Below are 72,089 nucleotides of genomic sequence, written 5' to 3'. Positions count from 1 at the left end.
GAAAAGCCTCTAACTAAACTGTCTGAATATGGAGTTGATAGGAGAATCCCTCAACTAACTCTGACTACTAAAATACTGAAATACTGAAATAAGGCCATATGCTCAAAAGATGAGGACTCACTACTGAATGAGCTAATACTATCTGAATTTGTCTAAGCACGGTCAGTATCCTAAACATCCGAACATAAGATATAAGACATCATAGTGTAAAAAAAAAGTATACATCAGTACATAGAATATACTAGTATGCTAGATGAGGTAAGGCTGAATGAAAGGGTTTATTTACATGAATAATAATTGACTGAATGATATGTAGGAACTAAAAAAGAGTACATTGATAACTAGAACTACTGTAAAATACTGAGTATCCAATACTGTACAGATACATGTACTCTGTATCTGAGCTTTTAATGAAGTTGAGTACTGATTTTTAATAACTAAGTAACTGATATCTGAGATTATTGATAACTAAAATACTGATAACGGGTGACTATTTCTGACAATCCTAATTTTGTAGAACTAAACTGAGCTCTATACTAAAACTAAAACTGAAACTATGAGAGGTAATCATCTAACCGACATGCCTCTCTCTAAATTGATTGGGGTCCAACCTATAACCCCAGCTGAGAGGGTATGAGTACCATGCCATGGGTAAAGACAAGCTAAAGAGTCACCCTCATCTGGCAGGTACCCTGAACGAGAATGGTGGTACCCTCAACTGGTAGGTGAAAACATCTCATCAACCCTCAACTAGCAGGTTGATGTCTCAACCTATGATGGCTACGTAGTTCTGGAATGCAAGGACTTCTACTAAGGGTCATACCCTCTACTGGCAGGTGAGACCCCATCCTTGGGTTTACTCGGTGCTAAATCCTACTTTTATCTGAATGACACTGATTATTATACTGGACTGAACTGGACTGATATTGAGTCTAATTGAGTTTTGTAATTTACTGAGTACTACTAAGTGTGATATTACTAAGACTATTCTGTAACTATTATATCTCTAGGTAAACATCTAGATTTTTGGCTATTGAATACCCCCAGGACTCGATAGCATTGAAAGTAAAGCATGGAATAATCTTGAAAGCATAATAATACTTGCTTGATAACAATGCATTCATATAGACATTTTGTCAAACACTTGATAAACATGAACTTCTACATGAATGGGATCACATACTAATTTGTCATGCTTTCACTAGTCAATACATAAATATCATGAATATAATAACCAATTGTAAATTCAAGGATTCAGCATGCAATTCATATAATTCCCCACACAAACTATTTTATTTCACGAGACTTGTAATTAAATAATGAATTGAAAATTAATTAATATCATGAACATGAATTCAATCAATTTCAAGCATGGAATTCATAAATGTATAAACTTGTATGTTTAAATAGGGTTCTTGGACTCCATGGATTAAAGGAACCCATGAATGAACACCTAACATACCTAAGAAGATTAATTCTTAAAGGTTCTTGGAGGAATTCTTGAGAATTGTTCTTGTTTCTTGAAGTTAGGGTTTTGCCCTTTTGAGAGAGAATAACTTCATCTTGAGAGAAAGTGAGGAATTTGTGATATAATAGGTTATTTAGGAGTTTAATTTTGTGTTTACGACTGATTTGGATCATGGAAAAAGACCGAATTACCCCTGGGAATAATTAAAAATTTGTCACTGGATGCTCGATTTTAGGCCTAACTGCAACGCGATGGCATCGCAGTGAGCCACTAGAATATGGCTAACACTGTTCAAAAAAAAATGAACGTGAAATGGGCTTGCAGTGGGACGCGGTGGTATCGTGTTGCCACACTAGAAAAAATAACAATTTTGAAATTAGGCCTTGGCGCGACTCGCCGTTATTGCAGAGCTTCACTAGAAAATGTTAATTGGGAACTGACACTTCTCCATGATGCGGTCTTATCGCGTTGGCTTACTGGAAACTGACAATTAACATTTGGCTGATCTCCGCAATGCGATGATGTTCCAGTTGTCACACAACTTTACAAAAATTGCTATAACTCTTCACCTGGGTATTGAATTTGGGCAAATTTTATATCGTTGGAAAGCTGACTGAATTTCCTACGCAATGGCAAGTCTTAAATGGAAAATTCTTAGTAATTTAAAAATTTTATATAGAAATACTCATATACTAAGAACTAAACTGAGATTGGGAAATATAGGGTCTTACAATATCTCCCCCTTGGGAACATTCATCCTCGAATGATATTGATTAAGCTGTGAAAGTACTGATAACTGAGTTTACACACTGGCATACACAACTAAAGCATGATTCCATAACTAAAACTACTGATAAGTTGAGTTTTCATATTGAGCATACATATTTGATACATGAGTACATGACTGAACTGATTCATGAATGCATGACTGTCATGAAGATGATATGCAACAATAACTGAAATTTGTAAGTATAACTGAAAATGGAACTGAGAAAATCTAAGGAAGACTGTTACCTCAAGAAGGATCTGAGTTTGTGGAGAAGAGGTAAGAATAATTGGTCCTCATATCTGCTTCTGCTTCCTAAGTAGCTCCCTCAACAGACTGATTCTGCCAAAAAACTTTGACTAAGGGAACTTCTTTGTTCCCTAGTCTGTGAATTTGACAATCGAGGATTTAGTCTGAAACCTCTTTGAAAGAGAGATCATTCTGGATATCTATGCCCTCTAACAGGACTACAACTGTAGAATCACCAATACATTTCTTTAGCAAGAAGACATAGAATATTAGGTGTACTAAAGCTAGATCTGAAGGCAACTCAAGCTCGTAAGCTACCTTTAAAAAATAGCTGAGAATCCTATAAGGACTGACATATTAGGGACTGAGTTTCCCCTTCTTGCAAACCTCTTTACTCACTTCATGGGAGAGATTTTCAAGTACATAAAATCACCGACCTCAAACTTGAGATCTTTTCTCCTCACATCTGCATAAGATTTCTATCAGCTTTGGGATGCCCTAAGCCTTTCTCTGATCAGCTAAACCTTCTTTAAGGCATCAAATACTAAATAAGGCCCTACTACTGTAGCATCACTTACCTCAAACCAACCAATTGGAGATGTACATATCCTCTCATAAAGAGCTTCAAATGGAGTCATCTGAATACTAGAATGATAACTATTATTATATATGAATTCAATCAAAGGAAAGTGGTGATCCAAACTACCTTTAAAATCAACAATGCATGCTCTTAACATATCTTCTAGCATCTGGATAATCTTTTCTGCTTAACCATATGCCTGAGGGTGAAAAGCTTTACTGAGGTGAACTTGGGTACCAAGACCCTTCTGGAATGCTTTCCAAAAATGAGAGGTAAATTGGGAACCTCTATCTGAGATGATGGATATTGGGACTCTGTAACCTACCAACTTTCTAATATAGAGTTTGGCATATTCCTCGACTATAAAAAGTATGGACTCGCAAGAAATGAGCTAATTTGGTCATCCTGTCTACGATAACCCAAATTGAATCATGCTAATGATGAGTACGAAGCAAACCCATCACAAAGTACATGTTCACTTCTTCCCAATTCCATGTGGGAATACTGAACTCTTGCATGGACCCACTAGGCTTCTGGTGCTCAATCTTAACCTGTTGACACATATAGCACTTAGCTACAAACTCTGTTGAGTCGACTAAGCAGACACCTAGTCGGGAAAGCTGATTAACATCCTAAAGTAACTTCTTCTTACCATCCTCAACATAAGCAACACTACCCATGAACAACCTACTGAGAGCATCTTCTACTACATTGGCCTTGCCTGGATGATACAAAACACTCATGTCATAATCCTTCAATAACTCTAACCACCTTCTCTGACGTAAATTCAAAACTTTTTGAAAGAACACATACTGCAAGCTTTTGTGATCTACGAATATATCAACATGCACCCCCTACAAATAGTTTCTCCAAATCTTTAAGGCAAACACTACAGCTGCTAACTCAAGATCATGGGTAGGGTAATTCTTCTTATGGGGCTTAAGCTGTCTAGAGGCATAGACTATGACCTTACCACTCTACATTAGGACACAACCCTAACCTACTCTAGAAGTATCATAGTACACAACAAACCCATCTGAACCATATGGTAATGTTAGAACTGGGGTTGTAGTGAGTCGAGTCATCAACTCCTGAAAACTCTTTTCATAAGAATCTAACCATTGAAACTTAACTTTCTTCTGAGTCAATCTAAACATGGGGGGTGAAATAAATGAAAACCCTTCAACAAACCAATGGTAATAGCCAGCTAAACCCAAGAAATTCCTATTGTCTGATGGAGAGATGGGTCTAGGCCAGTTTCTTACTACTTTAGTATTTTAAGGATTAACTCTAATGCCATCACCAAAAATAATATGACCGAGAAAAGCTACTGACCTTAGTTAAAATTCTCATTTATTGAATTTGGTGAACAAATTATGGGCTCTAAGAGTCTGAAGTACAATTCTAAAGTGGTCTGCATGATCATTTTCAGTACGGGAGTAAATGAGAATGTCATCAATAAAGACTAAGACGAAAATATCCAAGTACTGCTTGAACAGTCAGTTTATCAAGTCCATAAAAGCTGTTGGGGAATAAGTAAGACCAAATAACATGACTAAGAATTTGAAGTGACTAAACTAGGTTCGAAAAGCTATTTTCGGAATGTCACATTCTCTGACTCTTTGCTGATGATAGCCTGATCTGAGGTCTACCTTAGAAAAGTAACTGGCTTCCTGAAGTTGATCAAATAAGTCATCAATTCTAGGAAGTGGGTATTTATTCTTAACTGTGACCTTGTTTAACTGACGATAATCTATGCACATTCTGAGGGAATCATCTTTCTTACATGCAAATAAGACTAGTGCACCCTATAGGGAAATGCTGGGTCTGATGAATCCTTTATCTATGAGATCTTTCATATGTTCTTTTAACTCTCTGAGTTCAGCTGGTGCCATTCTGTATGGCGGAATAGATATGGGCTGAGTTTCTGGGAGAAGATCTATTTCGAAGTCAATTTCCCTTATGGGAGGAACTCCAAGACGATCTTCGGGAAATACATCTGAGAATTCATTAACTACTGGAACTGACTCAAGACTACGAGTCTCTAAACTTGAGTCTTTGACTCACACAAGATGATAGAGACATCCCTTGGATATTATTTTTCTCTCTCTAAGGTATGAAATCAACTGACCCTTAAGCGTTGTAGTACTACCCCTCCATTCAAGGACTAGTTCATTTGAAAACTGAAAATGAACTATTCTATTTCTATAATCAACTAAGGCATAGCATGAATAGAGCCAATCCATGCTGAGAATGACATCGAAATTCGTCATATCTAACTCTATTAAGTTTGTTGAAGTGACTTTCTAAGATATCATAACTGGATAATTCATGTATACCCGCCGAGCTAAGAAAAACTGACCCACTGGGACAGAGACTGAGAAAGGCTTTGTTAAGATATTTGGTTTGACCTTAAATTCGACTGCTATGAAAGAAGTTACAAAAGACAGAGAAGCTCCTGGATCTAATAAGGCATAAATATGTAAATGGAAGATCTATAATGTACCAGTGACCACATAAGGAGAACTTTCCTAATCTTATCTGGACTGAAGTGCATAGAGCCTATTTGGGCGTTGCCAACTGGTGACACTGGAGGTGGCACCCTACTAATTTGGGTGACTGGACTGAGCTGAGGAATGATTATACTGACCTTGAGAACGTAACTGAGGACAATCTCTAATTCTATGTCCTAGCTTACCGCACCCAAAACACACATCGCTGCCAGCTCTATAGATACCTTGATGGTTTCTGCCATAGTTTTGACAAAGGGAATTTGTTCGAGCACTGTTGACACTACCCTGAGATTTAGAGCCTGGCGCACTATATTTGTTACTATTTCTAAACTTAAGTACTAGAGCGCTAGTTGAGGATGGAGCTAGAACTGAAGATTTTGGAAAAAAATGGGAATGGTTATCGCCCTCTGACTTATGTTGAGTGAAATTGAAGCTACACGTTCTAGCTCTCTTATTCTCCCTCTCTCTCTCTCGTTATTCTTAGCCTCTTCTATCTACTGAGCATAGACTACGAGCCTAAATATGTCTATCTCCTTGATCAAGATCGCAGTTCTGCACTCCTTAACCATACTCTCTGATACCTCAAACACGAACTTGCTTATTTTGGACCTATTTTCTGCTACTACATGGGGAGCATACCTGGCTAACTGAGTAAACTTAAGGGAATACACTTTCACACTCATGCCTCCTTTCCTAATATTGATAAACTCTAACACCTTGGCTTCTCTCAGCTTTAAGGGAAAGAATCTATCAAGAAAAGCAGTAGCAAACTCTTCCCATTCTATGGGATCTGCATCTGTGCCCCTGCCTACCTTCCACTACTTAAACCACGTATGAGCTACATCTTATAGTTGATATGTATCTAACTCAGCACTTTCACTTAAAGTCACTCTTAAAATATCTGTGACTTTCTGAACCTGATCTAGGAACTCTTGTGGATCCTCTTCGGACTTAGATCCTGAGAATAGGGGAGGATTCATTTGGGTGAAGTCTCGAATCCTGACTACAGCAGTATTGGCCACTAGGTTTGCCTAAAAAGCAGCTGGCCATTCATTCTGAGCTACTATGATATTGGCTAAAGTGGTGAATGCAGCTCTGAATTTTGCATGAGAGACATGCTCGTCCAAAGGATCTGTCTAAATGGGTTGAGGAGCTGACTGGTTTCCTATTTTTCTTCCATTGTTCTTTTTGAGAGGTATGTTCTTTAAACGAAAGTAAAAAATGAATTAGAATGAGATTTTAACTTGAGATCATGCTCACTCGCACGACATGAATACTTAAAGAAGGGAAAATTTTCCTTAAAATGCCTCATAGCCTCTTGCTCATAAGTGTGGTGCGCTACACACCCTACTTGACGTGGATTATAGACTCCCTAGGAATCTGTTGAACCTTAGATTGTGATACCAAGTTTATAACACCCTGAGTCTACACCCCGGATGCCACACGGTGCTCATGACCTCGAAGGACCACAAGCTAACCCATGACTGGCACCTGTTGTGAACACTGAATAATAATACTAAAATAATAGGTTGAAAGGTCATAAGGTTCATAATCTAAATGCTAATAAATATAGTACTAAAATAACATTTGAAAAACTGAATATTGTCTGAAATAGTCTAGTCTAAAAAGCCTTTAACTGAACAGTCTAAATGGGGAGTTGATTGGATAAGCCCCCAACTAACTCCAACTACTAAAATACTAAAGCTATTGAAATACTGAAATAAAGGAATATCCTCAATAGATGAGGACTCACTATTAAATGTGTTATTGCTATCTGGATCTGTCTAAGTGCGATCAGGAACCTAAGCATTCGAACCTATGATATGAAACATCATAGCGCAAAGAAAGAGTATGTGTTAGTACATGGAATATACTTGTATGCTAGATAAGGTAATTCTAAATGCAAGGGTTCATATGCATGAACAATAACTAACTGAATGATATGTAGGAACTGAATAAGAGTACATGGATAACTGGAACTACTGTAAAATACTGAGTATGCAATACTGTGCATATACATGTATACTATATCTGAGCTTTTACTAAAGTTTAGTATTGATTTCTGATAACTAAGTAACTATTATCTGAGATTATTGATAATGAAATTACTGATAACTGGGTGATTGTTTCTGACAGTCCTGATTCTGTAGAACAAAACTGAGTTCTATATTGAGGCTGAAACTAAAATTGTGAGAGGTAATTATCTAACCGATATGCCCATCTCTAAACTGATTAGGGTCCAACTTGTAACCCCAGCTGGAATGGTGTCAGTACCATGCCATGGGTAAAGATAATCTAAAGAGTCACCCTCATCTGGCAGGTGCCCTGAACGAGAATGGTGGTACCCTCAATAGGTAGATGAAAACACCTCATCAACCCTCAACTTGCTGGTTGATATCACAACCTATGCTAGCTATGTAGTTCTTGAATGCAAGGACTGCTACTAAGGGCCACACCCTCTACTGGCAGGTGATCCCCCATCCTTGGGTTCACTCGGTGTTGAATCCTACTCCCATCTAAATGACACTAATTATCATACTAGAATGAACTAGACTGATACTGAGTTTCATCGAGTTCTATAAAAGACTGAGTACTACCGAGTGTGACATTACTAAAACTATTTTGTAACTACGATAGCTCTAGGTAAACTGCTCGATTTTTGGGTATTGAATACCCCTAGAACTCGATAGCGTTGAAAGTAAAGTATGGCATAATCTTGAAAGCATAAAATACTTGTTTGATAACAATGCATTCATGTAGACATTTTGTCAAACACTTGATAAACACGAGCTTGTACATGAATGGGATCACATAATAATATTTCATGCTTTCACTAGTCAATTCACATAAGTATTTTAATAAACACTTGGGGAGCATGGTTATTTCACATAGTACTAGCCAACACATGAATATCATAAATACAATAATCAATTATAAATTCAAGGGTTCGGCATGCAATTCATATAATTCCCCATACAAACTATTTTTATTTCATGAGACTTGTGACTAAATCATGAATTGAAAACCAATTAATATCATGAACATAAGTACAATCAATTTCAAGCATAGAAATCATAAATGTATAAACTTGTATGTTTAAATAGGGTTCTTGGACTCCATGGGTGAAAGGAACCCATGAATGAACATCAAACATACCTGAGAAGATTAATTCTTGAAGGTTCTTGGAGGAATTCTTGAGAATTATTCTTCTTTCTTGAAGCTAGGGTTTTTCCCTTTTGAGAGAGAATAACTTCATCTTGAGAGAAAGTGAGGAATTTGTGATATAATAGGTTATTTAGGGGTTTAATTTCATATTTAAGACTTATTTGGGTCATGGAAAAAGACCCAATTACTCCTGGAAATAATTAAAAAATCATCACTAGATGCCTGATTTTGGGTCTCACCACGACTAGGTGGCATCGCGGTGAGCCACTGGAATATGGCTGGCACTGTTTAAAAAAAGACGAACATGAAATGGGCTTGTGGCTCAATGCGGGTGTATCGCATTGCCACTCTGGAAAATGACAATTCTAAAATTAGGCCTTGACGCGATGTGCCATTATCGCAGAGCTTCACTGGAAAATGATAATTAGGAACTGGCACTTCTCCGCAATGCAGTCTTATAGCGTTGCTTACTGTAAACTGACAATTGCCATTTGGCTGGTCTCCGCGATGCTATGATGTGCCAGTTGGCACTCTACTTTACAAAAATTGTTATAACTCTTCACCCGGGTATCGGATTTGAACGAATTATATATCTTTGGAAAGCTGACTGAATTTTCTACGCAATGGCAGGTCTTAAAATGGAAAATTCTAAGTATTTTAAAAATATTATATAGGAATACTCATATACTGAGAACCAAACTGATCTAGAAAAATGCAGGGTATTACAATTTCCATTAGCCTTAACCCAATACTTAGTATAATCTACTTCTAGTTACTAATGAGAGTTAACAAGGGTCACACCTCTTATCTAGTGATTAATGACAAAGAATGGATAACAATTTACCAAGGAAGACATCATGTCCCAAGAGCACAAAGGTGTTTAGCCAAACACAGCATAACATCATGTACATCCATATATTCAGATATATATACTTACCACATATAAAATTATCATATCATAATAACCTCTTTTGGATTCACCGGGCATCATCATAACATCATTATATCCTCCGTATTCACCGAGCATCATCATAACATCATTATATCCTCCGGATTCACCAAGCATCATCATAACATCATTATATCCTTCGAATTCACTGGGCATCATCATAATATCATTATATCCTCCAGATTCATCGGGCATTATCATAATATCATTATATCATCCGAATTCATCGGGCATCATCATAACATTATTATATCCTTCAAATTCACTGAGCATCATCATAACATCAACATATCCTCCAAGACAACAATATACACATACATATGTGTCAAATCAATAAGCATATTCAACCCACAATGATAGAGTATTAGTGATGTAAGGTAACACTTACCATCATACTTTACTATTAATAATCACCACAAAATATAAGTAGATACATAAAAATGAGTATCAAAATGATATATGCAATCACCACTTTTTCAAGTTAACATGTTTATTAACAAGTCAATTATAAGTCAAGTGCATGCTCTCTAGATGCCTCTTTCACTCCTACTTTTCACAATACAAACCCCAAAGGAAAACCCTTCACATAAACATTAGCTTAATCATTAGGATTGGGTCTTAGTAAGAGTGGTAACATAATTAGAGGTTTACTTGGTGAACTCATTAATAAGACAAGCGATAGTATAACTATAGGTTCAATTTACAAGACTTTTCAAGGCTATCCATATCATGACAACAAGATAATCAATCAAGTATACACATTATCCAACCTTTGACCACTTGTATAATCGACAACCAAGTTAAACCATTATAACCTCAATAACGTAACTTAGACGTTCCTCAAGTATCTAGGTCACTAAAGAATTACATAGTTCAAGCTTAAGGTAGGTCAAGTCCCACTCCTAAACCCCCATAATGACCAAGTTCACTTCTACAAGACTAACTTCTAAATTACATCATAAGGGCTTACCAATCCTTTCTAAGCCTATAATGGAAAATCTCCTTCAAGTATCCTTTCTAAGTCACCCCAAACACTAAGGCCAATTCATAACTAGTTATATATAGGTCAAGAAACTCTTAAGGTTAGTTAACAATATCATTCTCCTCTACTTAGAGCAAATAAAGTATTCTCATACTATTAATGAGACTACAAGTAGAACTATCAAAGGTTCTAGTCTATAGCCAAGCATCACATTTTATAGGTTTAATAGCCTACGAGGATCAACTAATTCCAAATATCATCATTAACCTATTTATCATCTAAGACCCCTACCAATCTCATAAGTTAGCATAATTATACTACAATTAATCTTAATCTAACTACAAGTAAGCCTAATGACATGACCCAACCTTGGGCCTTGTCGTAATGGGCATCCCAAGTCCTACCAGGATTGGGGACCGCCCCATGTTACCCTACTCATCCACCTTTATCCAACCTTTGATGGGCTAAATTTCGAACATATAACCAGATAGCATAAATGTTCTCATCAAGACTTAGGGATAGGGTCACAATCGTGACCAACCCAATTGAGTCCAACTATATCACACCAATCGCCCAACCACACCAAACCAAACCATAGGCTATAACAAAATAAGTTAGACAAAATTTAATAAAATTAATCCCAAAATGTAATAAGACAAAATAGTGAGAAATCATGTGATGTGATGTCAGCCCACCAGCCTATTCCAATGCCAAGGCCGACACCAATACTGATCCCATCCATACCAACCACTAGAAGTACCACAAAGCCTCTATACAAAAGAGTAAACAAATTTAGTTGGGACATACCCCCAACCATGGCTAAAAACAATATTCAAATTAAAAGATAAGCTTCTAAAGAAATCCATAAATGAAATGATGTCTTCCAAAAGGATGGAAGCTCATCACTTCAGCCTAAATACTGATACCGAATCCATGTGCTAAATAGGATGAGTAGAATGGATGATTCGTGCGTAGCGTGGGTATACAGCCGCCAGTACAGAGGGTTAGCGAGTGACCATTAGCATGAATCTCAAGATAAGGATAAAATAATGTTAGTTATATAACCAAGTAAAACCAATCATAATACATACAACCATATATATATAAGTGCTGGGAAAGGGAACCGGGTTTAGCATGCATTGAAAACCCCTACCTAGGTTGTGTAGCTTGGCCATCCTAAACCACCCATGGGCGATATGGATTTAGCTTCACCTGTTGAAAGGGCCCCAGTGCGTGTAGCCACACGACTAGGGAAGTATCCCATGGGATGACTAGTACATCCCTCAATAGTGAGACATTATGCACATGGTCCAAAAACACAAATCCTCATATCGGTTACTATGATTTTCCAGTTTTGGTCCCTCCGAGACCGCTACCTTCTACGACTTTTCTACACACCCCTCTATTAATTCACAATTAAAACCTTTTCCAAATAACCAACCAAATCTGTTTACCATTTTGTTAACCAAGGCTAATATTAGTCGTATCGTCATACCACCCCTTACTTGCAAGTAATATCCATAGCCAAACTATTTAGAATAAGGGGAATTTCAAATGCCCTTCCATATACCACATTAAACTACATGGGAAACTTCCATGTTCTCCATAAGAATAACCATTTAGAATTTAGCCTTTTCAGACCATTTAAACCATGCAAAGTTCCTTTACCAAGTTTAAAACATGGAAGAGTTCCATTAAAAGAAGTCAATGTAATGAACATATCTTTATAAGCATTTTATCAAGTACCTTGGGAGCATAATATAACCAAAACTAATTTTAAAGATCATTAATCCATAAACATGCAACCCAATTATCCAAAACCACCATTAATGCATATAAAAGCATAATTAAAACCATAGGGAACCATAACCAAGCAATGAATATCAAACCTCCAAATAATAGTTGAAAGCGATAATCATGAAATTGTAAAACAATGAAATCAATCATATAAACCATGTTTTTAGTTGAAATTACAATGAGGGAAGAGAATCATGCCTTATACCAAAGAATTGATGGAAACAAATCACCAAGACAAGCCCCAAAGCAATCCTTTAGTTTAAACCCTGTCACTCTTTCCCCAAAAGATCTTGAGAGAATTAAAGAGTGTTTTTTGAATAGTTTCTAAGTGTTAATGAATACAATAATAGGGTAAATAACCTCCTAAGTATATTATAAGTCATGGATCCTAATTAGGGTAAGTAGGAAAATATCCAAAATACCCCCACTTAAGTTCTTTAAAAATCCTATCACAGGGATATGACTGACCCATATGAGTCGTACCCTCCCAATATGATTGGGAGACACCTCTCACTGCAATCCTCAATCTTGGATCTAACACTGTCCAGTATATGACTTATCCAACCAAGTTGTAACCACCGTATACAATCCATAACATGACCCATATCCCTAGCAAAATGAAATTAAAGGAGGATAATTGCCCACCAAACGAGTTCCTGATACGACTCGTACCAAGACCATGCAACTCATACCCCTAAGTCGTACCTATTCCAATGACCAAAACCATCCTACAATCTAACACTGGTCAGCTTACAACAGGACCATACTATTTGTACCCCAATTAAGGCTCTTACCCATGAGTCATATTAGGTTTGAAGAACAGAATTCCAGGAAATTTTCTAAGGTTCAAAACCCAGGAAAGTGAGACAGTGTATGAATTGAATAAGCTTTCTATCAATACCAAATTTGCCCAAATTTGACTCTCAGGCAAAGAGTTAGAGCTATTTTAGTGAGATAGTATGCCACCTAACACTTTAGCGCATTGCGGAGCCAGCCAAAATGGCATTTGTCAAATTCCAGTGAGCCTCCATTCCACCACATCACAGAATCTTTCTAGTTCACAACCAAGGTAGCAATGCAATTTCCACCGCGTCACACCAAGGTTTAATTTCTCAATTTTCCAATTTCCACTAAGCTGGCGCGATTATGACGCGTCGCGCCAGCATGTAAAATCAAGATTTTTCCGATTCTGGATTTTAATTCCAAGGGAAAAACTATCATTTTTCTATCCCTATATATACTCTTTAACACTAGATTCAGCATATTTACACCTAAGTATTGTTGTTTTCTCTCAATTTTCTTTAAGAACAAGACCTAGGGTTTCTAAAGCAAGACCCAAATCATCAAGTTTTCTCTGTAAATCTTCCAGGAATTATATTGTAACACCCTGAATCTAGTACCTAGAATGCTACATGGTGCTCATGACCTCGAAGGACTACAAGCTAACCTATGATTGATATTTGTACTTGAACACTGCATAATGTACTGAATAATTGCAAAAATAAAGGTTGAAAGGCCATAAGGTTCAAAATTATAACATAACTGATAAAAATATAACATCTGGATGGGGTATAAAAAAACCAAAATAACTGAAATAACTATCTGAACATGATAGTCTGAAAAGCCTCTAACTGACTGAACTGTCTGAATAAGGAGTTGATGGGACATGTCCCTAACTAAGTCCAACTAATAAATTAATTAATGAGATAATAAAGTAATGGTCATGTCCTCAAAAGATAAAGGCTCATTGCTAACTCTAACTACTGAGACTGGAATGCTACTGATGCTCTAGAGCTCATGCTTCTGAACCTATGGTATAAAACACCATAGCGCAAATGCGTCAGTACGTTAGGATGTACTGGTATGCATGTGAGGTAGGTTAAATACAAAGGGTTCACATGTATGAACTATAATAACTAACTGAATAAGATAAATGTGAGAATCTATGCATGAATACATAATAACTGTAACTGAGTTCGTGATAACATGAATACTAAGTCTGAGTAATAATAACATGAGATACTAATCCCTGTATAACTAAAATAACTGATACTGAGTGACTATAATTGATAGTCTAGATTCTAATGGAACTAGCTGAGTTCTGTACTATTCTGAGTTGACTGTATCTGACAGCCCTGAATTTTGTAGAACTATCTGAGTTCTATTACTGATACTGAATGACTGTATTTGACAGTCTTAATTCTGTACTAAAATTGTGGGAAGTAGTTATCTAACTGACATGCCCCAAATAATGCATTATAGCTGAGTTGGGGTCCAATCTATAATCCCAATTAGAAGGGTGTCAATACCACACCACTGGTAAGGACAAGCTTTGAGTGACCCACATCTGACAGTGTCCCCAAAAGAGAACAGTGGGGAACTCATCTGACAGTGCTTATCCACCTCATCAACCCTCATCTGACAGTGTTGATATCTCAACCTATGCTGGCTACATAGTTCTGAAATGTAAGAATGACTTCTAAGAATCACACCCTCATCTGACAGTGTGTGTTCCCATCCTTGGGTTCACTCGGTGCTAATTTCTACTCCCATCTAAATAGATATTGTACATGAATTACTGAACTGAACTAGACTGAGTTAACTAAGTTCCATTGACTGACGAAATATTACTGAGATTTCTATATTACTGAGCTTTTTGAGATTTTTAGGATTTCTTAATTTTACTGAGTTTTCCTAAGTCACATGACTAACTGAATTCTATTGAACATGGCTTGACTGAGGATATCGTGAAAACATGACACTGGCTCTAGGCATATAGCTAAATTGTTGGGTACAAGTATCCCCAAGACTTGATGGAAAGAAACTGACAAAGCATGACTTTCTTGAATTCATGACCAACATCACAATTCATAATTCATTTATTGAGGCATTTCATCAAACATGTGACATGCATAAACTTGTACATACATGAGGATTGCATAATATCATACTAGTTGGGGCACTTTTCCTTCATATAGGCATTTAATGAAACACATGGCAAGCATAGTATACGTAGACAATATTATACAACAAATAAACATCATGATTCAACTCTAATTTTATCATCTAAGGGTTTAATGATAGGTTCACATAAATCTACACCTATAATAATCAATTCCACATAAAATTGATCACCCAACATGGATTAGAATTCAATTGGTCATTATCAACATGAACAAAAGCAAACCCAACATAAAATTCACAAAGGAATCCATACACTTGAACTTTGAAAAGAGATTCTTAGGCTTTATGGATGAAAGGAGTCCATGAATTAACACTATGCATACCTGGTAGTGAGTTTCTTAAAGTTCTTAGACTTGAAGAATTTGAATCTCTTATTTCTTGAAGAAGATTTGTATTTTGTTGCTTAAGGATTTCTCTTAGGGAGAAAACCCTAATTTTTGATGTTGGGGAAGAATAATGAATTTTTGGAGCTTTGGGCAGATATTACTTGGTATATAAACAGGTGGTAAAAGACCAAAAAGCCCCTTTAAAATGTATTAAAAATGACTGAACGAGATGTGTGATGGTGGGTGTGATGGTTCATTGCTGGCTCGATGGTCAGTCATTTCGACTTCGCACGTGGACCAGGAAAAAAACTTACTACCTAAGTAGGAATGGCTTTGGCGACGGTCCATCGCAAGTTAGATGGTCCATCAACCTGTCCGTCGCACCTTATCTAGAAGGTTGCCTCACTGCCTTGGCTGTGATGGTCAAGGCAACTGTCCGTCGCTAGATCGACGGTCCATCAACCTGGCCGTTGCACCTGGGTGATTTTGACAGCTTTGAGTAAAACGTCCATAACTTTTTACTTCGATATAGGATTTGGACGAAATGTGTATTGTTGGAAAGCTAATTCAATTTCCCACATGATAAAAATTAAAAATCTTAAAAATTCTACATATACAAAAGTGGATTCATCTTTCAAAGAGATTTTCTGACATTCTTGGGATGATTTCAAGCTAGGTAGAAGTACGGGGTATTACACATATAGCAAGGTATGTCGGATATTGATTCTTGGGTTCCTTCTACCGAAGAAGTTCAAGAACCCTTTTCAAAATTTTAAGATTTACATATTTATGAGATGTCATTATTTATGTGTATTAGAGTTCATGATTTTGTATTGTTGAGTTTTAATTCATGATTTAGACTACCAATTTCAAGAGTTGATTCTAGTATGTGATGAATTGTATGATGTTCATGATAAACCCTCTTCAAGTTGCATGATATTGATGTATTCATGATAATTAAGTATAGAATCTGTGGTATAATCAAATCATGCTCCCCGTATGTTTGATAGAATGCTTAAGTAAAGAGATTAGTGCCTTTGTAAAAAGAATAGTGCCTTTTTAGTATGTTAATCATGAAATCCCCAATTATGTGATAACTAGTGCATGCCAAACGTTTGTTGAAATGCCTTAGTGGATGTATTATAATAAGTTGCATGCATTGTTATCCATGTGTATTCCTTATTGAACAACTATGAGATATTAGTATGCATTCCCTATACATTTACATGTTTATGACATTCAAGTGATTGACAAGATATCGTATTGATTGTGTTGTGAATGAAAGTCTATTGTTATGATATTTAAGTGTGGTCCTGTCTTATTTACTTTATGCTATCGAGTCCTGGAGGTATTTATACCCAAAAAACTTAGTTGCTTTTCTAGAGCCAAGTCAGTCTCAAGATAAAACTCAGTCGTGCTATGATCATAAGATTTCAGTTAGTGACAGAAGTTAAGAAAACTTAGTAATCTTAGTATTCAGCCTAATCCAGCTCAGTACTCAGTTCAGACTTCATTAGTATTCAGCATTCAGTTTAGATTTCACTAAAACTCAGTAAGTTACAGAACTCAGTAGTATTCAGTCAGATAATAAGATTCAGTAGTATTTCATCAGTCTTTGGAATCAAGTGAACTCAGCTTAACTCAGTTACTCAGTATGATCAATAACAAATTTAGCTCAGTCTAAGTTCAGTTAAGAATCAGTTCAGAGTCCTTCAGTTGGGAGTAATAACTAGCACTAAGCAAGTGCAGGGATGATGTCTTCCCCATTAGAGAGGCAGAGTCATTAGTAATAGTCTCTAAACTCCAAAACTGCGTAGCCAGTACAGGACCAGGAGTCACCCATTAGATTAAGGCTTGACTATCATATTGCCTTAGGCTTGACTTTCTATTCAGGGTCACCCGTTAGAAAGGCTTGACCATAGCAGAGGTCTTTACCCGTCGCACAGTATTAACACCCACCCATCTAGGGTTATAGGTTGGACCCTACTAGATCTGATTTGGGGCATGTCAGTTAAGTAAGAACTCCCACAGTTGTAGTTTCAGAATCAGTCTTTAAAATAGAACTCAGAAATCAAGACTATCAGGTACAGTCACCCATCTCAGTAAGGAACTCAGATAGTTCCATAGATTCATGGATCACCCATTAGATAGGCTTGATCTTAGATTCAGTTAATCATTCTTATTATCAAATTCATAGATCACCCATTAGATGGGCCTGATCTCAGATTCCGTTAACTATTCTCATTATCAGATTCAAAGATCTTCAGCTAGATAGGTCTGATCTCAGGCATAATAATTTCTTATCATTAGTAGTACATTCAGAGATCATTCGCCAGAGAGGTTTGATCTCAGATTTAGTCAGTCGATAGTAGCAAGCTCAAAATTCAGTTATTGATATGAGTAGATTCAGTTAATCAACTCTAGTATCATTAATTTCAAAGATCACTCGCTAGATAGGACTGATCTTAACTTCAGTACTTAGTTATCAATATCAGAAGATCCAGTTATTCAGTATTGCAGTATTAGTAGTGAGTTCAAATGTCAGTAAAGCAGTATCCGAGTATTAGTATTCAGAGTCACGATGATTTCAGTTATGGTTTGTGCATTCATGCATATGTCCTCATTCAGTACTCTCATAATTGTTCAGTTAAGCTATGTTCATGCATAAGCCCTTTCATTTAGCCTTACCTCATCTAGCTTACCAGTACATTCAAAGTACTGACGCATACTTTCTCTTGTGCTATGGTGTCTTATATCATAGGTTTCGAAGCACGAGATCCAGAGAACCCTTAGCAATCCAGACTCAGTCAGCAACAGTAGACGTAGCAGTGAGTCCTCTTTATTCGAGGATGATCCTTATTTTTATTATGGCATTAGATTCAGTTTATTTTTAGTAGACGAAGTTAGTTGGGGACATGTCCCATCAGCTCCACAGTTCAGACAGTTAGAGGTTTTTCAAACAGATGTATCAGTATTCAGTTTTTAGATTTGAGTATTTTAAATGTTTTGAACCTTATGGCATGTTTCCGCCAGTTTTTCGCATTTATTATATTATATTATGCAGTGCTCAGGTATAAATATTAGTAAAGGGTTAGCTTGTGGTCCTTCAGGATCATGAGCACCGTATGGCATTCCGATTCCAGAAAATTGAGGCATTACAAAAGTTCCTTTACCAAGTTTAAAAGATGTAAGAGGTCCATTAAAAGAAGTCAATGCAATGAACATATCTTCATAAGCATTTTATCAAACATCTTGGGGGTATAATATAACCAAAACCAATTCCAAAGACCATTAATCAATAACCATGCAATTCAATTATCTAAAACCACCATTAATACATATAAAAGCATTATTAAACCATAAGAAACCATAACCAAGCATTTAAAATCAAAAACCCAAAATAATAGTTGAAATCCATAATCATGAAATTTAAAAATCATGAAATCAATCATATAAACCATGCCTTTAGTTGAAATTATAATGAGGGGAGAGAATAATTCCTTCTACCAAAGAATTGATGCAATGAAATCACCAAGACAAGCCCCAAAGAAATCCTTTAGTTGAAAACAGAGCTTTCTTGCCCCAAAAGTTCTTGAGAGAATTATTGAGTGTTTTTGGAATAGTTTCTAAGTGTTAATGAATAGAATAATAGGATAAATAACCTCCTAAGTATATTACAAGTCGTGGGTCCTAATTAGGGTAAGTAGGAAAATGTCCAGAATACCCCCACTTAAGTCCCTTAAAAATCCCGCCACGAGGATACGACTAACCTATATGAGTCGTACCCTCCCAATATAATTGTTACCCATCTCTCATATTCAAGCCTCAACCTTGGATCAGACACTGTATAATATATAAATCATCCAACCAAGTCATAACCACAGTATACGATCCGTAACCATGACCCATATCCCTAGAAAAATAAAATACTAGGAGGATAAACACTGCCCACCATACAAGTCCCTAATAGGACTCATACCAAGCCCTTATGCCTTATACCCCTATGCCGTACCCATTCCAGTAACCAAAACCATCCCACCAACTAACACATGTAAGAATATGAAGGACCATACCACTCATACCCCAATATACGGCTCCTACCTATGAGTCATATTGGGTTCGGGAAATGGAATTCCAGGAAATTTTCTAAAGGTAAAAACCTAGGATGTTTCACCTAACCTACCTTTAGTCCAAATTATTGATGAACCAACGAGCTTTGCCTTTCATTTTCTTGAAGCTTCTTCTAGTATCCAAGCTATCACAACACAATCTAAGCATTAGTACAAGAATGAAAATGCCTATTATAGCACCATTGTGTCATGGGTCCAAGAGGACACCAAACCCCCGAGTGTGTCCCACCTTTGGAAAATGAGTTTTTGAGACTAACCCATTTCTCAACTATTATTAGAGAGCTATAACCCTCAAGAAATTTGAGTAAATCAATCACATTTGTGGCTACAATTGAGTCACAAAGACTTAGGGGTTTTGGGTCTAGAAATCAAGAAATTAACACTAAATTAAAAGAAATATTATCTTAGATTTGTAGCAAAAAATGGATTACACAAGTTATTCAAGCTTCTAATCAACCCACAAGACTCACTTGAAAATTTTACACTCTATTAGAGTTTAGAGCTCAAGAGGGAGGCACAAAATGGCTAAAATTTTGAGCAAGATAGCCTTTAAATAGGTTTTGCCCAAGCCTCGGGTAGGCGGTCATGGACCCCACTTGGCCGCAGTTGCATTACCATATTTGCACCTCACCCACCACAGTTGTAGTATCTCTTTCTATGCTAGGCAACGGATGAAGCTTGGAACTTGGTTTTGTGCTTCGGCCAATGCCTCGAGATACATCCCGAGTCCATTTCAAGTAAATGAGATATGAAACCACATATATTTTGACATTTCGAACACATTGACGAAGTTAGATTTTGTATTTAAGGTCGTTTTACTGAAGTTTTTGCTCGGTGATCAATTAGAACCAACAAAGATTTCAAATTAAAAAAGTGGTTCTAAAACTAAATGAACTGCCCGGTAACCAAACTATCTGTTCCAACAAGTCACTAATGACTTGGGGCAGCTATGGAGAAATTCTATCAATGAGAATAAGCAATAATGCAAGCAATGACCTGAAGGGTCATTATAAATCATTTGAGATACATTACTAATTTGGTAATGTATCAGATATACACAAATTTAAACTACTCATAATGTATCTTTGTAAATTTGTAATGTATCTTTTACATGGGGTTGACCAAGTTAATCTTTCCATATGATTTACCAAACAAATTACTTGACTCTATTCAAGATGCCATAGATACACACATATCTGGAATGTCAACCCCCTACTTGCATTACCACAAAAGACTGTTAGTTTGATTCAAATAGTGGATAATCAATTTTTAATCCCCAATAGTCATTTTCTTCTAGTTTTTCTGACGCCAACTTGGTTATGCATGATGACATGAAAACACCTACTCATAGAATTAGACAACCATCAAGGATATTTAAGTCACCATATTTAACAGAATTTAATTTTAGTTATAAAGGAAATGAGAGTGTGATTTTTTATTTAGGCTAAAATTATGCCTTTGATGGGTTTAAAATTTCTGAAGAGTTGTCCAGTAGATTAATAGTTTTATACTCCAAATGTATTGTGGAAGGTCTATTAAAATCATGCCAACAAGTAAGATTTCTCTTTTTTTAATTAAAATTAGCAGATAATAAATGTATATTTTTCACACATTATTCTAATTAATGATATAAGAAATTAAAAGATGATCACTACAAAGCTAACACATCCGATCTTGGATTCAAAGAGTTGAATTTTATTGTTTCTCATCCACAAACAAAGATTTGGTTCCACTTGATGTCCCAACCAAATACATGTTGAAATGATGAGGCATATAATTAGAGAATGTTACATTTATATATCTTTATGCGTTGAAATGATGAGGCATATAATTAGAGAATGTTATGTTTATATATCTTTATGTACTAGCAATCTGATACATATGTATGTATAAGTATTTTTATTTTATATATCTGTAAGTTGTTTCAATACAATTTAGATTGATGGGGTTATGTATTAGTTAAATAAATCGAATATATGTCTATTTTACATATAGTAATCACAATCCACAATGTAACATATTTTTCAATTGTTTCATAATTTTTTGTTGACATGCTTAACAATTTTTTTACTTGTCAATTTGTGTATCATATTGATGTTATATTCTACCACTTGCACAAAAAGTCAAAGCAAGAAACTATTCAATAATACAGATGCATCATTGTATAAAGCTTTTTAAAAATGTATATAGACAAGATGTACTGTAAGTATCATCCAAATATGACTGATAATGTACTTTATTCATAGGAGGACTATGAACAATCATGTATTGTTGACTGACATCAGGATTTAATAACCAACATTATCAAAGGCTTCAACATACTTGTTGGATTGTCTTGGAATCTGGTGGATGAGGTTTATGTATCCATAATTGCGATGGAGAGTTACACTGAGTGTTTGTTGTGATTATACTCAAGAAAATACACATATAGGTGTATTACTCACAATCAACTTCAAGAAAAAGAGAACCATCACCTTATATTCATAAGTTGGGTGTGATGTTGCCAACTTACTTGGCTGACAATCTATTTCTGGAACAAACTAAACGTACAGACTGGACAAATGTAAAATCATATAAGGATAGAATAAGTCAGGGCACTCAAATTGTAAACCAACACCCTTTGGAGGTTTAATGAACAAAAAGCATTGCACAACAAGTGATAGTAGTCTATAAGTATCAGTTCAATAAGTTATGTCTACACAACTTGTACAACTTTATACTATTTCTGAACAAATTTTTTAACTCAAGATAGTTTATTATTAAGGATTGTGGAGTTTTCTAAGCTAATAATGCTGAATATTTGAGTGAAGACCTGTCGGTTCCTTCTTTTGGGTTTGAAGAAAAATCTTATCGATCAAAAACTTCATATACATCACAACTCCCTTTCTCGCTTAATGAAACGCATATCTCAGCCAAATTGAAAATCCAGTTCATTTCCATTCAATAATATTTTAATTTGATGATGCTTAGTGTTAGATGCCTTATGATGGTGCTTGAAGGAACAGAAGCGGTGTACTGTATGGCTTTTAGCATGTCAATGATATCATCTGTGATGCTACAACTATGCAATTCAGGTTGACACCTGGTCACTTTGTCAATTATTTTTAGGAACTATTTTCTCATAATTTTTTCCCCATTTTTTGAAAATATTACTTAGCTATACATCAGATTAATTTTTGAAAAATTTTTGTTGGCTCACCGGATAGGGTTTACTAATAATAGTGGCTTAATACAGAGATGGATGGAGTTAGAGGTGGAGTATAGAGGGAGTTAGAAGATTTGTCAATGGAGGTTAAAGATGATAATGTTAATGGAGATACATAATATTGATGTATCTGTTACGGAAGTTCAGAGATGCACAACAATGATGTATCTAGTTGAGAAGGATACAAAAATACATCATGGGACCCTCTACCAAATGTAAGAAAATAATGTATCTTACTGAATATTAGGTTATAGATACAAAAGAAAGATGTCTTTAGTTAAAAATCTGATAAAAATCATGTATCAAAATGCTTTTTCAGCTACTGGTACATAAGACTTATGTATTTGAATGTGTTTAAGATTTTAATACATAAGAGTTATGTATCAATATTTATGTATCATTACTTATATAATAGGAAGGTTATGTATCTGAGCCTCAATAATATATTGTGAAAATTAAAATTCAAGATTTTATATTATTATCAAAAAAGTGGGGATAGAGTGTAATTGGGGACTAAATAGTTGAGATTTATAAAAGTTGCCCATTTTGCTATGTACATCAGACTTGTAATAAGTTCGATTATAAGATACATTACTCAAATATAATGTATCCTATGTAACATATTACAAGATAATGTACTAAATAGTAAAGTATCTGTTGTAGTATGTCAATGATGCTCTATCATCAGGAACAACATATTATAAGATACATTACTAATTGTGAGAAATACTTCCAAACGCTTTACCGAAGTTAATATATTATAATAAATTTGTTCAAAAAAAAAAATATGTTCAGTAAAAAGCTACAAAACATGTCATGATCATTATTTTGCAACCACAATACTAAAAATATTATTTACAAGAAAAGATAAATTTCTAACTATTTAATGCTAACAATTGTTGAATCATCAGATGGTGGAACATAATTAGGCCTTTGTAACACCCCAAAAATACAAGAAAATATTATAACCATGATTTAATTTCATGAAAAATCAAGCATCACTTTTTGATATTTTGATAAGTGATTTAGACATATATTAATGTCACAAATAGCTCCTAAGCTTATAGACGAATCAAAATATTTCTTAGCGGTTAGATTCTTGTGAATAATATAACTATAGTCAGCTCAAAATGAGCATAACTTTTATATAACTAAGAATATTTTAGCTCAAGACCCACCATCAGATATATAATTGTATTAGCTTTCCAATGTCACTAATTTTTACTTAATCCGATATTGAACTAAAAAGTTATGGCCAAATTACTGAAGCACTATCCAAGCTATCAGTGACAACGACTTGTTGTCAGACATAATAGGTAGTCAGAGGAATTTATTACCATGACAGTAGGGGAAAAATTTGGATCTTCTGACCATGAATCAGGAAATGACTCGTGGCCAGACATAACGAGTCATTGCCAAAGTCGTCAAGACTGCTTCCGGGATTTTTCCAGGCAGTTTTGAGGGATTTTTTGGTATTTTCTTACTCTTTAACCCCCAAAACTACGTCGTTTAAGCTACTCTAAGGCTGAATATAAATTCTAAAAATCCAAATACCTCATACTCAACATAACACATAAATTACTCAAGAAATATGCAATTTTCCACACTTACAAAGCAAGAAATTGGGTTCTTAATCTCCAAGTTCAAATCATCAAAACTTTAATTCAAGAATCAAAAGTTATTAGGTATGTTGGTATTCAATGAGGATCTCCTTCCATCCTCATGCATAAATTATAATTTTTATTCATGAATTTTATTATCTTCAAAAATAGGATTTTTCTCAATTGTTACTCTATGCTTAAATTCAATTCTCCATCATATATTTGTCACTCATAAGCATGTTTTAATGATTATTCATGATTTTTTAGACCCACACTATATCATTCATGCTATTCTCAAATTCATGCATGATTTACATGATTTTAGTTAAGATTTCAAGCATATGATCAAGCTATATGAGATTTATCATTTTTATGACTATTAAGCACTATTTATCATGATTTTGTGGATTTTAATCCATATTAGTTGTCATACCATATTTTCCCATGATATTTAGCATTTTCGCATACTTAGAATTATAAACCCTTGGTATATTGGTAAATTTATGATTTTGAATTTGAGTTATGAAATTTCCTATTATATTCATATCATAGAATTTCTACTGTTTAGTCATATTTTTCTGAGCTGGTGGGTTATGAACACCCAATACCTAAGGATTCATACATGTATCAGTTTACATGTCTTGAGTACTTTAGATTATCCATTGTGGATATTTTCAAAATGTAATTATGATAAGCTATACAATTTTCAGTGTCATTCAGTTAGGAGTACTACTTAGCACCGAGTTAATGCAAGGATGAAGCTCACTTGTCAGTTGAGGACTGAGACCTTTAGTACAAGTCTCTAAGTTCCAGAACTAAGGCGCCACCATAGGTTATGAGGAGTCACCCGCCAGTTAAGCACTGACGCCCTATTCCTTCTGGACATCAGTTTAGTAGATCCATGCTAACCAGTGTTGTTACCCTTAGCAAGGTACTAGCACCCTTTCAACTGGGGTTGCAAGTTGGACCTTGATTTTCTCAAATTAGGGTATGTCAGTTATTGTTAGCTCCCATGGTCCTCAGTTTATGTTTTAACTTCAGATTGTGCATGACCCTGTATTAAATTATTCAGTTTCCTGTAGTACATGTTTATACCTAGTTATTGCATCAATTCACATCTAACTGTTTTAGACCCAGTATCTATGTATAACCCTCAATATATTTTTACAGCATATTAAGCCTTAACATGAGATTAAATATAATATTCATGCTTCTACTACTTCCCAGTTTGCAGAAATGTATTAGCTCATGATTTAGAAATTATACTATGCCTTACATCTTTTGCATACAAACATGTTTTAAATGCATATCTCAGGGAATGGATTATGTCCTCAGTTTTAAAGCATGTTTTAAGTATTTTCATGACTATTGCATAACTCACATACTTAGTACATTCGAAAATACTGATCGCATACCTCTTCTGCCTACATTTTTCATGTGATGTAGATTGAGGTGCTTACTTTCACGATCATAATCAGGCAGATCATAGAATTTAACCAGAAGGACTTAAGTTAGTTGCAGTTCCTATACTTTTTTTTTATTTATATATATTAATTTGGGATAGTTAGGGTCATGTCCCGACTACCTATAGTCAGTATTAGTAGAGGATTCATAGATAGTCAATTAGATTTGTTGAAATCAGTTTCTCTTTCTTATCAGAATACAGATGTTGTAAATAAACTTTCAAATAGTAAACATATAGAAACAAATTTTCTCATGATTATGTTTATGCTCAGTCAATTTATCTTTTATATATTTTTTAATCATTTGCTCAAGGATTATTCCAATATCATAGGTCAGATAGGATCACTTGTGGTTTAAGCGCCATTTTACAACTAGGGAATAGTCTCGGGTCATGACAACTTGGTATCAGAGAACAAGGTTCAAGTGTCCTAGGGTGTCTATGAAGTTGTGTCTAGTAGAGTCTTATGGAATGGTACGGAGATGTTTGTACTTTTCTTTGAGAGACTACGGGGCATTTAGAAAATATTTCCCTTCTTTCATATTTCAGATCGTGAAATAGAGATATTCTCTCAGAAAATTATACAAATTCTAATGTTTCTCCATTCCTACTAACTGTGCCTTATTTTTGAGGTAATAAAAATAGTCAAGCTTAAATTCCTATTGATAGAGTTTTCTTAGACAGTCCCCACAGAGCGTTATGAGATTGCATGTAGGTTCGAAGGGATCCGATCTTTAGTTTCAAACTTTGAAAGAGTTTGTTTTTATTCATAAAAATTGTGCATTTGGTCAAAGTCAAATATGCCCTCAAATCCCTTCTTAAAATCATAAGGTCGCATAACCTATAGTTAAAAACATGAACCTAGAAGTTTAGAAATAGTAAAGTGAGGATAGTGTTTATCTAAATTTAGTAGATTATGTATCCATGGAGCCAGAAAGGTATTGTGAATATTTTTTAATAGAACTTTTAGAGAGATTTACCAAACAAGGGGACTTAGAGTATGTTAATTCTTTAGTCAGGATAGAGATTAGGCAGTGAACAAAATGATAGAGAAGCTTGTTAAAGGTTGAGTATGTTCATAAAATTTTGAGTGGGTTAGTGTTTCATGATTTTTACTATGTTTCATTATTTTTATCCAGAAGTAGTAAGTTAGTATAGTTCATTAAAAGTTTGGGGATATCTATGTTCCATTTTTGAATCTAAGTTTGAATTATGGATGATTAAGCTAATGGAAAGAAGATTTTGAATTCTAGAAGAAAAAAGTGTAGACTCAGGATATCGTGATACTCCTAAAGATTCTAAGTTAGCAAGTGTTTAAGATATTATATGATGACTATTGGGGCTATAGAAAGTTAAGAGTTGTATCTCAGAAAGAAATACTAGCAGCAGGTTTTACACTTTAAGGTATAGTCTTTCAGGGGGAGTTTATATTTATGTGTATTGTTATATCTCGAGCTCTAGAGTAATGTGATTGCAGTTCAATTTAGAGTTTATTGCAAAAGTACACAATCTTTGAATGATGGATTTAAGCTAAGGGGAAGATAATAGAAAAAAGGAATCAAGTCAGGTTACCAGATTCTAGTAGTGATACCAGTGAGTTTTAGAGCAACACTGAAGGAGAAAGATACCCGACCCATTCTTATCTCGGTACAAATTTTTGTACTTCAGTCATTACGATACTCTCCTCATGCCTTACAAGTTAGCTCTATGATCATAGCTCATATTCATGCACTTTATATAGAATCATGTCCACTCCGAGTTTCTAGTATAAGGAATGATAGTTCACTCAGAAGTACAACTCATATTCCATCAATTTTTGAATTCCAATCTCAAGTCATGCAGCTTATAACTCATGTACTCATGTTTTACAGTATGTTCAGTTCTAGGTACTCATGATATATCCGTAGTGACTAGTGAGATCACACTACATTATGTATGTTCTCAGATTATATCTCTTGAATGAGTTTATTCTAATTATATTTTACTTATCAAGCCTGAATTATGTGTTGAATTCATGAAAATCCTTACGTCGATATTTCACAGTATCCTTGTCGTATCAGACCTTTATGTACTAGTTCTTCAATAACCTTCTTATTCTTTGATTGGGATGTTGTTGGAAGTTGAGTGATAGGCTTGAATGATTTATTAATATACCTGCCGATAATGGTTTATGGTGGTTAGTAACTCTTTTAGAACATAAGGTTATTTGTTAAAGGTGGCAAGAATTAATGTACATTGAGCTTATTCTCTCCTGATGGATACATAATATAGATTCTCATAGTAAATATAGTATGGTATTTTTAGAGTTAGAGTTTGTATCTTTGAGTTAGGCTTGAATAGTGTAAAAACATATAGCTAGACTTTGCCTCAGTAGCCAATTATGGTGTATCTCTAAGAGAGAGAAAATTTTAGGTAGTTAAGTGTGGTAGGTTCATAAGAAAGAGCATAGTCAAAGAATATTTCTAAGCTACAAAATTATCAGTCACATCACTTAAGCTATACTAGTCATAACCTTACTTTCAGCCTAAGATACTCCAGCTCCATGATATCTAACTTTAGACAAGAGATGTCTCGTATTCAGCTCTTAGTCTTTCCTATTCTATGAGCTCAGATTAGCAGACTTGGATTCTCAAATAATGTTATAATCCATATTCAGATATATCACTCATATCATGCCTAAAATTATTACCTCCCTAATAGTATCAAACCTCTAACAAGAAGCATTGAAGGTAATAAATATTCTTTTCTCAATGACTCTTAGAAATTTCATGTCATTATCTATCACTTCCAGTTCTAATTATATGTTTGTGCCAAGAATGCTTCAGGTGAGTTCTAAAACTCACAGTATGAGTTGATCCGCATAGCCAACAATTCAATTTAAAAATCAGACAGATAAGCTTCTATAGTTATCTATCTTTTCATCTAGTCTTACTATCTGAAGTTTCATAAATATGCTAATTGCATGGGGTAATTTATTTACATTCATGCTAATTATGAATTCAGTTGAGTCCGTACTCCTAGTCTAAATTAGTCCTAACCATAAAAGATATTTAGATTCAGAAATCACCACTATGTTAGTTATCCAACATCAGAATTCAGTCAGACAGTACTAGTGAATTCCCAATTTTCAAATTGGTCAAACTGTTATTTGAAAATTTAGTCATCATGTCCATATTCAGCTCTTATAATTCTATGTTAGGTATGACAGCTCTTTTCCTATCATTTCTGCTAAGTCAGTCTTCATTCGATGAAGAATGATCCCAGGGGGAGATATTGTAACACCCCAAAAATCAAAAACAATATTAGAATCATGCTTCAAGTTCATGGAAGATCAAAAATCATGTTGTGGTAGTTTGATAAGTGATTTAGACATATATTAAGGTCATAAATATCTCTTAGCGATTAGATTCTTGTGAAAAAAATAACTATAGTCAGCTTCAATCGAGCATAACGTTTGTATTACTAAGAATTTTTTATCTAAACACCTACCATAAGATGTATAATTGAATTATCTTTCCAACTACATCAATTTTTCCTTTATCCAATATCGGAGTAAAATGATATGGCCAAATTACTAAAGCACTTTCTAAGATACTAGTGACAATGATTCATTGTCAAACATAGCGGGACATCAGAGGGAGTCATTGCTATGGAAGTAGGGGCAATATTTGGGTCCTTTTACCATGACTCACGCAACTACTCGTGGCCAAACAAAATGAGTCGTTGCCAGAGTTGTCGAGACTTCTTCTAGGAGTTTTTAAGATGATTTTTAAGGGTTTTTTATTTTTTCCCTCTCTTTTAACCCCAAAATTATATCGTTTAAGATATTCTAAGGAAAATATAAAGCCTAAACAACTCAAAATCCCTCATTATCAACATAACACATGAATTACTCAAGAATCATGTGATTTTTCACTCCTCTAAAGTAAGAAATTAGGGTTCTTCATCTTCAAGTTCAAATCCTCAAAAATTCAATTCAAGAATCAAAAGTAATCAGGTATGTGGGTATTAAATGAGGATATCCTTTCATCCTCATGCCCAAATTATGATTTGTTTTTCATGAATTTTATGATCTTCAAAAATAGAGTTTTACCCAATTGTTACTCTAAGCTTAAATTCAATTCTCCATGATATATTTGTCATTCATAAGCATGTTTTAATGATTATTCATGGTTTCTTAGGCCCATATTGTATCATTCACACTACAAAGCATGATATACATGATATTAGTTAAGATTTCAAGCATATGATCAAGCTATATGAGATTTATCAGTTTCATGACTATTAAGTACCATTTATCATGACTATACGAATTTCAATCCATATTAGTTGACCTACCATGTTTTTCTATGAAATTTAGCATTTTCTCATACTTAGAATTATGAACCCTTGGTATGTTGGTAAATTCATAATTTTATAATTGATTTATGAAATTTCTTACTATATTCAGATTATAGAATTTCTACTATTTAGTCATATTATTCAAAGCTGATGGGTTATGAACACCCGATACCTAGGGATTCATACATATATTAGTCTACATGTCTTGGGCACTTCAGATTATCCATTATGGGTATTTTCGTAATGTAATTATGATGAGCTATACAGTTTTCAGTATTGTTCAGTTGAGACTAGTACTTAGCACCGAATGAACACAGGGATGAAGGCCCACCCGTCAGTTGAGGGCTGACACCCTAGTCTTTTGGGACATATTTTTAATGGATCCATACCAGCCAATGTTGTTATCCTTGACAAGGTATTAGAACCCTTTCATATGGGGTTACAGGTTGAACCCCGATTTGCTCAGATTGGTGTATGTTGGTATTGTTAGCTCCCAAAGTCTTCAATTATGGTTCATCTTCAGATTGTGCACGACCCTGTATTCATTTATTCAGTTTCTTTTAGTACATGTTTATACTTGGTCATTGCATCAGTTCATATCCCATAATTTTAGACATAATATTCATACATAACGCTCAGTATAGTTTTACAGCATATCCAGCCTTAACTTGAGATTAAATATAATAGTCATGCTTCTACCGCTTCCTAATTTACATAAAGATTTTAACTCATGATTTATAAATTTCACTACTCCTTACAGCTTTTACGTACAGACATGTTTTAGATGTATATTTCAGCAAATGGCTTATGTACTCGATTTTAAAGCATGTTTTAAGTATTTTCATGACTAGTGCATATCTCAGATACTTAGTACATTCCTAAGTACTGATCGCATACCTCTTTTGCTTACATTTTTCAAGTGATGTAGTCGGATGCTTAATATCAGGATTATAATCCGGCAGATCATACCATTTAGCCAGCAAGTGATGGATTCTCTTATTTTGATGACTAAAGTCAGTTGCAGTTCTTGTACTTTATTTTATTATTCGTATGTATTAATTTAGAAAAGTTGGGGTTATGTCCCGACTACCTATAGTCAGTATTAGTAGAGGCTTCATAGATAGTCAAGTAGAGTTGTTGAAATTAGTTTCTCTTTCTTTTCAGAATACATATGTTGTAAATAAATTTCAAATAGAAAACGTATAGAAACAACTTTTCTCATGATTATGTTTTTGCTCAGTCAATTTAGCTTTTATATATATTTTAACCAGTTGCTCAAGCATTATGGCAATATCATGGACTAGTTTAGGATCACTTATGGTTCTAAGCACTATGTTGCGCCTAGGGGATCGTCTCCAATCATGAAAGCCTTGGTCTTGGAGGTTATTCATTGTCACTAACATAGCCTTTCTAAGACTTAAAACTCCGTAATTCCATAAAAGTGAAGTGCATCTCGAGAGAGAAGGCATAAAAAAAAAATTCATAATTATTAGAAGGGGTTGAGATTTTAGGTAATAATAATAATTTAAGTAATAGTATTATGTACTTTTTTATTTAATATGAGAAGTAACATATTAGCTATTAGCTATGTATCAGTTAACTATTGGCTATGTATTGGCTATTAGCTATGTATAAGTTATCTGTTAATTCATTAATACATTACAGCACATACATGATTGTTCAGTAGTATATATGTAACTTATTATAAGGCTGACATACATAGTAATGATTATAATAGTAATGTGGCAGATACATTACTGAACAATTTTTACTATTATAATGAAATTCATAGCTATTTATCCCTGTATAGATTATGTAATGTATTAGTAATCTTTATAAAGGTATGTTATTTATAACAAAGTATCAGATACATAAGAAGTAAGTATTAGATATTAGCTATCTATCAATCAACTATTAGTAATGTTTTGGATATTTGGCTATGTATATGTTAACTACTAGCTATGTATCAGTGTATAAATTATTATCTAAAATATTTATACATATTAATAATCATTAAAGTATATATATATTTACCGATTAAAAATATGTATTGTTGGTCACCAAGAACATTAGCTTAATTCTTTCGACAGTTGCCAATAGAAAATCAAAAGTATATTATTAACATTAATCTATACTCAATATAAAATAGTGTAAGTGATTCATCAAAAAATTATAGAGTAATGTATCTACAACACAAACTAGAAAGTAATGTTTAAGGAGATAATAATTAAGCAATATTTTGTAATTGAAAATGATAGAAATGCATCTCAAAACTTAAAATAATAAATCTCCCACAGTCAGTGTTATAGTCATTACATGAAATTTCGTTAAAGAAGATTTAACAATATTCAGACTAGAAAACATCAAGTTCATGACCACACATTATAGTTGAACCATGTTATGTATCTTCCAGTAGAAGTTTAAATTTTTCTTTGAAAAAAACCATAAATGCGTATGTTGTGATCTGCACAACCGCATCGTCCACAACAATTTATGCTTGATGACTGAGTTTCATTAGATTTCTTATGTTTTCCTTTCTTGGGCCTTCCTAGTTGTCTTCGATATTTTGGTGGTAAGACATCTTCATCATTAATACATTTAGGCACATGTCAATCCTTCATATCTGGCGTTGAAATGATTGAACTTCATACGTCGTCACAAAAGTTTCATGCTTATAATAGTCAAACACTATAGAACCATGTCATCAATGTTTTTGCTCTTCAAAAGTGCAATCACATGAGACATGATATCTTATCAAGTTAAAACCATCCGCAATTGTATGTTTTACTCTCAAGGTTGACAATGAACCTTCTATCAGATTCGTATAGAACATACATATAGTTTGAGGAACCAGTAACCTGCCAAACATATAACCAGAAATTCAACTGGAACATAAATATAAACTATTTTTAATAAAATTGTCAAAATAATAAAATGTTAACAAAGACAAAAACAATATATGTATCTTTTGGAATATATCGTCATGTGAGACACTTTTGCTTCATTACAAGTAGAATATCTTTGAACCTTCTTCCTAACGTCATTTTTGTAGATGATGTTATTTCTCTATTTTTGTACTTTCATGACCCAAACAATATTCTTGCTTCTTTTAGAAATTCTAATATAGGCAATTTCCATATCTCTACCAAACAACCATTTATACATTCAGTAATATTATATGTCATCATCCTATCTCTATTTATTTATGCATGAACTCTTGACTATTTTTCATAACCAGCATCATATAGGTAATTCTTTACCCTATGATCCACCTTACCCACCTTGACCATAAGGTAACGAAATTCTTTATTCTATAAGTTTTCACCATAGAATAGTACAAGTCACTAAGTTTGTTCTTGTTATTCTAAAAATTAGTGCAAACATTCTTTCAAAGATGTCAAATGCATCCAATATGAGAGACACTAGGATACATAATGCTTATATTTTTTATGATGCTTTCGGTTGTGATCTGATACAACACACATTTTCTTACGTTTTCCAAATGCACATCTAAAAAGATGAAAAACTCATTTTCATGAACAATCATTCTCTATATCTACAACCCTATAAGCTATTGACAAAATGCAACCTAAATTAGAAAACATTCAATAAGTTATTGTGTACACTGATAGTAACTATTTTAATGTATCTGTAAATGATATAACATATCAAAATATAATGATATGAAATATTTTGAAAATAGTTCGGGAAACCCATATCAGTTGTAGGACCTGCACCATTAAGAGTGTTCGCCGAAAATTTTTTTTTTGCATTATCCACTCAAATGAGCCCGATCAATCACAACTACTGGTATGCAAAATTCAAAACCACTTCTCATTGGATGTAAGACGATAAACAAATACATGAATTTATTTTCTCCTGACTTTTGCATCCTAATTTGTAAGTTCAGATACACAATGTTTAGCATAGGGATGTATCTCAGTATTTTTCTATATCCATCAGTTGGTCCACCCCTTGACATCTCCATAGCACACTCGTTATCTCGCTATGCCTTCATATAATTAATATCCACACCGTAAACAACTTTCATTTCTACAATTATGTCTCTTGAAGTGTGTATTCTCGTATGGTTAACTAACTTTGGGGTTGTAAAGTCAATAAGAAAAGCCATTGTAACTTGCAATTGTTTTAAAATTTCATCACTTTTTCGGCATGTATGTTCATTGTTGAAATTTCAAATCATAAAGACATCTGCATTATTCAAGCAATATGCCTTCATCATTCAATTACAATCTTCCTTAGAACAGTGTAATCCATAGCTGAAAAAAGAAAAGTGTTTTCTACATTACTGAAAATAACTTATACCAAAACAAATTCCAGTAATGTTGTGTATCCAAGTAAGTCATTTTTTGTACGAATATAATAACATGCAATTTAACGGAACTACAATAATAAGCATATGTAATCTGATTATTGATAGTGCATAAACAAAATATTTCATGAACAATTTATCGTACATACCACCAAAATGAATTAATATGTATTACCCATATACATAAATAGTAATGTATCATTTAAAAATAATGAACACTTACTCAATGTGTTAAAAAGTAAGAATTTTCACGTAGATTTTTCCATTGCAATCATACCTCTCTTTGTCAGATTGCTTAGCTATGAAATTAAAGCAATGTTCTAAGGCATATTTCGCCATTTCAGATACGAGAGTCGCTTTATCCTTGTAAAGTTGTTTCTCCTTCACTTCTTTATTCTTGCTATCACTAATGAAGTTTTCAACTTCCAATTAAGGTACATATAAGGAGTACTCAATTTTTGACTCAACAATAGAAAGAGCTAATGCATCCGAATTTCACTTCTTCTACACAAACTACAGCTTTAGTATATCCATCGAACGCTATCTCTTCTTAGACTTATCCATTGCGTTATGCACAAAGAATACATTACAAATCCTAAAACACTTTTCTACTACTAAACATAAAGTTTCACTTCATTGTCGTTCCTTATCACCATTGGTAATGAATTACCTTCAACAGTGTATCGGACATCAATTGTTTTTGCTAGATTCCTCAATATGTAATCTTAATGCAATTGCTGAAATCAACCTCAAATACAAAATACTTTCTGCAACCACAATTCCATCACTTCTGTATCATTCATAATGTATATCTACCAGATACCATCAAAAGAATTACTATATTCAACTTGTATCCGGATTAAAAAAACAAAAACAAAAAACAGATCTTGAAAAAATTGAGTATTTGGACAATATATGATTGGGAGTGTTTCATTGAAGAGCTTGATTTGCTGATTCACAATTTGAAATTCAGAAGTTACTGAATTTAAGGAATTCAAGAGACACCATAATCATTATCACGTTGAGATTTGGTGTAATTATTAAAAGAGATGAAAGAGGGTGTAATTAAGTAGCAAATTCCTAAGATTTATGGTGTTTATACTTTAAAATATTTAGCATCATAGCAAGAAGATTGAAATCCATGATTTGGCCATGTTCGACCGCGCTGCTTTGCTTAGCACACAGAAAAATATCAAATTGAGTGAGACTTGAGTGCTATAGTTCTTTTTAATCTTCTTGAAATTTCAAACCAAATCTTATGAATATAGGGTGTAGTTATGCTGAGAATAAATCGCAACGCATTTCATTTGCATTTTTTTCAAACCAAACATATTGTCCTATTATTTTGTGGTATCAAATTACTAAGCGATAATCTTTTCTAATTGATAAATTCGATCTTAAGAATTACAAATCCACAATGGATGATAATTGAATAAAAAGAAAACCAGACAATTATTTCAGATACAAAAAGCAGAATTCAATAAGCTGAATTTTGCATTATGCTTGCCCAAAGAAATGAATGACTGCCCAAAGTAGCACAACTTGGAAATGCATTATCATCAAGGCATCTCAACAGTAACAAATAAGTCACCCCATGTTGAAGGTCAATCAATGATGTACAAGCCAAAATTCTGGAAAACAAGCACACTGAAAAAAGTTACATGATGAAGAGCATAAACCTTTTTGTTTTTTACTCCCCATCATCTGGAGGGATCACTAGTGATTCACCACTTACCCTCGTGTCTCAAACCTCTAATACTGGTTTGACGTGGAGTATCTCTGTGAAAGCCTCACCTCGTCAAGAGCATATGCTTCTCTCACGAGAGAATTACACATAAAATACCGATACACTTAGTGATGAAACAAACAGGAAACATAAAATTTATCATTTTCACACTGCACAAATAAAGGGAATGAGCCCTCATTTAAAAGGGAAATCAGATGGTAATCAGAAAACCTTAGAAAAATCAGTATCCCGACTCTGCAGATACCCACAAATAGAAGTGAGTCCAAGTCCTCAGTCTGATTAGCTAAATGTCTATTCTGACTTTTCTGCTCTATATGTTGATCTTTGCTTGCAGTAGCTGCATAAGAGACCATAATACATCCATGCGATGCAAGGTTCTATCATTCTGCCCCTAAAGAAAAGGTATAACATAGATGGAATCAAGAGTCATACAAAATCAAAAATGAATTAGTCAAAAAGTAAAATCAGATGGAACCAAAGGGGGAAAAAGAAGTGAAAATCTGAAGAAGTGACCTAATTCTTGATTGTGCAAGCCGTCTATTGGCATCCTTTACCACAACGCTGTTACTTATAATGAGCAGATGCAATCAAAATTCGAAGCAATGTTTTAATAAAGTTAATTCCCAGTTGACCTCAACTTAATAACCTTGCTCAATGGAGCAATATTACACGATTAACAGCTTATAATGTACATGTATAACCACTTGTAAAAATGTCCACATATTTGTGATCTACTGTATTAGCGTTAATAGTAATTCAGTGATTTCTTCCTTTATTTTCCTTACCTTCCTTCGCAACTTTTTTTTTTGGGGTTGCAGCCTCCATCATATGCGAAGGTGTGAGAGGTTAGCTATGGATGGATTAAAGGGAGGTAGAGGTAGACCAAAGAAGTATTGGGGAGAGGTGATTAGACAGGACATAAAAAAGTTGCAGCTTACTGAGGACATGCCTTTAGATAGGAAGGTGTGCCGAATATGGATTAGGGCAGGTAGGAGTGCATGATCTTGTTGCCCTTACTAGTAGGCGTAGGAATACTCTTGCAGTTTCTTGATCGATGTCTGTTACTATTTATTGTCGTATAGATCGATTGTAGTATATTTTGTTGTAGTACTGTTCTACCATTATCTGTTATCTTTGTTACTATTTATTGTCTCTTGTACTTCCATTTCATATTTTTCTAGACGGTTTTTGTCTCAAAGCTGGGGGTCTATCGGAAACAGCTTCTCTACCTCACCTCTGAGGTAGAGGTGAGGACTGTGTACCCTTTACCCTCCCCAAACCCTACTTCATGGGACTACACTGGGCATGTTATTGTTGTTTTATCTCCTAATCTTCTTTTAATTTGAAAATCTTCCTTTTATTCACTAATTGTTTTATTTGCTATGATGTTCATTAAAAGATTATTTAGGAAATATTTAAATTCTCATAAAAACAATGATGTAAACATTAATTGTCAAATGATACCGGAAATATTTAGGAAAATGAAATAAAAGAAAATTCATCTCATTCATATGAAATCATCACAGAATATTTACAAATTAAAGGATCTTCAGAACAAAATATATAAATTTTCATTTTCCATAGAAGAGATCTTGAAAAAAACACAAAGATAAGATTATTTGACCTTTTTCAGTTTGAAATCCCAAAACATGCAAATTTACTAATTGTGAACTCTGTACGACAAACATGATGAATGGGTTACTAATATTTTTTTGGAGAAAGGGAACTTAACAAATGGGTTACTAAATTAAAGTAAGATAAGTCTAGATTCTATAGTAGTAATTAGAGATTTATGATACTCTTTTTCAAGTTACTCTTCACTTTAAATGGTTAAATTGTACACACATTGGCAATGAGGCAAAAAATCCTTGATGAAAATAAACGACAAGGAGAACTACACTAGAAGGCTTATTTATAAAATCCTTTAGTATGAATATGCATAATAAAGCATTGTCAATTTTCTAGTGATGTGTTGTAAAATTTAGATTTCAATGAAAGGTTATTAAGAACTTTTTATAAAATGTGAAAATACACCATTAGTTGATACAATATCTTGCTCAGCTGAACTAGCGGTTTCTATATAAGGTCGAGAAAATATCAATATCAATCGTTAGGATTGTACCTCAACGACAAAACACATATGCATCCTCTCACCATAAACCTCTGACAGACCTTTTAAAATTGTAAGACCCAAGCTCCGTATTGCTTCTGCTATGTCAAGGAAATGCCTTCCGTCTTCGAAGATCTGCATTGGAACACATAAGAATGTTTCATTACTTACTATTTCACCAAATAGTCTAACTATAAATTACGGAGTCAGAATTCATCCTTACTTCTACAAGCATTTGACCATTCATGCCTAAATTTTCAACCCTCATCGGACAAACTTTTTGGTTATGTCCAACTTCCACTGCCCAGCTTGAACCAACCTCATGGGAGGAAGTTCCACAGGTACCCGATTCCTTGTCAGCCAGCTGAACATGTTCAATGCAACGTAACCAATAAAACTAGCAATTTGGTCAGCCGATTATAAGCCACAACAGAACCATGCAACAGAAGCTTAAATTAAGAAACACATTAAAGCATGTCTCATCACATAATTTGGGTCTCTGACGGATGCACTTTCAAAAGTTATAACACTTAGCACAATTTTTCTCTGCAAATTATTTCTGACGCAATGAGGAGGCAAGCTTGCAGAAGTCAAAGGACCCACATTCAAAAAATTGGCCATAATATTTCACCAATATTTGCTCCACCCTCCCCATCCCCAAGTATAACATGTTGGAAAATATTGATTTTCCTTGAGCCATGATTCACTTCAAACCAGGTAAGCAACCTTGGTGAAATTGCCACAAAACAAGAACAGAAGGAGATTTTCATCAGCAATTAACTGAATTTATAATCCCATCCCTCCCCCAACTTCCGATTAGGATATATAAAGCAGAAGAAGATAAATAAAAGTATGCCAATTACCAAGGATAAACGATCCGATTTCAGTTTTCACCTTACCTTTTTTCAAGGGAAAGGAGGTATTTGGGCATCATTTTCAATTACCAGGCTTTGACTTGGCATTAACAATTCAAACCATGTCAATTGAAAAACAAATCACTAACGATGCAAGAGAAGCTCACCTTTGATGCAGAGCACTTACTTAGCTTGTCAGCATGCTTGGTGACATTTTGCATGAAAAGCATGTGTTTGATAGTGCGTTCTAGAAGTGAGTCTATACTGCACTGTGGTATCATCCAAAAGTTACAGCACAACTGAATAAAAAGTTAAGCAATCTCAGAGTAAGGAAATATAACCTATTAGGTTACCTTAGAACCATTTGGAACCAGCTCACGGAGCTCCTTGATGCGATCTTGGATCAATTGTCTATCCCTGGGTCTAGGTCGGCAACTTTCACCAGGTCTAGCTCTCTTTTTATGCATTTTAACAGGTTCGAGTGGCCTCTCAACATGTCCGCTACCTCTGCTACAACTGGTTGATGAAAAACCCCTAGAAGACCGAACACCACATGTACCTGATGAGTTGAAGCTGTTCAATGTTTCCCGACCAAATGAATAGCATGTAGAACTGATTGTGCCTATATCACTGCTACAAGGTTCAGCAGATATTTCAGTGGTCAAGAGGGAATCGACAGATTTACAGAATGACTTCACACTGTTACAATCATTGTCATGGCGGTTAACATTAGCTATTACTGCTTCTAGAAGATGCTCATTGCCAGTGTTGTTAGTTAACAGATTGCTGGAGCCAATACCCTCAAGCATCTCAACGGCCATTTCTTCCCGGTTCCCTGCCTCCCAGTCCTTGGAAGAATTCTCTTTCTGGAAAACTGGCCCTAATGCTTCGTACAGCTCATAGCCAGCACAGAACCTGAAAGGAGTGCGCATTGTGTAATTACACTCGGTCTCAAGACTTAAATTTGTCTCTGCACAATTATCTGGATATGCATTGGGAAGATCCAACAAACCCAACATTCCGGTTTGACCATTGTAAGCTTCAGAAGCAAGATTGCTTCTATTTGGCTGACGGCGTTCAGTGACTTTTCCAGCATCATATGAAACACTTCCAATACTTGCATCATTTCTCAAAGTTGGCTCAGTTTTATATACAGAGCCCTTTCCTAAGACTCGCAAGTTTCTAGTTTGCCCTTCAAAATTTGGATCAGTTTCTGCCCACATCTGCCCTTCTTCTTGGTTGTTTATAATGGAACTTCCACAGTTTGGAAGAAGCAGATTGTCACAGTCATCAGATCCTTGAACTGCTGTCCCATGAAGTCCTTGGTTATCAACCACTTCAAGTATTTTATTTGGGTGACTTCCAGTTTGCGAGAAGATACCAGAATGATCAACAGATTTTTCAACAGATGTATATAGAGGAGACCACATATTTCTCCCATCTTCACAAACACTTCTACCTAGATTACTTATGCAGTCTTGAAAAACCTCTGGACCTGAGGTCCTTGTCGATATCTCTGACTGGGAAATGTAACAGCATCAGATAAAGGAATAGATGATCTGTGATAACAGTAATTCGGTGAGCAATAGTCAATTTACCAAGCAAGAATTTTCCATGCTGTTCTGCATTGAACTCTGCAAGCAACTTGACATCAACTCCTGGAGCGCAGAAAAGACATCTCCAATATGCTTGACCACGCTCAAATCCTCAGGAATCTTCTTTGACAAAACAATCGAAAGAAAATAAGATTTGCAGAATAAGGCATATCTAGTTATTGGTAGCTGCAGCAGAGATCAATGATAACATACATTCTGCAGTATGATGTTAACTAAGCAAGAAATTATCAAACCAGTTGGAAATTCATTTCACAAGGTGATGAATTTTAAATGGAAGTAAATGACCCATTCCTAGAATATTGTGTCTTGAGCCGGGGGTCTTTCGGAAACAGCCTCTCGACCTTACCTCTGAGGCAGTGGTATGGACTGCATATACTTTACTTTCCCCAGACCCCTCTTTGTGGGAATATACTGGGTATGTTGTTGTTGTTGTTGTAAATGACAAATTCGAGGCAGTTCAAAAATTAGTGACACGCGTGAAATTAAACAAATACAAGTCAAGAGTAAATCAGTCACAAAATTGTCATAAACATACTAAACTAAAAACTGAAGGTGGTTTGAAATGAAATCTTAAACAATGAGGCTGATTATCTTACAATATCCAAGGATCCAAGTTGTACAACTCCATGTGGAGCAACAGCAGCAACAACAATGGTCTGCAAACAAGAAAAAAATGTTTCTTTGAGGATGCATATTATGTAGCCAATAGGTTCATGATAAATCATGTGATTCGAGATACATAAAGTTAAACGTTAAGATTGAGAAGTTAAACTATCTTCATAAACATCACATGTGCAGGTTAGCATCAAGAAGTCAGTTGATGCAAGCCTTGTCATCTCATGCAATGACACTATTTCCTTGAGGCCTAGGAACAATGGGAAAATGATCTACTTGTCACATGCATTTCACAAATTCTGTGGAAGAAACCCAATGACTTTCCTTAGAACAGACAAAAACACGGTTTACTGATTCAAGTAGGATAAAGATTTGGGAGGTATTTTTTTCTCTAGGACGACAATTTTAATACAAAAAACACAGTTCTGCTTAATTTCATCATTCTGCAAATGGCAACATGTCAGGAGCTCCCTCTATACACCATAAGCTCAGATCATCTACACATCATAGTAATGTACAACCATTTCGTCCCATCTATCATACTCTATTGACCTAAGATGATTCAGCAGAGAGATTTAGAAGAAAGGTTGAATGAAAAATGGTTCGATTTAGTTGGCAATAGAGTTTTTAACAGTATCTGCAATATTTAAATAAAGAGTTATAACAGAAGATACTGGTATCACACAATGGTTGTAAACTTTTAATACAATTGTATGCTGATTCTACTTGTGTAGGAAGTAAGCTTTATCACTTTTGGCGGTTGTCAATCATCTTTTGAAATGTAAAACAACAACAACAACAACAACAACAACAAACCCAGTGTATTCCCACCTAGTGGGGTCTGGGGGGGTAAGATGTACGCAGTCCATACCTCTACCTATGAAGAAGTAGAAAGGCTGTTTCCGATAGACCCCCGGCTCAAGGCACGAGATACCACACAAACACATAGTAAAGCACAAAAGCAGATTACATAACATAAATACGGCACCCATAAGTAATATAAAACAGAGGAGAGCAGAGGAAAGCACACAGATTCGTAATGAAACATGGAACACGGAACACGGAATCATAACAGGAATAAAAACCCCACCAAGTAATTCCCTACACTAGCGACCCAAACTGGCCCTAGTCCTCTGCCGTAATTCGCATCCTCCAGACCTTCCTATCTAGGGTCATGTCCTCGGTGAGCTGTAACTGTTCCATGTCCCGCCTAATCACCTCACCCCAGTACTTCTTCGGCCTACCCCTACCCCGCCTAAAACCATCCAACACTAGCCTCTCACACCTACGGACCGGGGCATCCATGCCCCTCCTCTTCACGTGTCCGAACCATCTCAATCGTGCTTCCCGCATCTTGCACTCCACCGAAGTCACACCAACCTTCTCCCGGATAGTCTCATTCCGAACTCTATCCCCTCTAATCAGCCCACACATCCAGCGCAACATCCGCATTTCTGCCACCTTCATTTTTTGGATGTGGAAGTTCTTAACTGGCCAACACTCCGCTCCATACAACAAGGCCGGACGGACTACCACCCTGTAGAATTTGCCTTTAAGCTTGGGCGGCACCTTCTTATCACACAGCACCCCCGACGCGAGCTTCCACTTCATCCATCCCGCCCCAATACGGCGCGAGACATCCTCGTCAATCTCACCGTTACTCTGGATCACGGACCCAAGATACTTGAAATTATCCCTCTTACATACCTCCTGTGCTTCCAGCTCCACTACTACCTCATTCTCCCGCCTCACGTCATTAAACTTGCATTCCACATACTCTGTCTTGCTTCTGCTCACCCTGAACCCTTTAGACTCAAGAGTTTGCCTCCACACCTCTAATTTGTCACTCACACCCCCTCGAGTCTCATCTATCAGGACTACATCGTCTGCAAAAAGCATACACCACGGCACCTCCCATTGAATATGTCGCGTCAACACATCCATCACCAACGCAAACAAAAAGGGACTAAGAGTAGATCCCTGATGCAATCCTGTCAGGACAGTGAAATGCTCTGAGTCTCCTCCCACCGTCCTCACCTGGGTTTTCGCTCCATCATACATATCCTTAATTGCTCTGATATATGCCAGCGGTACTCCACTCACCTCCAAGCATCTCCAAAGCACCTTCCTGGGGACTTTGTCGTAAGCCTTCTCCAGGTCGATAAACACCATGTGCAGATCCTTCTTCCTTTCCCTATACTGTTCCACCAACCTCCGTACCAGGTGAATTGCCTCCGTCGTCGAGTGGCCGGGCATAAATCCGAACTGGTTTTCCGAAATAGACACTATCCGTCTCAGCCTCACTTCGACCACTCTCTCCCAGATCTTCATAAAGTGACTCAATAACTTAATCCCCCTATAGTTATTGCAACTCTGAATGTCCCCCTTATTCTTATAGAGAGGGATCATGGTACTCCACCTCCAAGCCTCGGGCATCTTTGCCGTCCTGAAGATTTCATTAAACAATCCAGTCAACCACCTTACACCAGCCTCTCCAACGAACTTCCAAAATTCCACCGGTATCTCATCCGGCCCCGTCGCCCTACCCCTTCGCATCCTGCGGACAGCCTGTCTAACCTCTTCTACCTTAAAACGTCTACAATAGCTAAAATCCCGACACTCCTCTGAGTGCTCCAGTTCCCCTAACACAATAGCTCTATCCCCTTCGTCATTCAAGAGCCTATGAAAGTACGACTGCCATCTCTTCTTAATGTGGCCGTCCTCCACCAACACTCTACCGTCCTCCCCCTTAATGCACCTCACCTGATCGAGGTCACGACCCTTCCTCTCCCTAGCCTTAGCGAGTCTAAACAACTTTTTCTCCCCTCCTTTCCCCTGTAACCCAGCATACAAGCTCTCAAAAGCGGCCGTCTTAGCTGCCGTGACTGCTGACTTAGCCTCCTTCCTCGCTAGCTTGTACTCTTTCCTGTTTACCCGCTTCTCCTCTTCGTCCTTACTTTCCACCAACTTAGCATACGCCCCTTTCTTGGTCCCCACTTTCTTCTCCACCTCTTCATTCCACCACCAATCCCCCCGATGGTGCCCGGCCCGGCCCGGCCCCTAGAAACACCCAACACCTCACTTGCATTCTCCCTGATGCACCTTGCCGCCCTGTCCCACATACTATCCACGTCCCCCCTACACTCCCACACCCCCATTCCCGCCAACCTCTCCCCTATCTCTGAAATACTGACACATTATTTTTGAAATGATATGTATCAACTCTCATACATATTTCAGTTTCTTAGTTTCTTTATACGCCAAGAATGTCAATCCTATCTCAAGATTTTGTGCACTTGTAACCTTTGAATAAGTTAAATGGGTTATGGAAATCAAAAATGTTTTTGACTTGGCAATATTTTAGCACATAATATTTTTTAAACTTTTTCCCCAAATTACCATGTCATGTAAGAAACAATAGAAAGATCAGAAGCTGCTGTAAATAGAAGTATATGGTGTGAGATGTATGCATCAGAGATGAAGAATACATCAAACACCAAACTATCATAAAAGAAAGAGAGTGTAATCCAAAAATAAAATGAAAGAGATTCTAATTAAAAAAAAAATAGATGCTTATTGATGTTCTATTCGGGAACAGAATGTGATGCCAAAATCTTGAACTTCCTGACCATCTCCATACATACAATGCACATGCATTGCAGCTATATCACCATGGAAAATTTAACACCTGAACGATTGGAATAGTTAGATTACCTTAATCCCAGCAGAAAATTGAGCTTGCCACCCATCACAGTGCTGAAAATGAAAAAACATAATGAATAACCATGTACACAAGGTACAATCTATCCTCAAATTTACCACCACATTTTTCAATTTTAGGCTGGGTAAGTTAAATTCTCTAAAATGGAGTACCTTACAAGTTAACATCAATAAGAAGTCTAATGGGCCATACTTTTACTCTATCCACCATCTAAATAGTTCAGAAAGTAAGTCCATCACATAGTTTTGGATCTAATTGTCACAAAATAATTCATATTGAGAATTCCAATATAATAGATCACTCCCAAGTAAATGTACTTTTTATTTAGAAACAGAAATTTTCCTATCTGTAGCATTCAACTAACATAAAAGGAAGTATATTGTTGCATCTTAATGCCTAAATTCATCAGAAGCATGCTAACTGCACACATTAAGAGAAAATGGCTTACCTCAGGAGCCAAGCTAGAGATAGCTGCACCTTTGTCTGCGGAAAGCCATAGATATTTTCCAGTAACTGCCACCTGCCCAACAATACTGTCCAAGAAGATAATTAGACATTTACATAATCCATAAGCAGAGGCGGAGCCAGCCATGTTTAGGGGGTTTGGCCGAACCCCCTTCGACGGAAAAATATACTATTTATACATGATTAAAATTATTTTTTATGTGGTTATAGTAGGTGTTGAACCCCCTTCGACTAAGTTTTCTTTGAATATTGAACCCCCTTAGTTGAAATCCTGGCTCCGCCTCTATCCATAAGACCTATTTTTCATTTCAGAGAGAAATTATAATTGCAGATTCAATCTGACTAGAACATGTTGACTTACAAAGAATTACTGTATGACTAACTGACAATACTTAGGCCTTCTACTAAAGTTTGCATGCTGAAATAAATCAATCTCATGAAGAAAAAGATTACTTAACAAATGCAATTTCTTCAAGGGAAATATTTCTTTTGGCTAAAGCTTTAAAACCATTAGAATGACAGCATGAGATAAATCATGAATTTGCTCCAGGTCGTCTAGGTATCATACCCTTCTCCAAGTGAATAAACATGATAGGACATCTTTGCCACAGCTACTCCGAGACGAGTGTTGGAATAATGTCCATCATGAAGGTTGCCTGCTGTGCTACCAGGAGATTTTTTCTCTGGAAACCCATCATTATCATAGTAAGCGTCCTCCCAAGTTAACATCCTACAATGAAATCCACATAATGGGCAACTGATAAGAGAGGAATTTTGTTCTTTTATGGTCAAAGGTATTAAAGGGCCAAGTTACGGCGGATTACCAACCACAACTACGAAATATATTCATCTCAAAGAGACCTCATACTTGATAAAATCAAGTCTCAGCAAGTACATTCTAATTCAAGCTTCTAATAAGCATCACTATCAAGGTTCCATTCATAGAAGTCTCGAGAAGACATAACTTGGATTACAGATGGTGCTATGTCTGTAATGATACTCGAATTTCCTAGAAAGATTGCCTTCATAAGTTTACTCTGCACAAATGCACAAGTCTTGTTGGAGATAGAATTATATTTCAAAAACCACAAATAATAGTCTCGCTATGGTATGGCACAAAACCTTCATGCAAAAGGCAGTTTTGGTGTGTGCAATCATTGATTTCTCAGTTAAAGGGAGAAGCTATTTGTAGCTTTATATTCTGAACCTCCTGCTAACTGAGAAAAAGAGATTTTGCATTTAGTTTCCTCACGTGCATTTCGGAGTTTGGATACATCAGACTGGATTTCTTCATTTAAAGACACAAGTTGGAACATTCCCGCAATAAATCTCAACGAAAATACCTTTTCACTTTCTGGTTAAGCTAATGAATATCCAGAATCAATTAGAAACAAGAAGAAAGGGAGAAGAAACTCTACCAATATAAACCTCATTAAAACTTCAGAAAAGGACAGCTTGGTGAACTACTGTACACAGCCTTACCCTGCATTTCGCCAAGAGACTGTTTCTACGGCTTGAACCTGTGCCTTCCTGATCAAATGGCAGCAACTTTACCAGTTACGCCAAGGCTACCCCTTCAACCTAGCAACTTTACTAGTTATGACAAGACTCCCCCTTCAACCTAGCAACTTTACCAGTTACGACAAGGCTCCCCTTCAACTTCATTAAAGCATGCCAGAGAAATATATATTTTGCTTCACTTTTACCCATTTTATAGCAGTACCAAAAGAAATAATATCAATAAAGGAAGCTAAAATCTTGATTAAGGAGGCAAAAGAACTCACATTCGAGCTCGACGAGTGAGCTTCCAGAAAACAGCATACTTCCAAGGAGTGTTGCAGCAAAGGCTCCTCAGTGCTTGTTGCAGTTGGCTTGCCATATTCTTTCCCAATCACCAAATATTTTCTTAACACACAATATCCCCACCACCAACCAACCCCCCAACAAAACTCTCAAAATAAATCCAGTCCTAAACCTCAAAATACCCCTACACAATCCCCAATTTTCTTCCCTTATCCCAATACCTAACTTCCTCTATATGATCCTCTGCCTGCCTGCTTCCTTCTCAACCCTGCTCGCCGCTTGATTGGCGGTCCTACTGTTGAAAGAAGCAGCATTCCATCATCTTTTCCCATTCTCCCCTCTTCCCACAGCTCAAAAAAACAAACCCCACACCAAAAAATAATCAACAGTCTTGATTGAACCAACCAACCAACTCTATTTAGTAATCAGCAACACAAAATGAAATCAAGAATCCAAGAAAACCAACACCCAAAAACAGAATTGTACCACTCATGCAAGTTTCCAAATCAAACCATAATCTTGAACAATAAAAATCAAATCTTGATTGTCCTAGCCTTGGTGGACAGAATTACCTTGTATCTCTTGTTTGCTCGTAGTTGGTAGGAGGTGGCACATATGCGTGGATTTAATCTAGGTGCGTGAAAGCTGGCCAGACACCACAATTATCAACTATAAAGACCAAGAACAAGAAAATTACAGTTGGCTAGCAAATTGATACTTGAACTTCTATAAAAATGACATGAAGAAACTTAAACTGTATTAACTGTAGACAAGAAAAGAAGGAAGAATATTTTGCCTATTTTTTCATCAACAGTAAGCTTTCTGGGAAGAGTACCTACGGAGTTTAAGAGTTATCTTGTAAATTGAAACATTCACCTCCATTATTATTTCAAGATTTTGAATATACTGGTTATTCTTGTTTTAAGTTGAATAGCAATGTATATAATACTAGGAAAGGGTACAGCTATGGACTAATTGCTTTTGATTTTGAACTTCTCTTTATATAAAACGGCCTTTTGGATCGGATGTGCAACATGCACCTCCCAAAATTCACTTTTTAGTTAGGACCTAAGTACTTCCCTAAATAAATCGGTTTTTAGTTAAAAGAGTACATGTGTCATGCTGTCAAAATTTTACCTACCTCAAGTCAATGGATACATAGCAGGAGCTATGACAGGTTACATGTAGTTTCATTTTTTTGGTAAAGTCAGCTTCCTATTTGCCTCTCCCAAATGCTCTCCACTAACCCTTCTCCTTTACAGTTCTGGTTTATCGCGTTCTTGCAGTCATCATAGTCAACAAAAAAAGAAAGGAATGAATATTCTTTTGAAATATTAAATACAAATAAGTATTTACCATATTCTTACATACCCCTCGATATGCTGATAATTTTTCATTGCTTTTTCATTTTCATTTTATTTTTGTTTAAACTGCAGATGTTTCTCAACGTAAGTATTTAAGCAAATTTATAGAATTAGACGAAGTGTCTAGTAATTGCATATAAGTCAAAATAAAATTGTCAAAAGGTAAAAGAACAAGAGCTAGATCTTACTTTCAATATGATAGAATAATTTTTTCACATTAAATATGGGTTTTTTCTTTTTACAAAAACTAAAATTGCTCTTTTGGTAAATACAAACTTATAGATTAAATTTTAAATTCTTAAGAAATTGAAATTATAAAATTGAAATTGATAGGACGTATGATTCAAAATCAAAACTTTCAAATGGAAGTGATAGTTTTGTTCGAATATCATAGCACACTAATTTTAAATTTGAGCTTCAGATTGCATGGTTAAACATCTACTAAAAAGAAAAGTGTCAGCATAAATTGAAACGAAATGAGTAACATAAATTAATTAACGGAAAAGAGTCTAAAATGTTCTTTGACTATTTGAAATGGTGTAAAAATGTCTCCGTTTATCTATTGGGCCTAAATTGCCCTTCTTGTCTACCCGTTACGCCTAAAATGTTCTTTCCGTCTATTTATTGGGCTATTTTGCCCTTTTATTTAAGGAAAAAAATTATATAATACCACAATTTATCTTTATTAAACTACATAAAATCTCCATCATTTTTATTAATATTAACCAAATAAATAGTGCACAATATCAATTTTTCGTCATTCTAAATTGATATGATAAATAAAAAAAAACATAAATAGCCATTTTTAAAAAAATTATTACATATACATAGCCGTATTAGTTGGTTGTCAGATATAACATATAAAATATTTACTTTTATAACATGTTCTAATATATAGAAAAATGATTATATATTAAATTTTCATATTTCTTATTTATTGTCTATTTTAATCGAAGCCTTTGTTCATTATTTTTTATATACCATATCAAAATTTTATGTTTATTATTTTTATTGCCTGCTTTCACGATTCCTTCATAAAAATATATGATATATTTATACAATCAAAATTCATGGTATATTTATATTATATCATAAAAAGACATGGTATATTTATACCATACAAATTATATTTATGTCATAAACATATATGGTATATTTTAGATATAAAACATTTATACCATGTACTACTGAAAATATATATTTATATTTAATAAATAATTTTTAACAAGAAAAGTACTTTCGACATAATGAGATATACCAGGAATATTTATTCCATAAATTATATATAAAATATAATAATAATCTGACTTTGAACTAAATTATATTTATACAACAAAAATTATATAGTATATCTGTACTTCCAACATAATGATTTTTATTTCATAAATATTTATTCATAAAAAATTATGATTATTCCATACAGTAAAATTAAAAATATGCTATAATGAAATAATACTAAATGATTAACATACACAAAAACAAAACGAAATATACACGAGCAAATAATGAAATACTTAATTTATTTAAAAATATTTGAATTTTGAATGTAAGAGAGAGAAAGATTTGAATGTAGGGATTATCTTTTTCGTTTTTAATTTGAAGATTTAAAATAAATTTATTAAATTAAGCTGAATTGATAATTAGTTATAGCATTAAACTAGGAATTATAATTATCTTTTCTGATCTTTTAAATTGCTATATATGTAAAAAAAAAAATATTTTTATTTTTGTAATATTGAAAAAATACTATTATTTATGTAATTATGTTTTAAAGATGGTCTTTTCATGCAATTTATCTAAATAAAAGAGAAAATAGGTCCAATAGGTGGACGTGAAGAACATTTTAGACCCAATATGTAGGTGAGAATGACATTTTAGGCCAAATAGGTTGATGAAAAGAACATTTTAGGCCCAATAAGTAGACGAGGATATTTTTACATCATTTTCAATAGTTAAAGGACATTTTAGGCCTTTTTCCAATTAATCAATTAATACGGAATCTTATTAAACCCTCTTGCTTTACATAAATTTGGATTTGACCTCCTTGCATAGCAACTTCTCTGTTGCTTCTTGACTATTTACTATTCCTTAGAACGGTTCGTTTTCTTTTTTATCTAACCCCTACTTGTTTTATTATGGGAGTCATAATTGAAAAAGAATAAATGAAAAGGTAATGAGATTGTCCACTTAAATGGCAAACAATATGATGCCAAGGCCTATGAAAATGCTACTTATCTTCCCATCAAGCTATCTAGCATACACCTTTGAACTTACCCTCCAACAGGCCTTTTCAACAATGATTTCTACTGCTAAAAGTTGTGACATCTACTCACCTCCCATTTCCATTGTCTCCCTATTCTTAATCTCTGCCTCTATGTTTGCATTTATCCTAGTGGAAGTTTAACTGTTAATTACCAGTCAATCAAAGCTCATTAACCTCACTCATGGTATTTATATCAAACTAATAAATGCTCTTTTTGTTTTAAAAAAACGATACACTTTTCTTTTTAGTTCTTTAAAAAAGAATGATCCTTTTTTTTTTTGACAATATTTTAATTATAACTTTTGTGTGACATGTCTAAGACTACAAAATGAAAGGACATTTTGATATATTTGACATAATTTTAATTTAATATCATAAGATTCAAAAAAAAAATTTTATTTTTTTTAAATCTGTACCAAGTCAAATTAAGTTATTCTTTTTGAAACAAAGGAAGTGATATTTTTTTTATAGTAAGAGATTAAAGTAAGAATATATATAATTAAGTTACAGCTAAGTGATAAATATGTGAATAAGAGATAAATGTGTTGCATTCATTAGTTTAAGTAAATAACGAGGGTGTGTCAATTTGGTATTTTATTTTTATCATGTGTGGTTGGTTGAAATATTTTGAAAAATAAAATCTATAAGAAAATAAGTTTCTTAAAAATGTAGAAAATATTTTTTCTAATAAGAATATGAAAATCAAGTTTCCTAAATGGCATTCCAAGCTTCGTATTTTTCCCTACTCTCCAACTCCAACCCCTTCGTCAACACACCGCTGCCACCCACAACCCCCACTCCTCACCCTACCTCCATCCTATATTATTTCTAAATTATATGTAAATATTTTTGAAAAAATATTTATTTATTACTTATCAACACCAAAAAATTAGGAAAAACTACTTAATCTCACCTGAATAACATGAAAACTTTTTTCTTCCTATCAAACAAAGCCAGAGTGCAAGAATATTTTTCATTGCACCGTATCAGAATTTTTGCACTTTATCTCATTATTTGGTACATCAAAAAAGAAATTAAAAAAATTCTTAAATTTTTTCACAAGTTACACGCCTCAAATCTTATATTTCATAGGCGCACTTTACATATTAGTAAATTTTATGAAAAAATTACATAAACTCACAAATTTAAGAGTCATTTATACATAAAATTTCTTACCTTTTCAAAAATTACTTAAAATTTCATTTTTACTATTTTGCTCTTGATACATATAGACAGATCAGATCTTCTTATCCGCTTTACACTACTCTACTAATGTCATATAACATTTATTATTTTTCAAAATTTCCCACCCTAGAAAGCTGGCAACTTCTCCTCAATTGAAACTTCCATCACTATTACTGCAACCTGCTAATAACTGTCCACATTCAATTTTATTAATTTAATTTTTTCACTTTTTGTTGGACAATTAAGTGAATTGTTGAAGTAGATTTTAAGTAACTATTTTAGAGATTACGTTAACAATACAGAGTATTGTGGTATTACTCTTTTTTGGTCTTCAACAATGATTCATCCTCATTCAGTTTGGGTATTTTTCAAATTGAGACAAATAATGTTGTTCCTGCAATTGATGAAATTATGGGTTTTACTTCGGCTATCTTTGATTACACATCAAAAATCTTTTGTAAAAATTGGTCCAAGCGCTGCCATGTTCACGAAAAAATAAAGAATCTTAGAGAAGATCATGTTACAATAACTCAGGAATCAGACTTGCACATGACAGATCAAGATAAATTAGAGGAGATCCCGAAGTTTCCACACAATCAGGTAAAAAATATAATGTGGATATATTTGTTTGATACATGTAACACCCTGTACTTTTACCTAACTTAAATTCATCCCAAAAATTATCAAAGACTTTCTTTAAAGATGAATACACTTTTATAAAGGTGGAATTTCCAAGATTTTGATATTTCATTATGTGTAAAATTGAATAAGCTTTCCATCGATATAAAATTCGCCCAAATCCGACATCCGGGCGAAGAGTTATGGCCATTTTTAGTAAGACAGTATATCACCTGAGCCGTCAGTGCGTTGTGGAGCCAGCCAAAATGACAATCGTTAAAAACCAGTGAGCCTCCACGATATTGGTGCATCGCGGCAAGGCTCAAATTCAGAATCATCCTTTTCTAGCGTTGTAGCACAATCCTGGCGCGTCGCGCCATAGGAAAAATTCGCAACCAGTGAGGCACCACGATGGCGCTGCGCCACGCCATCAGCCCAGTTCCCAATCGTCAGTTTCCAGTGACACAACGCGATAGCACCGCGTCGCGCCAAGACCTAAAATCGAGATTTTTGAATGACGATTTTTAAATTCACTCAGGGGTAAGTTGGTATTTTTTCACGGACCTAGTCAGTCTCAACACGAAATTTAAACCCTAAATATCCCATTATCTTATTATTTCTCACTTTCTCTAAAAAAAAATTAAAGCATTCTCTCTCAAAGGGGATAAACCCTAGTTCAAGAAATCAAGAACAAGCCTAAGGATTTTCTTCAAGAACCTTCAAGAAAGAATCTTCCAAGGTATGTTAGATGTTGATTCATAGGTACCTTTCGCCCATGAAGTCCAAGAATTCTTTTTCAAAGTACAAAGATGATGTATTCATGATTTTCATGTTTGAAATAGATTTAATTCATGTTTAGAATATTAGTTGGATTTCAATCAATGATTTAAATGCAAGTTTCATTAAATTAAATAGCATGTATAACAAATATGTGATTATTTTGATAGACCCTTAAATTTATAAAGTGATTAATGCATCTATGATGTTGATTTGATTTTTAATCCATGATTATGATAAGATTCAAGAAAAATAGAATAGTATTTAGGGGGAATTATATGAATTACATGCTAAACCCTTGAAATTACAATTAAGTATTGTATTCATGATGTTTATGTGATGACCATTATCATGTGAAATACTCATGCTCCCCAAGTATTTGCTAAAATGCCTATGTGAAGTAGATAGAGGAATCATGAGATGTTATTATGAGATCTTAATCATGTACAAGCTTATGCCCTACAAGTGTTTGATAAAATCTTATGTGAATTGACTAGTGAAGGCATGACATGCTATTATGTGATCCTATTCATATATAAGTTAATGCATTACAAGTGTTTGATGAAATGTCTTTATGAATGAATTATGACCAAGTGAACATTGTTATTTTATTCAAGATTATGCTTTGCTTTACTTTCATGCTATCGAGTCCTGGGGGTATTTAATACTCGATAATTTAGCTATTTACCTAGAGCCAGTGTCAGTTACAGAATTGTATCAGTCATGTCACGATCAGTACTCTCAGTTCGTTACAGAACTCAATAGAACTTAGTCAATTATAGAACTTAGGAAAACTCAGTAAACTTAATCTCAGTCCAGTCTAATCCAGTATACTCACTTCAGTGTCTTTCAATTGGGAATAGGATTCAGCACCGAGCGAGAGCAGGGATGATGGCTTCTTCGTCAGATAGGCAGAGTCGTTAGTAGCAATCTCTGTACTCCAGATCTGCATAGCCAGTGCAGGATGAGGAGTCGCCCGTCATACTAGGCTTGACTACCTTCCAGGGTCACCCGTTAGATTAGGCTGGTCTCTACCTAGGTGTCACTCGTCAGTTAGGCTTGACATCCTGGTTTTCTAGTGTTAGTACCCGTGACACGGTATTAGCACCCATCCAGCTGGGGTTATATGTTGGACCCCAATTAGTTCAGAAAGAGGCATGTCGTTTAGATGATTACCTCCCACAACTTTAGTTTTAGTTTCAGTCTTCAGTTCAGAACTCAGCCTAATTTTACAGAATCAGGACTGTCAGATACAATCAATCAGTATCAGTTAATCAGTTATCAGAATTCAATACTTAGCGTAAGAAAAACTTAGTTATACTTTATATATATATATATATATGTATGTATGTATGTATATACATATATTGCATTCTCAATACTTACAGTAGTCTTAGATTCTCCACGTACTCTCATATTCAGTTATTCTCATTCAGTCAGTTATATCCTTATGCATATAAAACCTTGCATTAAACCTAACCTCATTTAGCATACCAATACATTCCTATGTACTGACACATATTTTTCTGCGCTATGATGTTTCATTTCATAGGTTCGGACGCTCAGGTTCCCAATCACGCATAGTAGATTCAGGTTCATCCAGCAGCAGTAGATTTAGCAGTGAGTCCTCATCATTTAAGGATATTATACTATTTTATATTTTTATTAGATGTATTAGTTCAGTAGATAGAGTTAGTTGGGTGATTGTCCCATCAACTACAGACAAATTCAGTTAGAGGCTTTTCAGACTAGTTGTCAGACAGTGTTCGACTTTTATCAAATATTGTTATTTATCAGTATTTTAGATTTTTGAACCTTATGGAATTTCAGCCTATTTTCCGCATTAATTACAGTGTTATTATTCAGTGCTCACAGCAGAAATCATTCAAGGATTAGCTTATGGTCCTTCGGAGTCGTGAGCACCGTGTAATGACAAGGGGGTCCCAGGTCATTACAATACATTTGCTTTTTAGCACACTAGTTTTTTTTCTCTTGATACATATAAATTTTTGTTAATTTTTTGTTACACTTTGTTAGTATAATGTTGATGCGTATGTTTGATACATTTGCTTTTACTATATTGGTGATACATATTTTTTATATAATTTATTAGTGATTCATACTTTCGATACTTTATAGAATGAAAAAAGAAATAATTCACGTAGTAATGCTTATAAATATTTAATACATTTAAAATATGCATCAAACTGGACATGATATATATATATATATATATATATCAATTTTTTACTTCTGTTTTTCAATATATGTCATTTTGCTTAATCTTAGCTTGGTTGTCAAAAATTGATATGCCTATAACTTAAGGTATAAGAGCGCACACAATCTTAATATAGTCTCAAAACTTCAAGAAGTTCTAAAAGATGAAGGGATCACAATGTTTTGAAGCACTTATTTTGAGGCATATCTAAACTTGCACAATTATAACTTTCAAGGATCAGTTGCAAGATGTATAATGACCTTAGAGGTTCAACATCTATATCATGATTAGATAATGATATCGGTCAATAATATAATCCTTTTTTTCATTGTAAGATACTATCCTCACTGTCAGATTGAAATACACTGATAATGAAGATGATTTCAACTATTCACATCTTTCTCCCCGTAGATTACAAAAAAGTTATTTTTTTTAAAACCAACGCAAGTGTCAAAAGAGGTGACCTGGTCAAGTGTTTTTTGAATATCCAGCGGGGAAAAATATGAAAAATATTATCAAAATTAAAAATTTATACTTTTTGTATTCTCATAATTGATAAAGTCAATATCTCTACCCGAGACTTTCACATGATTGAGAATGAACGTTATAGGCGATTTTCATTTGAAAAATTGACATTTTTAACATGGATGAGTTCATTTAGTTGATCTATGAATGAGATCATTGGTATTATCATTTGAATGGTATGTCATATGGGATTCAGGTCTGGAGGTATGAATATTGTTCTGTGGTTAATGAATTATAGTCATTTGTAAGAATAGTTTAATGCGAAGGATGGAGAATTGAAAAGTGATTAAATTAAAACCAAGATATGTGAATTTGATGAAAGATATATTTAGTAAGGAAATGCTCTTACACATCCAACTATACTGGATGTGTATATTTACTATTTATTTGTAATTACCTAAATCTAATATGTCTCACTAGTTGTTTTATTTTCTATGTTATTTTCATTGCAGCTTGTATACAGAAATATATATTCATTACCCCAGAAATTGAATCAACTTAATTTGCCCGACCTATTTAGTGTTGGTCCAAATGATCTAGGGACTTCTATTATTCCTACAATATCTATAGAAAGGAAACAGAAAATACCTCTACTCTGGCTAAAATTCAAGATAGATTTTAAGATTTCAGTACTCCATAACCTGCACAACTGTTATAAAAATGATGAGTGATGTTGATACGTCATTCCACCCCTCATGCAAGGAAATAAAAAACTAACATTATATAAAAAATGTGAGCTCCAGTTTCAAAGATCCAAAAATAGTCATCATTGTTATTCAAAGATAAACACCCATCAAATTCATCAAGAACTTATTTGGACCCTTCCGTTTCATTGAAAAAAGACACATATGATGCTTAACAACAACCTTTTGTGGCAATAAATACTCATGAGTAGACTAATGCACCTAATGGTACTATTGTAAAGCAAAAATAATCACTTTTCATATCAGACTTGAATGAAATAAAGTCATACGTTAAAACATATGTAAGTATTATTTCTTTTTTAAAGTTTCACTCTTCAGTTATTACATATACACAACTATAATTTTATAAACTTTTATCTATGTATATAATGAATCAAAGTTGCACATTTAAGTATGTATCCATTTGATACATATCATAAAAAATTATCATGTTAAATCTCATTGATACATATATATTTTTACACCCAGAAATATGACATATACGAGTCTTATACATAAGAAAAAGTATCAATTAATATACAAAAGGCATATATGTTATCAACATACGTACACACACATATATATACGGGTGTGCGTATTCAGGTGCACTTATTATACATATGTAATTATATGTATCAAACCTTAATAAAAGAGAATAAAATATGTGCTATCGGACATCTCACATTAAACATAAAATATTATGCACCGACACATTTTTAGTTTTGACAACATCGGTTGACATGAAATTTAGTGAGATACAATCATTGATGATGAACTATTACATGAACTGTGTGTAAACTTTGAAAGATCAATATATTATAGATAATAAGATATTCAAAATTGCACAGAATTACCACAATTTTATAGATTTTTTTAAAATTATTATCTTTTAGATTTCTCATTCTTCAGTCCATGAAAGTGGAAAGGATAACCTGAAAATAAAAAAAGAGAGACCCTCACTATTCTCTAAATGAGGACAATACATATATTAAAATGATCATATTGTGGAGGATGCATAAGAATCAAGTAAAGTATATACCACTGTGGGACAAGATGATCAACACGTAAAGGTAATATTAATAACATATTTTGTTGTTACATAGATAGAATTACTTGTGTCTAATTATATTTTTTGTTTAAATTTTCATAATCAATTTTTAAATAGATAAATTTCTAAATTTCTAAATTTTCAGAATGGTCTTTCTCACATGAATCAAATTTATAGGATATATGTATCTTCTTGATATATATAATAAAATGTGTCAACTTACCTTATCTCATATAGTTGGAGATACTTATATTTTAATTTGATACAAAATAACTAGTTTACATATATTCACAAGGATGTTGATATTAGTGGTATAGATAAATTACAAAAAGATAAAGTACCTGATACACATCTAGAATTAAATAAAGTAGTTGATTTGACTGTTGCATTATTATCTGTAATCATTATACAAGGCATTACTGATAGCTAATTTTTCATCAGTGATAATGTTATTACAGTCATGTCAGAGATTTTCGAGTCTAAGAATTTGACAATAGATCCCATTGAGATAATCAATCCTCAAGGCACTACTGATCGTCAATTTTATATTAGTGATAGTGCTCTATTAGTCGTGTCATAGACCCTTGTCTGTAAGACTTTGAATTCATATGTCATCAAGATAGCAGTTCAAAGGACTAGGCGGCATTTAAAGGTTCTTTAATCCCCATATATCATTGATTTAGATTTTGGATCAAATGGTAAGAAGTAATTCAGACTAACGAGAATTTTAAGTATCCCTTTAAAGGTCACAAAATTTGTGCACCACATCCAGAGAAACTATTCTCAAAGTTTTCTCTTTGGATATCTGTCGGTCTGTATAGAACACATGTTGTAGATTAAAGTAATAATATCTTATTTAAAATTAACATATATGTATTTACTTATCTAAATACTTAGTGAATAAATAATATGCGTACACGAAAGAAAAGGATGAGAACCACACGATCAAATATGCTGACTTACAATCAAAGATTGATTTCATAATTGCATATTTAGAAAGAAAGAACTGATTTTACCGCATGTCACAAACTACTACATGTTGGAACGATGAGGTATAGTTTACTATATGTATCAACTAACAATAATTCTTTTTATGAAAAAAATACCCAAATATTTTAATAAGTTGAATTATTTTCACATTGATTGTATGAAACTAATATATGTATCAAATTATCCAGAGTTAAATTATCTCTCTCTCTCTCTCACACACACGCACACACATATATATGTATCGACTGTCCTATTATATTCTATTATTATGTTATACCATATCATGTGATGTTCTATTACCTTTGCAAGAAGGCAATCTTGTACACCACCAATCAATATATTTATATCGCTGCTAATTATCTACTCAAAACATGTATTCATGATGCATACATTTATTATCATCAGAAGTGATCAAATTCAATTGTTAGTTCTTAGGAGCAAAACATTAGTTCAATGAAGGTTGCATCACAAGAGCAATTCATTCATGAAATTATTCAAGGTTTATGCATTTCAGCAAGTCTGCCATGACAATTGGTGGATGAGGTATATGTGCCACTAAATTTAAGGGAGATCATTGGGTGTTGACAGTTATAGTTCTAATGGAATGATGAATCCGACACCCGGGTGAAGAGTTAGAGCCTTTTAAGTGAGACAATGTATCACCTGAGCCTTCAGCGCGTCACGGAGATAGCTCAAATGGCAATTGTCAATTAGTGGTACATCATGCCAAACTTCCAGGTGCAGACAAGTTGGCAATGCAATAGCTCCGCATCCCACCACCGTGCAATTTCTCATTTGTCACTTTCCAGTGACTTGGCGCAATAGTGGCGCGTCGCGCCAAGGATGAAAATTGAGAAATTTTCTTAGAAATTCAAGAAGCGCCCAAGGATTAAAAAGGGTCAATTTCTCAACCCTATATAAGCCCAATAACATATGATTTAGCCATTCTTCACCCAAAATATACTAGTTTCTCTCTTGTTTCTCTCAAGAACAAGATAGGATTTCTATTGGGGATTCAAATTCAAGAAGATTTCACCGTCACGCCTCAAGAAATCATATCCCAGGTATGCGTAGTGTTCATCATGGACTCCTTCCATCAATGAAGCCCGAGAATCTTTTTTCTAAGTTTAAGTTTATGGATTTATTTATGAATATCATGTTGGGTTTGTTTTGTTTATGTTGAGAATGATCAATTGAATTAAAATCCATGTTGGGTGATCAATTTTATATGAAATTGATTTGTATAGATGTATATTCATATGAACCTATAAATAAACCCTAGGATGATGAAATTAGAGATGAATCATGATGATTCATTTTTGTATAATGTTGTCTACATGTGCTATGCCTACCATGTGTATGATTAAATGCCTAGATGAAGAAACAATGCCCAATTAGTATGATATCATGAAATCCCTATGTATGTAAAATCTTATGCATATCACATGTTTGATGAAGTGCTTCAATATATGAGTTATGAATTGTGTTGTTGGTCATGTATTCAAGTAAGCCATGCTATGTCAGTTTCTTCTCATCAAGTCATGGGGTTACTTGTACCCAAACATTTAGCTGTGTGCCTAGAGCTATGTCATGTTTTCATGATCTCCTCAGCCAAGCTATGATCCATAGAACTCAGTCAGTCATGTGACTCAGGAAATCTCAGAAATCTCAGTAATTTTAGTAGCTCAATAATCTCAGTAACTTCAGTATTCTCATTCAGTCCTCAGAACTCAATACATTCTGTCAGCTAATAGAACTTACTAAATTCAGTTTAGCTCTACCAGAAAATACCACTACTATCAGTTCAGTTTAGTTAATCATCTTAGTTCAATTAATTAGTTCAGTGTCTTTCAGATGGGAGTAGGATTCAGCACCGAGCGAGCCTAGGGATGGGAACTCGCCCGCTAGATAGGACTGAGATCTCTAAAAGAAATCCCTAAGTTCTAGAACTATATAACCAGTGTAGGAATGAGATATCACCTGTTAAATAGGACTGACATACTCAGGGATTACCCGTTAGCATATTTAAATATATAGGACTGATCCTAGGGGTCACCCGTTAGATTAGGACTGACTCTACAATAGTTGTCTTTACTAGTGGCACGGTACTGTCAACCTTACAGCTAGGGTTACAAGTTAGACCCCAGTTAGCTTAGTATGGGGCATGTCGGTTAGATGAATACATCCCACAGTTTCAGTTACAAAATGAGAATTGTCAGATACAGTCAATTCAGCTTAGTAGTATAGATTTAGGACTGTCAAATACAGTCAATACTTATCATTATAAATAGACCCTAGGATTAGCCACCAAACAGGACTGATCTCAACTATGGTCAATCAGTATCAGTATCATCAGATGTAGAGGTTACCATCTAGATAGGACTGATCTCAAATTCAGTTACTCAGCTACAGTATGAAACTCAGCTAGTTCCATCAGATTCAGGACTGTCAGATACAGTCACTTATGTTATTATTTTCAGTTATCAGAACTCATGTTATTAGTATTCATCTTCAGGACTGTCAGATATAGTTATCCAGACCAGTTCTTCATAATCAGAACTGTTAGACGCAGTTATCAATGTATCAATAACATAGTATTAGTCCCTCAGTATTCAGTAATTCAGTATTAGTTTCTCACTCATCAGTGACTTAGATGTCAATGTCAGTAGTCTCAGTAGTCAAAACATAGTATTCAGTCCTATCATGATCTTAGTTATAGTTACGTATGCTTACATGTATTTTCACGTTAATGTTAGGTAGTTAGTTAGTATTGCCCATGCATATAAACCTATTGCATGCAGCCTACCTCACTTGCATACCAGTACATTCAATGTATTAATGCATTTGCACTCTGGTGTCTTATACCATAGGTTTAGAAGCACGAGCTCTAGACAACCAGTAGATCCCAGTTCAGCGATTAGAATTAGCAGTGACTCATCATTTTTCGAGGACATGATGATCATGTTACTATTTCAATTTTTAGTTTATTTTAGTAGTTGGAGTTAGTTGGGGACATATCCCATCAATTTCTTATTCAGACAGTTTAGAGGCTTTCAGACTACAGTGTGTTTAGACAATTATCTCAGTTGTTTTGGAATTGTTATACCATATTTTTTAGTTATGTACTAGTATTGAACCTTATGGCCTTTCAGTTCATGTTTCTGCATTTAGGATATTATTACTATTATTTAGTGTTCAATTTACAGATATCAGTCAAGGGTTAGCTTGTGGTCCTTCAGGGTCATGAGCACCATGTAGCATTTTGGGTACCAAATTTGGGGTTACAAACTTGGTATCAGAGCCTAAGGTTCAATAGTTTCCTAAGAAGTCTAAAAAGCCACAATTAGTAGAGTCTTGTACATGTGTTTGTTGTGCACCACACTTATGTGTAGGAGGCTATGAGATGTTTTAGGAATAATTTCCCTTCTTTCAGTATTCATGTCGTTCCAGTGAGCATAATATCAAGTCAATCTCTTAGTCTAATCCATTTCTCCTTTTCCTTTACAGAAAATGCCTCCTAAAGGAAGAAACGAAAATCAGTCAGCCCCTCAGCCCAAACAACCTTTAGGCAAACATGTTTCTCATGTGGAGTTCAGGGCTACATTGACTACTCTTACTCAGTCAGTTGTTACTCATAATAAATGACCAGCTGTCATTTCGACCAATCCAGTGGCCAATTCAGCTACAGTCAGGATTCGTGACTTCACCCGAATAAACCCTCTATCCTTTCTTAGGTCTAAGTCAGATGAGGACCCTCAAGATTTCCTAGATCAGGTTCAGAAGGTGACTGACATCATGGGGGTGACTACTATTGAGATTGCTAAGCTAGCTGAATAGTAGTTGCAGGATGTTTTACATACTTGGTTCAAGCAGTAAAAGTCATAGAGGGCAGACAATGCAGGGTCAGTTGAGTGGGAAGAGCTTGCTTCCACATTCCTTGATAGATTCTTTCCCCTAGAGCTTAAAGAAGCCAAGGTGCTAGAGTTTATCAACCTCAAGTAAGGAAATATGGCAGTAAAAGACTAATCTCTTAAGTTTACTCAATTAGCCAGATATGCCCCTCATGTGGTTGCTGACAGTAGGGCCAAGATGAGTAAGTTTGTGTCAGGGGTGAATGATAGCGTGGTTAATGAGTGTAGATCCGCCATATTGAATAGTGACATGACTTTAGCCAGACTTATGACCCATGCTCAGCAGATAGAAGAGCAAAATATTAATATGAAGGAAAAGCAGAATAAGAGAGCAAGGACAGGTAGTTTCAGTTTTGCTCAGCCTAATTAAAGAGGTAGTAGCCGTTCTCATTATAGTCATAAATTTTCATTCCTAACTCCATCTTCAGATAGTGCCCTAGTACCCAAGCTCAATAATGACAGTCATGATGGGTCGCTAGGATTCGAGGCTCAGGATAGTGAGAAGAGGAGTCTTACTTATCCACTTTGCGAAAGGTATGGTAAGAATCACCTAGGTGTATGTAGAGCGGGTAGTGAGGTATGTTATGGATGTGGTAAGCCAGGCCATAGGCTATGGGAATGTAGAGTAAGGTCTCAAAAGAGAAAAGATTTGTGCCAGTAGGGCGTCACTTCCAGTACCTCTAGTAGTCAGCGTCAAAATAGGTTTTACGCTCTTTAGACTCACCTTGATCAAGAAAATTCCCCCAACATAGATTCGGGTACGTTATAGGTTCTTCATACTCATGATATGCATTGCGAGACCTCTTGCTCTCATTTTAGCTTAAGATTTTCAACATGAGTTATTCAGTCATAAATCAGCCCATGGATGCCCTGTGCATCACCCCTGTATCTCAGTAGGGTGAACATTCTTAGAGGGACGTAGTGTCCTAAGGGGGAGATACCTCATTATTTCCTCAACGTTCTCATGCCTTAAATAAAGTTTCTTTTTGAATAAAGAATCCAGTTTAGAGTAGAGGGTATCATAAGTTGACCCCCTCAAAGTCCCAACCTCAACTTTGGGCCAAGTATTCAGAGGCTCAGTTCCGTTCATGATGTTCAGTTCGTATATCACGTATCATACCAGACTTAGTTAGGTTCTCGTATTTCTGCTCATGCATGTTTAGTAAGATGATCTTATATTCATTAGCATTTCCGGTTAAGATAACAGTTCTCCTTAGTTTTACTCAGTTTCATGTTCAGTGTTCATCACAAACTTGGTACTAAGTACCCTTGCATATTCAGCCATGCATTCATATATCAGTCCAAGCATGTAATTATGCATTAGACATGCATTCTCACTGCGAGAAATTTAGTTCATCAGAATATTCAGTCATGTACTCATATGTCAATTATCAGTCATGCATCAGATATGCATGTTCAATATGTTATATTCAGCCATCAGTCATGTCAGCCATGAAATAATGTTCTAGCCAGTCATGTTCAGTATTTACATCAGTTTGTATTTTTTTTTCCCTCTCACTCAGTCTCATTCGAGGATAAATGTTCTCAAGGGGGAGATATTGTAATACCCCGTATTTTTCCTATCTTGAAAAGTTTTCCAAGAATGTTAGGAACTTTCTTTAATAGATGAATCCACTTTTGTACATGTGGTATTTTCAATATTTTCAATTTTTATCATGTGGGGAATCTAATAAGCTTTCCATTGATACTAAATTTGCCTAAATCCGACACCCAGGTGAAGAGTTAGAGCCTTTTAGTGAGACAGTGTATCACCTGAGCCTTCAGCACATCAAAAAAATAGCTCAAATGGCAATTGTCAATTTCCTGTGTTGTTCCGCGATAGTGGCACGTCGTGCCAAACTTCCAGGTTGTAGACAAGGTGGCAATGCAATAGCTTCGTATCGCACTACCGTGAAATTTCTCATTTGTCACTTTCAAGTGACTTGGCGTGATAGTGGCGCGTCGCGCCAAGGATAAAAATTGGGAAATTTTCTCAAAAATTAAAGACGCGTCCAAGGATTAAAAAGGGTCAATTTCTCAACCCTATATAAACCCAATAACACGTGATTTAGCCATTCTTCACCTAAAATTTACTAGTTTCTCTCAAGTTTCTCTCAAGAACAAGGTAGGGTTTCTATTGGGGATTCAAATTCGGGAAGGTTTCACCGTAAATCCTCAAGAAATCACATCCCAAGTATGCATAGTGTTCATTCATGGACTCCTTTCGTCCATGAATCTCGAGAATCTTTTTTCTAAGTTTAAGTTTATGGATTTCTTTATAAATTTCCTGTTGGGTTTGTTTTGTTTATGTTGAGAATGATCAATTGAATTGAAATCCATGTTGGGTGAACAATTTTATAAGGAATTGATTTATATAGATGTATATTCATGTGAACCTATAAATAAACCCTAGGATGATGAAAATGGAGATGAATCATGATGAGTAATTGTTGTATAATGTTGTCTACATGTGTTATGCCTACCATGTGTATGATTAAATTCCTAGATGAAGGAATGATACCCAACTAGTATGATATCATGAAATCCCCATGTATGTACAATCTTATGCATATCACATATTTGATGAAGTGCTTCAATATATGAATTATGAATTGTGTTGTTGGTCATGTGTTCAAGTAAGCCATGCTATGTCAGCTTTTTCTCATCGGGTCCTGGGGTTACTTGTACCCAAACATTTAGCTGTGTGCCTAGAGCCATGTCATGTTTTCACGATCTCCTCAGTCAAGCTATGATCCATAGAACTCAGTCAATCATGTGACTCAAGAAATTTTAGAAATCTTAGTAATTCGGTAGCTCAGTAATCTCAGTAACTTTAGTATTCTTCGTCATTCCTTAGAACTCAGCATATTTCGCCAGTCAACGAAACTCAGTTTAGCTCCGCTAGACTATACCACTAGTATTATTTCAGTTCTGTTAATAATCTCAAATCAGTTAATCAGCTCAGTTCAGTTAATCAGTTCAGTGTCTTTCAGATGGGAGTAGGATTCAGCATCGAGCGAGCCTAGGGATGAGGACTCACCCGCTAAATAGGACCTGAGATCTCTAGAAGAAATCCCTAAGTGCTAGAGCTATGTAGCCAGCGTAGGAACGAGATGTCACCTATTAGATAGGACTGACATACTCAGGGATCACCCGTTAGCATATTTAAATGTATAGGACTAATCTCAGGGGTCACCCACTAGATTAGGACTAACTCCACAGCAGTTGTCTTTACCAGTGGCGGGTACTGACACCCTTCCAGATGTGGTTACAAGTTGGACCCCAGTTAGCTTAGTATGGGGCATGTCGGTTAGATGAATACATCTCACAATTTCTGTTATAGAATCAGGACTGTCAGATACAGTCAATTTAGCTTAGTAGTATAAATTTAGGACTGTCAGATACAGTCAATCCTTATCATTATAAATAGACCCCGGGATCAACCACCAGACAAGATGGATCTCAACTATGGTCAATCAGTATCAGTATTATCAGGTGTAGAGATCACTCACTAGATAGGACTGATCTCAGATTCAGTTACTCAGCTACAGTATGAAACTCAGCTAGTTCCATCAAATTCAGTCACTCATGTTATCAGTTATATCAGTTATAAGAACTCATGTTATCAGTATTCAGCTTCAGGACTATTAGATACAGTTAACCATACCAGTTCTTCGTAATCAGAACTACCAGACACAATTATCCATCTATTAGTAACATAGTATCAGTCCCTCAGTATTCAGTAATACAGTATCATTTTCTCACTCATTAGTGACTCAAATATCAATGTCAGTAGACTCAGTAGTCAAAACTAAGTATTCAGTCCTATCATGATCTCAGTTACAGTTACGTATGCTTGCATATATTCTCACGTTCATGTTAGTAAGTCAATTAGTATTGTTCGTGCATATGAACCTATTGCATTCAGCCTACCTTACTTGCATACTAGTACATTTAAAGTATTGACGCATTTACGCTCTGGTGTCTTATATCATAGGTTTAGAAGCACGAGCTCCATAGAACCAGTAGCATCCCAGTTCAGCGATCAGAGTTAGCAGTAACTCCTCATCCTTCGAGGACATGATGATCACATTACTATTTTAGTTTTTAGTTTATTTTAGTAGTTTCAGTTAGGTGGGAACATATCCCATCAACTCCTTATTTAGACAGTTTATAGTCTTTAAGAATACAGTATGTTCAAACAATTATCTCAGTTATTTTGGTATTGTTATACCAATTTTTCAGTGATGTACTAGTATTGAACCTTATGGCCTTTCAGTTCATGTTTCTGCATTTACGATATTATTACTATTATTTAGTGCTCATTTTACAGATATCAGTTATGGGTTAGCTTGTGGTTCTTTAGGGTTATGGTCACCGTGTTGCGTTCCAGGTATCAGATTTGAGGCGTTACAATCTTGCTCTCGATCTCCCAAGTAGCCTTCTCTACTGGGTGGTGCCTCCACTGAACCTTAACTGTAGGAATCCCTCTAGAGTGCCACCTTATGACATCATTAGCCAAAATTAGCACTGGCTTCTCCACGAAGTTCAGCCACTCATCTAACTAGACCGAGTCCCATCTAAGCACCTCAATAGTTCACTCAAACTTGCCATCTGTCTATGGATGAAAGGCAGTACACAAATCTGGCTTAGTACCCAACACTTCCTGGAAAAATCATGAAGTGAACACGGAACCCTAGTCTAAAATAATCAATATTTGCACACCATGTAAATGGACTATCTCATGCACATAGATATGAGCTAACTGCTCAACACTGAAGAATATCTGAATTGGGATGAAATGAGCTGATATGGTCAAGCGATCCATGATGGCTCAAATACCATCAAAACCACAAGAAGTATGGGGTAAGCCACTAATGAAGTCCATGGTAATCCGCTCCCAGTTCCACTTGGGAATGGGCAATCTCTGAATCAAACCTCCTGGAATTTGATACTCCACCTTCACCTGCTGATAACAAAGAAAATAATCTACAAAGTCTATCACATCACTCTCCATGCCACTCCACCAAAAATGCTACCATATCTAGAGCTATGAGCCTTATGCAGAATCAACTAAATCAAGTCATCAATCTTCGGAACATAAATGCGACTGCCAAATCTCAAAATGCCCTCAGAATCTATGGTGTTCCTCTCGGACTCACCACTCAATACCAGATCACGAAGGAAGCAAAACTTACTATCCTCAAACTGACTAACTCGAATCTTCTCAAAAAGCAAAGACCTCACCTCCGTATAAGAAAGAATCCTCATAGGGTCTGAAATATCAAGATGACCCATCAAGTTGGCTAAGGATTGAATGTCCCATGCCAACGGCCTCTAAGAAATTGAAATACAAGCCAGGATAGCCATACTCACTATCTTTTGACTCAAGGCATCTGCTACTACATTAGCCTTGCCTAGATGCTACTAGATAGAAATATCATAATCCTTAAGCAACTCGTTCCATCTACGCTGCCTAGCATTAAGCTCTCTCTGGTTCATAAGATGTAGAAGAATATGATGATCATTAAAAATCTCACAATGCATGCCATAGAGATAATGCCTCCAAATCTTATGTGCAAAAACTGCCTATGCCAACTCCAAATCATGAGTCTTGTGCACCTTAAGCTATCTCAAAGTATAAGCAATAACTCGACTGTGCTATATCAATACACAACCTCAGACAATATCGAATGCATGGCAAAACATGATGAATCCCTCACCCTCAATAGGAAGAGCTAAAATAAGAGCTAAAGTAAGGAAATCCTTGAGCTTTCTAAAGCTCGACTCGCACTCCTCAGACTATCTGAGAGGAACTTCTTTCCCAGTCAATCTGGTCATAGGTGCTGAAATAGCAGGAAAACCCTCGACGAATCATCTATAATAACTGGTCAAATCAATAAAGCTATGAACCTCAGTCGGAGATATAAGTCTAGCCCAATTAAGAATCGCCTCAATCTTAGTTGGGTCTTCCATAATACCATCCTTAGACAACACATGTCTAAGGAATTCCACCGACTCAAGGCAAAACTCACACTTAGAGAACTTGGCAAAAAGCACATGAGCTCTCAAAGTCTAGAGCACAATCCTCAATAGTGCACGTGCTCTTCTCTACTACTCAAATACACAAGGATGTCATCAATGAACATAATTAGAAAGAAATCCAAACTTGATTCATCAAATCTATAAATGCAGCTTGGGTATTAGCCTAGCCAAATGATATCACCAGGAACTCATAATGACCACAACGGGTCCTAAAGGATGTCTTTGGGATATCCTTAGCTCAAGTCATTAACTGATGGTAACTAGATCATAAATCAATCTTAGAAAACACCACTAAGCCCCAAAGCTGGTCAAATAAATCATCAATGCGAGGCATATGATAATGGTTCTTCACCGTCACCTTATTAAGCTGTCTATAATCGATACACATATGCATGGAGCCATTTTTCTTCTTCATAAACAACATAGAATCTCCCTAAGGAAACACACTCGGTCTAATAAAACCCTTGCTTATAAGATTCTGAAGCTGAGAATTTAGCTTCTTAGTCTAAGCAAAAGCCATATGGTAAGGTACTATAGAAATAGGTCGGGTGTCAGGCTCAAGATCAGTAATAAACTCAATCTCACACACAAGGGGAATACCAAGCAGGTCATTAGAAAACATATCAGGAAACTCACAAACTACAGGAACAAAGTCAAGATACGGATTCTCCACATTAATATCATAAATATAAGCGAGGCAAGACTCGCAACCTCTTTAAATAAGCCTCCTAGCACAAACAAAAGAAATAATCCTTGTCGACTCACGGCTAATCGATCCTTATCACCCGACTAGGGGTAAAAAATGCATGGATAAGGTAACAGTATTGCAAAATAATTCATGACCACATGATAGTGCAATAACCAGCCCATGCCTAGAATCACATCAAAATCTACCATATCTAGAATAATAAGATTAGCATGAGTATCAATATCTCTAGCCATCACAACACATGATCAGAACACTCGATCCATTACTAAAAAATAACCCACGGTAGAAGATACAGGTAATGGTACAGATAATAAATCCTAAGATAACTTTAACCATGGAACATAATTTGCAGAAACATAAGAATAAGTAGATCTTGTATCAAATAAAGCAAGGGCCGACCGATGGCCCAACAAAATCATATCTTTAGTAACAACATTCGAAGACTCAACCTCGGGTCTAGAAGGTTCTTTATATAACTAACCACGTTCTCTACCTGGATGGGCTCTTGACTGATCCCATGTTTTACCTGCTTTAGAACCTCCCTGAGCACCTTGAGAATACCCTTATAACCCTAAGAACCACCTCTAATTAAGGAATGAACTTTTCTAATAGGGGAAACACTCTGAGCTGAAGCAATAATCTCCCCACGACTAGAGCACTTATGAGAAAAATAATAAAATGATCCACAACTATAACATGCTCCCTGAGATGAACCAGAACCAACAGATCAGACAAACTTTTCAAAGACTGAATGCCAACCTGACCAGGGTGATCACTAGCACTAGAATGACCTCGTCAGTAATCTAAAGAGTTCTCTGAATTAGTCGACTTGACTGTCTTTGAGGCTGATAGAAGGAACACGGAGGATACCCACCATGAGAAATACTACCCCTGAATTGGGAACTACTATAACTCCTACTAAAAATGCCCTAATATCTAGGCCTTTTATCGTTACCCCCTTAGGCCTCACGATGCATCTCCTCTTGACCTGAGTGTGATCCAAACCCTCAACAAAAGACCTACCCGCAATAACCAGACTCTGAGTAGACATGTGAAGAAGAAATGTCAATCCTCGAATAAAGCAACAAAATCTCTCATACTTAGTTTCCAGAATAGAGGTAGCATGCCTATCCAACTCGTAAAAATGAGCCTTATACTCTATAACTATCATGGAGCCCTACTCTAGTCTAGAGAACTGATCCCTCACATGATCCCTAAGGCTGCGAGGCATGTACTTCTCTAGTAACATCTCAAAGAACTAAGTCCATGTTAAATAAGAAGATCCAACTGTTCTAGAATCCATAAAATCTCTCCACCAATGTCGAGTACCAAATCCAACTGAAATATGGTGTTAGCCACCACGGGTCTCAAAAAGGCCTAAATTATGAAGCCTATCCTCACAAGTAATCAGAAAATTATATGCATCCTCACCCGGAGTACCAGAAAAAATAGGCGAAGCCAACCTTAAGAATTTACCCAATATTTTCTACTCCTCAACAGGCATAGTAGGCTAGGAAACCACTGGCTAAATAACTACCGGATGATCAACCGCAGGTGTATCAGCTGTGCCCCTGCCTCGGTACCACGCTAATCTATAGTTTTTGCACCACCAACTATCCCCAAAAGCTGAATAAAAGAATCTCTGAGCACTGAAGATGAAATAAACCTTGTTGGAGCCTGGGCTGGTCTATGGTCTACCGTTGGCTGGGGAGAAAGAATCTCTGGGTCAGGAGCGAAAATAGGGTCAGGTAAAGGCTCCCTATCCTGGCCCCTTGCTGACAACATATATCTAGGATGTCCATGACCTCTAGGTAATCAACGAACAGGAGTAGGATCCCTAGGATCGGTTTGGGGACCCTCGTCTTTTGTAGCGGTAGCACGTGTCCTGGCCATTTGTGAAAGAATGAAATCTAAGGAATTTTCTATAAACCAACTAATAATAAGTACACCATCATAGCATAATATGCATATCTGAACTTGAATCGGTAATA

General features: G+C 35.2%; 1 protein-coding gene across 19 annotated transcripts; it reads right to left on the bottom strand.

Moving 5' to 3' along the window:
• Window positions 1-36,291: 36,291 nt before the first annotated feature.
• Window positions 36,292-49,081, bottom strand: LOC107863872 (transcription factor EMB1444). 19 transcript variants are annotated; one of them, XR_007052902.1, is made up of 12 exons: window positions 47,744-48,833; window positions 46,528-46,689; window positions 45,943-46,027; window positions 45,488-45,529; window positions 41,755-41,814; window positions 41,141-41,260; window positions 39,896-41,062; window positions 39,710-39,811; window positions 38,912-39,085; window positions 38,701-38,823; window positions 36,567-36,969; window positions 36,292-36,462 (listed from the first exon to the last, which is right to left on the bottom strand). XR_007052902.1 is itself a non-coding variant. In XM_047407979.1 (12 exons), exons 3-12 carry the CDS (start codon window positions 46,686-46,688, stop codon window positions 36,889-36,891), a joined length of 2,115 nt encoding a protein of 704 aa, XP_047263935.1. In that variant the 5' UTR covers window position 46,689; window positions 48,335-48,431; window positions 48,904-49,081; the 3' UTR covers window positions 36,292-36,888. The 19 variants fall into 19 exon arrangements, 18 of the variants coding, with proteins under 18 accessions (XP_047263935.1, XP_047263927.1, XP_047263936.1 ...); XM_047407979.1 differs by adding an exon at window positions 48,904-49,081 and having other exon boundaries at window positions 36,292-36,969; window positions 48,335-48,431; XM_047407971.1 differs by adding an exon at window positions 48,904-49,078 and having other exon boundaries at window positions 36,292-36,969; window positions 47,744-48,431.
• Between the last annotated feature and the right edge of the window lie 23,008 nt (window positions 49,082-72,089).

This window comes from Capsicum annuum, chromosome 3, assembly GCF_002878395.1.
Source record: "Capsicum annuum cultivar UCD-10X-F1 chromosome 3, UCD10Xv1.1, whole genome shotgun sequence".
NCBI lineage: Eukaryota > Viridiplantae > Streptophyta > Magnoliopsida > Solanales > Solanaceae > Capsicum > Capsicum annuum.
Note: the sequence above shows the minus strand (reverse complement) of the source record. Positions and strands in the feature narration are given on the sequence as shown.

Coding starts and splice junctions, on each gene's coding strand:
- LOC107863872 (XM_047407971.1), bottom strand. CDS start 47,838: ATGGCAAGCCAACTGCAACAAGCACTGAGGAGCCTTTGCTGCAACACT. Junction 45,530..45,942: donor TCTCTAGCTTGGCTCCTGAG/GTAAGCCATTTT, acceptor TTTCATTTTCAG/CACTGTGATGGGTGGCAAGC. Junction 38,824..38,911: donor ATGGTCAAATGCTTGTAGAA/GTAAGGATGAAT, acceptor GTTCCAATGCAG/ATCTTCGAAGACGGAAGGCA.